General features: G+C 52.5%; 3 protein-coding genes and 2 pseudogenes across 5 annotated transcripts in view; 3 read left to right on the top strand and 2 right to left on the bottom strand.

Moving 5' to 3' along the window:
• Positions 1-8498: 8498 nt before the first annotated feature.
• LOC309603731 (olfactory receptor 14A16-like) lies at positions 8499-9428 on the bottom strand (the record flags this gene model as incomplete). The annotated part of the gene is made up of 1 exon (XM_082338656.1): positions 8499-9428. The coding sequence occupies one exon, from the start codon at positions 9426-9428 to the stop codon at positions 8499-8501; it is 930 nt and encodes a 309-aa protein (XP_082194782.1).
• Positions 9429-28436: 19008 nt separating this feature from the next.
• Positions 28437-29363, top strand: LOC309603730 (olfactory receptor 14J1-like; the record flags this gene model as incomplete). The annotated part of the gene is made up of 1 exon (XM_082338655.1): positions 28437-29363. The coding sequence occupies exon 1, from the start codon at positions 28596-28598 to the stop codon at positions 29361-29363; it is 768 nt and encodes a 255-aa protein (XP_082194781.1). The 5' UTR covers positions 28437-28595.
• An 18005-nt stretch (positions 29364-47368) lies between these two features.
• On the top strand, positions 47369-48307 carry LOC309603735 (olfactory receptor 10AG1-like; the record flags this gene model as incomplete). Its single annotated transcript, XM_082338660.1, has 1 exon — positions 47369-48307. One exon carries the CDS (start codon positions 47369-47371, stop codon positions 48305-48307), a length of 939 nt encoding a protein of 312 aa, XP_082194786.1.
• A 9799-nt stretch (positions 48308-58106) lies between these two features.
• LOC309603729 (olfactory receptor 14J1-like) lies at positions 58107-59020 on the top strand (annotated as a pseudogene). Its single transcript has one exon. The product of its transcript is annotated as an olfactory receptor 14J1-like (transcript).
• A 4867-nt stretch (positions 59021-63887) lies between these two features.
• The window catches only part of LOC309603728 (olfactory receptor 6C1-like), a 24753-nt pseudogene continuing 18615 nt past the window's right edge, over positions 63888-70025 (bottom strand). Inside the window, exon 3 of the transcript in view lies at positions 63888-63936. The product of the transcript in view is annotated as an olfactory receptor 6C1-like (transcript). The remainder of the gene's footprint in view (positions 63937-70025) is intronic.

Here is a 70025-nt window from a genome sequence, read left to right as displayed (position 1 = left end):
GGACCACACAGCCTTGAGGGCAGAGGCTCTGCTGGGTGGGAGACGGGAGCAGGGGTCTTGCTCAGAGGAAGGTGTCTGCACTGGAGGGGATGACAAGGAGCTTTCCAAAGTCTCCTTCCCATGACATTGCTGGTTGGAGTTTCCTACAACACTCTGCCCATGTGTTTGCAGCCTGGAGCTCTCCCTGGTGGGAACTGTTTTCTCCCTCCAAGTTTTCCCTGTCAGGGATCACAGACCCCATCACCAACTCCTGTCTGCTCAGCTCTCACCTGAAGAAACCTCCCCGTTCCAGGCACTCTCTAGAGGTACTCCCCGTTTGCAGGCAGTGAGGAGCAGGTCAGACAAACCCTGATGAGGACAGCAAAGGTGATGCTGGTGCTCTCCGGAGGTAGAGGAGGGGATGGAAGCAGTTGACTTGCCTCCCACCGGACCTACTGATCTCTCAGTGTAGCAGCTCAGGACTCTCAGCCTCCCTCTCCAAACACAGCAGCGCCTTTTCCCTTTTTCCTGAAACAGCAGGATATCCTGCTGTTCTCCTACCTTTAAGGTATCCCCTGCCATGGTCTTCCTCTGGAAAAGTCCCCTCTGAAATGCCCTGGGCAGCTCTGGATGCACACCCTGCCTTCACCCCTTCCCCCTTGTCTAACATGAGCCCCTGGGCTGGGAGGCCTCCTGACAGATCCCTTAGGCTGCAGGCTATGACAGATAATTCAGGAGACCCTTCCAGGAACGGCAGCTGCATTGCCCTGCACCAAGAGACTTACCGTGTCAAGGGCTGGAAAGATTCCTTCCCTTGCAGCTCTCCTCTCTCCTCCCGCTCGAGGCTGCCTTTAATCTCTCTCTGCCCTACTCCTTTCCCCAGAGCCCTGCTGCGCTTGGCAGAGGAGTTGCTCCTTGGCCGAGCTGTCTCTCTGCACTGCTGCCTGCTTCCCATGAGCTCCCTCCATCCCAGGAGCCCGTCTCAGCCCAGGAGGAGAGGACCTGCCCAAGACGTCACTTGCTCTGCCCCCCACCCCACTCGGCGCTCCCTCCAGGTGTCCCTGGGGCTCTCCAGGAACCTCCTTGGGAAGAGACTGAAGGAATCACCCATGTTGCCTGTCTCACCTCCGCAGAGATGTTTCTTTGCAGCAGTGCCCTTTCTCCTCTCAGAGTCACAGTTAGGTCTGAGAATCCCCCTTCCTTGGCCCATCATCAGACAGGACACCTGGGCACTGGCAGGGAGGCATCTCCTTTACCCATGCTGAGAGAAGGCAATCAGCTGAGGCAATGGAGGCATCTCCTCCTGGAGTTGTAGTCCTGGGGCTGGAAGGGACCTCAGCTCCCTCCCGTGCCTGCCACAAACCCACAGGAGGTGAGATTCCTCTTGCTTCAGTCATGGTGTCTGCTAAAAATAGGCACCTGCACTCCTTTTCTGTGGTCCCATGGTCAGTGATGGAGCTGGAGACTAGCAGTTCACACACAAACACCTGGTGGCATTTGAGGTGCCATGTATATTCCATGATAATGGAGCAGTACTGAGAGATTGGGAAACATCTGGGGGCACCATCCTGCAGCCTGGTGAGGATGCCAGCTGAAATGACGGCAGACGCCCACATTTAGGGCATCACCCCCTGTCCCTACTGATGCTGTTCAGGGCCACCTAGAGAGGTGTCCAGCTGACCAAATGGAGTTCTGTGCCAGAGGGAGAGGGAAGTCTTTCTCTTTCTCCACTCCTTTAGCTGTATTGACTAGCTGTCCGTTGCCTGTAACAAGAGCTGTCTCACACAGCCCCATGGAGCCTAACCTAATTCAGGGCAGCTGCTCATTGAATGGCCAAACACAGGCCTGTAGGGCTACGTGAGACGCCAAGGCTCTCCACCAAAACTGCGTGTGGCTGGCAGGGACAGGACAGGACCCACAGGAAAGCCATGTCCCCTCCGAGCGGGTGCGTGACAGACACCCCAGGCGCCATCTCAGATTCCTTCGGTGCTTGTGTGCAAGTGACTGATTGCCACCCCTGCAGTGAGGCCAGCCCTGTCCCATCTCTATCCAGCAGATGCAAGGCACTGCATGAATAAGAAGCACATTGCACTGGGCTCTCCACTTGTGGGCCTATGTTCTCAGCTTCTTCTAGTTCTCCTCTGCCCCATCCTTTACTCACCCTCTTGATGATAAAGTCTTCAAAGAGCCCAGTGAATTTCGAGTGGGCCTAGATCACAGGATGCCCACACCCAAGGACGCTTTCAGCAGCACCTTGTCCTTCCAGGAGATCAGTGCCTCTCTCCACCAAAGGCCCTCCAGGGCTGCAGAGACACCACAGGCAGCAATGGCCTCTCCTGCCAGGGCTGCCCAGCCCAGCCCTGTTTCTCTCGGACCTTGGGGACAGCAGGCATTGCTCTCTTTTGGGGCACCTCAAGTCTTTCTTACAATGCCGTCTGCCATCCGCTCCAGCATGTCTCTGCCATGCAGCAAAGCTTTTGCGCACATGGGCTCTTGGGTGCTTGGTGTCCCTGTTCACCATGACAAGGCTGAGCTTGGCCTGGAGCCACGGCTCAGGGGCTGCAGCCCAGATGTGCAACACTCTCCTCTGACTGGGAACAGCCAGGAGGAGCTGGAGCCCCGTGGTCTGTCACAAGCTGTGACTTCTGAGGCACAGTGGGACACCTCCCACAGCTGGCGTGCTGCAATGGATGGATAAAGGTTCTTCACAAGACACAGGCTGGGAGCATCAGAAGAGGAATACTTTCTGTGTGAAGGAGTTGCTTGGATGTATGGAGCTCCTTGCTGGGAAAGTCAACAGGTTGGGTGAGCCCTTGTGGGTGAGGATGGGAGGAGAGGCCAGTTAGGGCGACATTGTGGTGGGAGAAAAAGAACTGGTGATCAAGGGGAGGAGGTGGACAAGCTCTTACTTAAGCAACCCATGGAAGCCTCCAGATCAGTGACATGGGGCTCTTTGAGGGGACTTTAATGACCCTGACATTCATTGGAGGGGGAACACAGCACTGTGAAAACAGACCAATAGGTTTCTGGAGGGTGTTGGAGCAATTTCTTTGCAAAGCCACCAGCTGGACCAACAGAGATGATGATGCTCACCTGGATCAGGTCCTTGCAAACCATGAAGAGTGGTCAGGGACCTGAAAACCAGGGTCATCCTTGACTGTAGTGACCATGAAATAGCGGGGTGCAGCTCCTGAGCAGCCTGAGGAGGGAGAGGAGCAGAGTGCAGGTGTCAGACCTGAGAGGGGAAGAGTTTGGCCTGTTCAGGGGGCTTTTAGTGGGGATCCCATGGGCAGCAGTGAAGGGCAGCACAACTCAGTACAGCTTGCCTTTAACGAGAGAATCACCCACAAAGAGCAGCAGTGAGTACACAGCTGACAAGACCAGCCTGGGTGAAGAGGGAAGTTCTTGGAAGAGGAAGCTCCATAGGTAATGGAAGCAGAGAGGAGGAGGGTGCAGAGACTCACTTCAGTTTGAGGAATTTAGAAATAGGAGTGCCTTTTTGTTTTTTAAGAACAATTTTGGAAGCCAGGGTGGGTTGAGTTACAGGAGCACAGATGCCTGGTGTCACCCTCCATCTGCAGTTTCCATTGGAGGGTCCAGGTCTCACATGGCCCCTTGTGGTCACTCCCAGTCCCAGGTGAGTGTATCAGGCACACCAGGACCTCCTGAAGTGGCACTGGAGGCTTCTGGTCAGGAACTGAGATCGGCCTGCAGAGATGAGGACATTTTCTCAACATTTATGTAGTACAGGAACATTTTCATCAGCTGAAATGTTTGAATACTTTTCATAGAGAGAGAATGTTTTCCTGTGCTGCCATCATGAAACTCTCCAGGATGTGTACTGCTCTCGGGAGAAGAAACCTTGATCTTCCCGGCACTTGCTTGGCCACTGCTCTCTCCAGTATGGAGTGTACAGAATCTCACTAATCTTCTAGGTATTCCCACATGTCCTGATTCAACTGACCATTTCTCAAGTCATCTTCTCCAGCAGACTGTCTGCACAGATGCCTTTTTGAGTGCCCATCTTGTTTTCCTCCTCCCATTACTCTCCATTCCCTCAGACCCCTCCCAAGTACCCAGGTGCTGCTTGGAGCTTCAGGCAGTTGAAAGCTTGCTGCTCCTGTCTCCTGACTGTCTCTGTAGCCAACTCCTTCATTGCCTTTCTCTCTGCCCTTTCCTACTAATCTCACTGAAGATTTTCTCCTCAAAAGTACAAGTGGGATTTAGTGGAGGCAACTTGGACTTCATACACACCTGAGGAATATGTTTTATTCTTCACTGAAGTATTCTTTTCTTTTTCATTTTTGTTGTTGTTGTTCTTGTTAACTAAGAGAAATGCTGTGTGTCTGTGCAGCCACTTCTCCAAGGAAAGCAGAAGGAAAGGGAGGCTGAGACATTCAGCTCCAGCCTGAGTGGGAAAAGCTTCGATTTTAATGTGAGTGATGTGAGTTTCAGGTGACCGGTGAGAGAAATGGCAGGTTGGGGGGGGTGGGTGGGATGAAGAGTGTCTCTAGAGTGTCTGACAGAAAGGGTCTTGCTTTTCCTGCATGTTCATACTTCATCCTGAGACCCTCGGGATCAATATGACTTGGAGATTGTCTATATTGTTTAATCTGTAAGCAGAAAAATAATGAAAATGCACAAATCTTTTAAAAATGTTATTTCTCTTTGACATCTTCTCATTTAGACTATACTCCTGAACTCTCCCTAATGAACCACGCAAGAAGGGAGGCATTAAAGAAAACTGCAGAGGGCCATGGCATGTTAGGGTATCTGCATTTCCGTGAGCCCTCTGCTGCCAAGTTCCTGAACTGCAGCTACCGAAAGGAGATTGAACAAGCCGCTGAAGAAGCCTTTAAAATGTGATTCAAATCTCCAGGACTCTGAGGGTGTCAGTGGGCCCCCTGAGGGCCATCACAGCTGAAGCCATGAAGGGAAGCAGGGGTGGAGGTACCCGTCCCTGGGGGCTGCCTTAAACTGGCAAGAGGTCAGCACTGGTTCCAGGTGACAAAGGCAATGTGCAGGTGGCTCTGCTGCCACGTCAGCCCTTGATGGGTTTCATCAAGGACAGGCAAGCTCTGATCCCTGGCACCTGGGAAGGGAGATCCTTTTCCTCCTGCATTGCTCAGGGCTCTTCATGGAGCAGTGTGATGTGGGGGGGTGTGATGACGAGTGCAGGACAACCCTAGGACTGCCTGGACTCTAGGAGGGGATGAGGAGGCACCGAGGCCATGGGGCTGTAAGGAAATGGTGTCCCCTCGTGGCTCTTGGTGGCAGTGACAATATTGATAGCTGAGAGGAGAGAGACCTTGGTTGTGTTGGGCAAGTCCCAGCCCCACCAAGACCCTCAGTCATCCCCACTAGGGGCTCTCCCATGCTGTCCCATGCCTGCAGCAGTTCTCCTGCAGACTTTGGCCACCCCCCAGATTCCCCACCTCACTGTGTACCTAGGCTTTACAAATGTCTTTTTGTCCTCCCTGCCTTTTGCTTCTAACACAAAGCTGTGGTTTTCTGGGGATTTGCCAAAGCTGTGAATCCCCAAGCAACACATCCAGCTGCTTTCAAAGCTAATGCTCCTCAGTCACCTAAGATATCCCAGCACCGCACTTACTTATCATAGAATCATAGAATGGTTTGGGTTGGAAGGGACTGTTAAAGGTCATCTAGTCCAACCCCCCCTGCAGTGAGCAGGGCCATCTTCAACCAGATCAGATTGCTCAGAGCTCTGTCCAACCTGACCTTGAATGTTTCCAGGGATGGGGCATCTACCACCTCTCTGGGCAACCCCTTCCAGTGTTTCACCGCCCTCATTGTAAAAAAGTTCTTCCTTATATCTAGTCTGAATCTACCCTCTTTTAGTTTGAAACCATTGCCCCTTGTGCTATCACTACAGGCCCTACTAAAAAGTCTGTCCCCATCTTGCTTCTAAGCCCCCTTTAATTGCCGAAAGGCAGCAAGGAGGCCCTCCCAGAGTCTCTCTTGCCCAGGCTGAACAACCCCAACTCTCTCAGCCTTTCCTCACAGCAGAGGTGTTCCATCCCTCTGAACATTTTTGTGGCCCTCCCTGGACCCGCTCCAACAGGTCCATGTCTTTCCTATACGGAGCGCTCTGGAGAAAAATTAGAAAAAGCATATTTTTTCACTAATTTTCCAGGAGAAAAAATTGCTTGGGGGATGTTATGAATGTGCATAAATACCTGATGGGAAGGAATGAAGACAAGGGAGCCAAACTCTTCTCAGTAGTTCCCACTGACAAGACAAGGGCTGATGGACACAGATAAAAACACATGTCATTCCATCTGAATGCAAGAAAACACTTTTTCACTGTCAGGGTGGTCAAACACTGGAACAGGTTGCCCAGAGAGGCTGAGGAGCCTCCATCCATAGAGGTATTCCAGACCCACCTAGACAAGGTCCTGAGCAACCTGCTCTAGCTGACCGTGTCTCAGCTGGGGAGTTGCACTTGATGAACTCCAGAGGTCCTTTCCAATCTCAACATCTCTGTCATTCTGTGAGTGTGAAGGAGAAAAGTAAGATGGAAAGAAATGAACGACACATAGCCTTGATGGCAAACACAGTGGGATCCTGTGGAGAGGACCCACGCTGGAGCAGGGGAGAAGTGTGAGGAGGAAGGAGTGGCAGAGATGTTCTGTGCTGACCGTAAGGCCCATTCACCATCCTCCCAGCTCCTCTTGGGATTGGGGTGGGTAGAAGAATTGGGAGCAATGGAGTAATTTGAGCCTGGGAAGAAGGAGTGGGGTGGGGAAATGGTCTTGAATATTTTTGCTATGCTTTCTCTCTATCCGAATCTCTTTTAATTGGCAATAAATTCAATTGATCTTCCCCAAGTCATCTATTCTTTGCCCATGACAGTAACGAGTAAGTGATCTCCCTGTTTTTATCTTGACGCATGAGCTAGTCCACCTCATCTTCTCCCTTTGTCATTTGATCTGGGGGTGTGAGTGAGCAGCTGGGTGGGTGTCTGGTTGCTGGCCAAGGCGAACCCACTACAGGACCACCACAGCAGGACTGCTGTGTCCAGCCTGGGGCTCAGCAGCACAAGGAAGATCCTGACAGACTGAAGCAAGTCCTGCAGAGGCCGGAAGGATGGTTGGGGCCTGGAGCACATAATGGACAAGGAGAGGCTGAGAGAGCTGGGTTTATCAGAAATCCCTCAGAGCCAAACATCAGAGCAAGGACCCAGGCCAGCTGGGAAGATCTCAGTCAATGGAGATTTTCAAAATTGGTTGAGACAAGCACCTGATTGAGCTGGAGCTGTCTGAGAAGAGGCTTGGCTGAGAGACCAGCTGTGGCAAGAGCTGTGGGACTTGGTGTGTAATGGCTGTCAGTAGGTAACTCGTTTCCTTTTGATTAATAATGGCAGTGGAACTGGGTATGACTGAGCCCCAGAGGAGGATAGGGGTGACCATGCAGCAAAGGTCCTTCCTCAGAGCTGGGGTGTATGGCCAGAGATGGAAATGGCCAGTGGGTGGGACTGGTCTGGGACAATTTTCCTGGGGCAGTTTCCCCAGGGTGTCCTGGAAACACGGCACAGACCAGGCCCCTCTCTTTTGCACCTTTGATGCCTTGCTTCCTTCACCATGACACCTGGCTCTCCACTGTAAGCACTGGCTGCCCCTACCCTGCACACTCACACACCTTAGCTCTACACCGGTGTTTTTCTCTCCCGCGCTCTTTCCAGCCCAGCCAGACCCTCCCCACCCCTCCCCACCTCTCCCCACCTCCCCTGCCCTCTCCCCAGCCCAGCCCAGCAGAGCAGCCCAGCCTGGGCTGGCTCCATGGCACTGCCCAGCACAGGCTGCTGCAGAGCTCTGGGCACTCACCCCACAGCCCCAGCCCCTCTGAAGGCCACAGCAGCTGCTGGGGGACAGACAGCGGGGTTCAGGCTCCCCATCAGCCCCACGGCTGGTGCTGGTTCCAAGGGCATGGGGAAACAGAGGCTAGGCACTCTCTGGCTCTCCTGAAATCATACAGTAGGTGAGCCCCAGCCCTGACTGACTTTGCCCCCTCCTCTGCTGCCACCAGCCCCACTGCCCAGGGCAGCACCAGCGTCCTGGCCCTGGGGGTCCCCAGGCAGTCCTCAGGTGTCTTGCAGTCCCAGTCCTCTCCTGACCCCTCCAAATTCATTTCCAGAGAATCTGGTACACGGCATCAGTCCTGTCATATGTGAAGCAATCTGAGGACTTAATGGGGAGCTTATGGACCATCTCCATTGCCATTGGGCACCAAGAAGAGCTCTTTTAAAACCAGAACTTCTGAACCAATGGAACCCAAGGTTCATTACCCAGGAGATCCCTTTTTATTGAAGAGCTGCTATCTGACAGGTCACACGTGACACAGTGTTGTGCATGGGTCAGACTCAACAGGATGAAACCTCCACTGAAGGAGTATAAACCCAGAAAATTATCTCTAAGTAGAATTATCACAAGAGAAAAAAATAGACTCATGGCCTAAGATAAAATCTGGGAAATGTGCAGAGCAGGGGAGGCAGGTTATTTTCAGAGAAACAGCACCCATTGGATCAGTTTCCATGAGGCATCCTTGAGCTCCTGGTTCCTCATGCTGTAGATGAGGGGGTTCACTGCTGGAGGCACCACCGAGTACAGAACTGCCACCACCAGATCCAGGGATGGGGAGGAGATGGAGGGGGGCTTCAGGTAGGCAAATGTGCCAGTACTGACATACAGGGAGACCACGGCCAGGTGAGGGAGGCACGTGGAAAAGGCTTTGTGCTGTCCCTGCTCAGAGGGGATCCTCAGCACGGCCCTCAAGATCTGCACATAGGACAGAACAATGCAAACAAAAAACCCAAATTCCACAAAGACACTAAGCACAAGAAGCGCAATCTCCCTGAGGTAGGAGTGTGAGCAGGAGAGCTTGAGGATGTGGGGGATTTCACAGAAGAACTGGTCCACAGCATTGCCTTGGCAGAGTGGTAATGAAAATGTATTGGCCGTGTGCAGGAGAGCACTGAGAAATCCACTGCCCCAGGCAGCTGCTGCCATGTGGACACAAGCTCTGCTGCCCAGGAGGGTCCCGTAGTGCAGGGGTTTGCAGATGGCAACGTAGCGGTCATAGGCCATGATGGTGAGGAGACAGAACTCTGCTGACATCAAAAAGACAAACAGAAAGAGCTGGGCAGCACATCCTGCATAGGAAATGGCCCTGGTGTCCCAGAGGGAACTGGCCGTGGATTTGGGGACAGTGGTGGAGACGGATCCCAGGTCAAGAACAGAAAGATTGAGGAGGAAGAAGTACATGGGGGTGTGGAGGTGGTGGTTGCAGGCTACAACTGTGATGATGAGGCCGTTGCCCAGGAGGGCAGCCAGGTAGATGCCCAGGAAGAGCCAGAAGTGCAAGAGCTGCAGCTCCCGTGTGTCTGCGGACACCAGGAGAAGGAACTGGGTGATGGAGCTGCCGTTGGACATTTTGTCCCTCTGCGCCTGGGAATCTGTTAAGGGAGGTAAAGGAAGGGAGAAGTTAGGGCTGACTGCTTAGAGAAAAAGCTATTCACTTTTTATAGAAATCCCCAAAAATGCCTTTCAGTTTTCAGGAAGAGCTTTTGTGTTGGTGCTACCTGAGGGTGCCCCAGGGAGCAGGAGGCTCTGCTGGGGGCTCTGCAGGACTCAGTCCTGCCCCACAGCAATACGTAAACAGGAACTCAGGGTGATCTCAGATTAAATCCAATCCTGATATCAAAGAGCTTTTCAGCATTGTCACTCCCAATTCACCTGACTGCAGAGCAGAGCTGTGGGGAGTTTGGGTTGTGCCTTCTGCTCTAGTTGCCCCAGCACAGCTGAGGAGTGGTTTGAATGCAGCAATGCCTGGCATTTCTGATGCACTGCAAGGGAAACCTTGTGGGTGCAGAGACTGGGCACAGGGACTGTCCCTTAGTGCAGAGTGAGGACAGCCGCTCTGCCCATCAGCCCTGCTCTCAGCTGCCCTGTGCTGGCAGCTCTTCCACCTGGAGGACTATCGCACTCGGGTGTTCCCCCCAAAAAAACACGCCAGTGGTGGGAGCAGAGGAATCCAGTTTCCCAGTGCAGATCTCCATACCCTCACCCCATCCCATCGTACCTGTGGAGGATCTCAGCTCTGCCCTCCCAACCAGGGACACAGAGGGCTCATGACAGCTGCCCACATGCAGTCGCCTAGCAGCGTTTCAATGGCCTTAGCACCGAGGTGTCTTCTCCATGGGGCTCCTGCAAAGCACAGAGATGCCCTGGGAGAGCTGTGCCCCACGGGAGGGCAGCCTGCAGCCCAGCAGGACCTCCCAAGGACAGAGTCAACTCTCCTGAATTTGTTACGTCCTGAAGGGAGGGTGAGATCAGTGCCAGCTGCACAGACTGCAGTACCCAGAGCCCCACAGGTGAACAGGGTGAGAGCTGGATGCTTTTCCTTCATGGCCATATGTGCATGACAGCACACGCAGCATTGGGGTCTGAGCTGCACTTGAATCCTCACCCTCCCCACACCAGTGAGTGTAACAGTAAGAAGAAGGGCAGCAGGGAGAAGAGGAGAACATGCCAAAGGAGCCCTGACAGGGGAGGCAGGAGAGGGAGACAGAGAGAGACCCTTGAGTTTTAACTCTCTTTGGTGGTCAGGCTGCTTGGGAAGGCAACCCATGGCCATGTCTCCATGCCATTAAGGGCAGAGGCTCTGCTGTGTGAGTGAGGAGACCAGGGGGTTGCTCCAGGGAAAACATCTGCAGTGCAGGGGATGGCAGGGAGATGCCTGATCCCCACATCTCCTCCCTCTCCATGCTCACAGACCCCATGCAAGCCTCTGTGTGCTCAGCTCTGCCCTGCAGGCACCTCCTGGCAGCAGGGCACTGCCCAGGGGCATCTCTGTGTGTGTAGGGGCTAAAGGAGCAGCTCAGACAAGTCCTAGTGAGAACTGGGGTGTCATTGCCTACTCCAGAACAGAGACATAAATTCCTATCTCTGACTGCCCACTCAGCCTACCAAGAGTGGATAAACTCAAAGCTCAGATTTCTTCCCTTTCAGGCAATCCCCTACCTTGACAGCCATCTTTAAAATATCCTTCTGCAAATGTCCTCTGGGTGATGTAGAAGTCTGAGCAGCCCTGACCCACGCTGCACTCTCTGGACAGCAGAGGGATCCTGCCCTGCTTCCACTCACAAGTTCTCCCCGCAGCTTTGAAGGGCGCTCCCTTGGCAGGCTGAGGGCTGACTCGGTCAGACGGCAGAGCCCCTGCCCTGGTACACAGCCCACTGGGGTGCAGGGACCCTGCTCTGAAGGACAGCCCTGGGCACACACAGGTGCACACTGATATTCAAAACCCCAGAAGAAGAGAGCTGTATTGCATTTTCCTTCTGATGGTGCAGCAGGGAAGTCCTCCTCTGCAGCAAGTCCTCCTCCTCTACTTTAGAGAAACTGTGGAAGTCCTCATGAAAATCCCATAGGCTGTGGGATGTAGCAGCTTTTGGAGATCCCTCCAGGAACACCAATTACATTGTCCTGCAGCCAGGGACTTACCATGTAGAGGGATGTAAAGATCTCTCCCATGCAGTGAGCTCTCAGCATCCTCCCACTCCACACTGCCTTTACAGTCTCTCTGCCTCACCCCTCTCCTCTCAGCACTTGCAGGCAGTGCCCTCAGCCCTGCTGCGCTTTGCAGAGGAGCTGCTCCTGGGCAGAGCTGTCTCTCTGCAGTGCTGCCCACTTGCCATGAGCTGCCTCCATCCCAGGAGCCCAGCCCAGCTCAGCAGCAGAGGCCCAGCCCAAGGCACCACTTTCTCTGCCCCTCTGGGCTCCCTCCAGGTGTCCCTGGGGCTCCAGGGGAACCTGCTGGGAAACAGGCTGAAGGCATCACTCATGTTCCCTCCCTTGGCTGGGGGGAGAGAGACTTAATCTCCAGCAGAGTCATCACTCCTATTAGAAAAATAGTTGGGCATGAGAATCACTTTTTTGTCCCATCATTAGACAGGACACCCAGGAAGGTGACAAGGAAAGATCTAATTTCTTCCATCTGGGGACTTATCCTCAGTTCAATGAAATAGGCATTTCATGCTGGGTTTGTAGTCCTAGGGCTAGGAAGACATGCAGCTCTGTTGCACAGCTCTGTTGCTTCAGCCCAAATGTGCAGCAGTGCCCTCAGCCAGGGGCACAGGCAGGAGGAGCTGGAGCTGTTACTGAGCAGACAGAGCTGTGACATGGTGGCAGAGCTCAGGACAGCTGCTCTTCAAGGACAGCATCCTCCATGCTCCACAAGGATCTAGATAGAAACTCAGTCTAAACTTGAAAGGCAATTGAAGGGCACCATAAGGAGTGTTTACTGCTTCAGGAACAGTTAAAGGAAAATCAAAGATCCTGTGTGGCCACTGCTGAATTTAGGAAGAGCAGGTGTAGATAGATGTGAGATTCTGTGTGTCCTCTTTGCCTCAGTCTTCCCCAGCAAGGTCTCCCAGGCCTCTGTGACTCAGGGCAGGACTCTGGAGGAGATCAACCAGCGGTGGATGGGGATCAAGTCAGGGATGACTTGAGGAAACTCCATCCTTCCCAGTCTATGGGACAGGCGGGGCAGCATGGCAGGGAGCTGAGTGAGCAGGCCAATGTCACAGCAAGACCACTCTCCATCATCTTTAGAAGGTCATGGAATCTGTGGCAACTCCCTGAAAATGGGAAAATATAAATGTTGCAGGCACCTTTTTAAAATGCCCAGAGGATGAGCAGGGGAATGAACGGCTGTGCCCCAGATCGTGTTCACTAGGATCCCATTTCTGGGTGTCTGAAAGAGAAGGGGACAGGATTTACCCAGGGGAGCTTGTCTCTCACCATCTTCCTTGCTTTCTGTGCTGAAAGGACAGGATTGCTGGACCCAGGGAGGGCAGTGGTTGTCTTTTGACCTAGAAGTCAGTGAAGTTTTCAACATCACCCCCCCTCACCCTCCCAATATTCTTGGGCCCAAGTTAGGATATTATGGTCTGCCTGTTTGGAAAAATAGGTGGGTAAAAACCCAGATGGATGGTTGGGCTCAGAGGGACATAGTCAATATTTGGTACTGTGCCTGGAGGCATCTAGCAAGGTGGGTCCTGCAGGGGTCTCTGCTGCAACCTGCCCTGTTTAATGTGTTTTTAATGACCCAGAGGAGATGAGACAGTGCTTTTTCATAACATTTGGAGAAGACACCACATTGAGGAGAGCAGGCACTACACTGGAGGGCAGGGTGGCCATCCCAAAGGACAAAGACAAGCTGGAGTGAGGGGCCAATAGGAACCTCAGGATAGCCAATAAGTTGTGCCCTTAGAGGTCGACTAAGCCCATGACACAACATAGGCCAGGGACTGCCCAGGTGGGCAGCAGCACCGTGGAAAGGCTTTGGTGGTCCTTGCGTTCCATTAGGCAAAAGAGGAGCAACCAGGAAAGAAGGCCAACAGCATCCTGGGCTGTATGAGATGGAGCACAGCCAGTCTGCTGAGCGCTTTTGACACCATAGCCAGAATATTTTCCCAGGTTTTGACAGAGAGACCTCGACATATTGGAGCCAGGTCAACGGAGGGCCACCAAGGTCAGCAGGGTAGGAGAACTTGTACTGTGAGAAGAGGCTTAGAGTGCTGGGCTTGTTCAGACAGGAGTAGAGAAGATCTTGTGGGAAATATGTAGCAGCATCGCACAGTTCACAGGAAGATGGAGTCAGGCTCATGTCCATGACACAAGGACAAGAGGCAATGGGCTGAAACAAGAGAGGGTCAGGCTAGAGAGAGGGAGAAATTATTCCAGCATAAGGATAGTCAAGTGCTGGAAGCTGTTTCCCAGGGAGTGTGCACTGGCTGTATCCTGGAATGGGATCAAGATGTGTTTGGATAAAGGCCTGAGTACTCTGTCTGACCCTGCTTTGAGCACGAGGTTGGTCCAGACACCTCTCGAGGTCCCTTCCAGAAGGAATGATGCTGTCCTTCCTTCCCCCTCATGTCTGCAAACTAGGGAAAGTGCTCAGGTTCTCCCTGACCCCAGAAGTCATGCACATCAGGTTCAGGGCTGCTTCACAGGTGTCCCCAAACTGCCCTGATCACATACAGATTTTTTTTCCTTTATGTGCATGGCTCAGCCTGACAGACAGGGAATGCCCACTGCTTGAGGTGTCTGTGCTCAGTCATGCCCCATGAGCTGACCTGGCTCTCCTCCCCTCCTTCACTCCTCACACTTGGGTGGGTGTCAGGAAACCTCCCTGAGCCTGGAGGATGCACAGCCCTCCTGGGGTGAGGTCCCACCGCTGCAGGGGAAGAGGAAGGGTTGGTGAGACACATGGGCACGCAGGGAGAGAGCAGTGCAGGTGCAGCAGTGAGTGCATTGAAGGCAGGAAGAAGACTTGACATGTCGGGGGCTGTCATGCTGAAGTGAAACAGGTTGAGTCTTGATTTGGACGCAGCAGAAGGAGGATGTGCAATTGAGTGCTGGGATGGGGAGCTAAACGAGGATTCTAGCATGTCTGGGGCTTGGAACTCTTGGGTGAGAAAGGAGCATTAGCAAGGCTTTGGAAGAAATGGGAACGGGTTGTGGGGAACTCAGAGGCATTGGCAAATGCTCAGAAACACAGAGCTTGGTGCTGGAAGCAAGGAAGCAGGCACAGGCACAGGTCAGCGTAGCTGTGGTGGGGGTGGCCAAGGGCCTTGGTGGGGCTTTGACACCCCAACAGAACTGGGACCCTTGTCCACTCAGCTGTGGCTTCTGTCTCTTCCACTGAGACCCACGAGAGGACATGAGGTCCTTACAGCTCCAGCGCCTCGTTGCCTCCTCCTCACCCACCCTCCATAGCGCCTGGCAGGTGTCCTACCACTGACCTGCGCCTGCCACCACACACTCCCACATCACAATGCCCCCAGGCAGAGCCCAGAGCATCACAAGAGGGAAAGGATCCCCCTCTGCGGGGGATGCGGGTCAGGGCTTGGCCATCCTGCTTGGTGAAGCACATCAAGGGCTTTCACAGTGGGAAAACATTTCACATTGAAATGTCCTCCTGTGCCAAGTGCCTCCGGCTCCCTGCTTCACCATCCCCCAGGGACAGGAACCTTGTGTGCTCATTCCCTGCATGGTCTCTTCAGTGATGGCCTTCAGCAGGGCCTGCTAACACCCTCCAAAACCTTCAGCTGTGCTGCTTTTACTGCTCTGGAGGCTTGTGCAGTCTTTCAGGAGCTGCAGTTCAGGAACTCGGCACCAGAGGGCTCATTGCCACACAAAGCACCACAAGGAGCCAAGCCTCGGCGTAACTTTCCTTTAGTCCTCAATTCTTATGTGGCTTCCTAGAGAGATTTCAGGAGTGTAGTCAAAGTGAAAAGATGTCAAAGCAAAGAGGCAAAGTGAATCAAATGCTTGATTTTGAATAGCCAGTTCTGCATGAATCCCCACGTATTTGGGTTATAGGAATGTCTTCAAGTGGAATCTGCACCATCAAGACCCATGTGGGTGGATGGGAACAGCCACCCCCAGTAAGGGGGAATCCCCATGTGCTAGGCTGAGGCATGCATTCAAGATCCAAACCTCTGCAGTGCCCACTTGTTCCAGGCCTCCAGGCAGAGTGTGACTCATTCTGCGTGACCTTCTAAGCCTCTGTCAGCTCATTTTGATGCTCATTTTCCCTGCAACTCTCAAGCCAATGGGAGCTTTCGCTTTGGCATCCTCCCTTCATCCTGGGGCAAGGTTTCTCAATTCCTCCTTTGCATCTTCCCCTGCTTCCACCTCCTGGGGGCTGCCTTTTTTCTCAGTTTATACCAGCAGCCCCCTGAGCTGAATGTTTCTCTTCATGGCTATTCAAAGAGATCATTCTTGTCCTTGCTGGAGGCAGTCCTGTAAGGCCTGTCAGATTTCCTGAGCTCCTTCACCCTTCAGAGCTACTTCCCATGGCACCACCTGGATCAGTCTCCCAAGTATGTCCAAGTCTTCCTCTCTGGGGTGCACCCATCTGTGCTCCGCTGGTGGCCTTCCTCACTCCTCTTTGGCACCTGGGACCCCACTATTTCCTGGTCACGACAGCCAAGGCTGACACTGATGATCACATCCCTGACCAGCTCTTCCTTCTTTGCCAATACCAGATCCAGGGGAGCATCACGCTTCTTGGCCCACCTGGCAGCTCTGCTAAGAAGTCATCCCAAGATCCTCCAGACTGTTGGCACCCTGTTGCTTTGCCTGGCCAGTGAATGCCAGGGCAATTACAGCTCCCCATGGGAACCCATGCGTTGATCTGGAGACTGCCTCACCTTACTGACAAAAGACTCTCCTTCTCGTATTTTTGATCAAGTGGATCGTATCTGCCAACACAATGTCACCCTTACTGATTCCTCTGGTCCTTAATGACAAAAACTAACCCGACCTGCTGCCTGTCATATGAAAGACCTGCATAAATCTGAGCTGGGCCTTCATACAGGGACATCCCCCCTCCTCGGATTCCCCACCACTCTCTCCAGCAGAGCCTGTATCCCTCCACTGCAGCACCCCAGGTAAGCAAGCTGTCCCACCACATCTCAGTTAAGCCAAAACCACCCCAGTTCTGTGACAAGACATGGGGCTCCAGCTCCTCCTGGCTGGGCTCCAGCTCCTCCTGCCCATGCACATGTTGGCCGCAGCACCTCAGTTGTGGCACCAGGGTGGAGCTCAGACTCCTCCCAGGAAAACCCGAGCGGTCATCCTGACCAGAACACTGCACCTGGAGCAGTCAGTGCTGTGCTGGGCTGGGCTGCGCTGGGCTGCACGTACACCATAGCCTTCACACCTGGGCTGTGCTGCACAGATCCCTTGGCCGCAGGAGAAGCTCAGCAGCTTGTTGTAACAGAGGAGCGTGCAGGCAGCTCCCACTCAGTACTGGCCATTATGCCCCCTGCATGGCCTTGCTTGTATCGACCAAGGCAGCAAGAAGTTCTCCTGAGAACATTGCTTCTGTTTGACTGTAGAGATGATAAATAGACTTGTTTCCTTGTTAGAAAATCCTGCAATAGCTAGAATGACCAAAACAAGAGACTCCCTGCTATGGATGGGGTCTGCATAGTGTGCTGCATTTGGGTTGAAGGCCCATTCGGTGCTATACAACCTGGGTACCCACCATCTAAAGGGACATAAGATTCTGTATAGGATTCTTTCCTTACAGTGTTAGCTGTCATGCAAAGCGTTTTAAAAAATACCTTACAAAGTCTGAGTGCCTTTCTTACTGGGATCATGTTGGCCCAGCACCTCCTGGTGAAAAACACTCTCAGAACACTTAAGATCATAGAATTGTTTAGGTCGGAAAAGACCTTTAAGGTTATCAAGTCCAACCACTAACCTAACACTGCCTAGTCCATGACTAAACCATGTCCCTAAGCACCACGTCTACCCGTCTTTTCAACACCTCCAGGGATGGGGACTCAACCACTTCCTTGGGCAGCCTGTTTCAGTGCCTGATTACCCTTACAGGGAAGAAATATTTCCTAATATCCAATCTAAACCTTCCCTGGTGAAACTTGAGGCCATTTCCTCTTGCCCTAGTGCTTGTTACTTGGGAGAAGAGACCGACACTTGCGTCGCTACAACCTCCTTTCAGGTAGTTCTAGAGATTGATAAGGTCTCCCCTCAGCCTCCTTTTCTCCAGGCTAAACAACCCCAGCTACCTCAGCCATAAGACTTGTGCTCTAGACCCTTCACCAGCTTCGTTGCCCTTCTTTGGACATGCTCCAGCACTTCAATATCTTTCTTGTAGTGAGGGGCCCAACACTGAAGACTGTATTCAAGGTGCGGCCTCACCAGTGCCGAATACTGGGGGACAATCACCTCCCTGGTCCTGCTGGCCACGCTATTCCTGATACAAGCCAGGATGCCACTGGCCTTCTTGGCCACATGGGCACACTGCTGGCTCATATTCAGGCGGCTGTCAACCAACACCCCCAGGTCCTTTTCCGCCAGGCAGCTCTCCAGCCACTCCTCCCCCAGCCTGTAGCATTGCATGGAGTTGTTGGCTGACCAAGTGCAGGACCCGGCACTGAGCCTCGTTGAACCTCCTACAGTTGGCCTCGGCCCATCGATCCAGCCTGTCCAGGTCCCTCTGTAGGGCCTTCCTACCCTCCAGCAGGTCAACACTCCCACCCAACTTGGTGTCATCTGCAACTTACTGAGGGTGCACTCAATGCCCTCATCCCGATCATTGATAAAGATACTAAGCAGAAGTGGCCCCAGTACTGAGCCCTGGGGAACACCACTTGTGACTGGCGTCCAACTAAATTTAAATCCATTCACCACAACTCTTTGGGCACGGCCACCCAGTCAGTTTTTTACCCAGGGAAGGGTATGCCCATCCAAGCCATGAGCTGCTAGTTTCTCCAGGAGAATGCTGTGGGAAATGGTGTCAAAGGCTTTACTAAAGTCTAAGCAGACAACATCCACAGCCTTTCCCTAATCCACTAAGCAGGTCACCTATTCCTGAGTTCCAGCCAAAGCTCCCTATTCAGCCAGACCCGTCTTACCCCCTGCCGTCTTTCGGCACTTGGGGATGGCTTGCTTCTGCTCCTTTAAGGTCTCCTTCTTGAAGAATGTCCAGCCTTCCTGGACTCCTTTGCCCTTCAGGACTGCTTCCCAAGGGACTCTGTCAACCAGGATCCTAAACAGGCCAGAGGCTGCCCTCCAGAAATCCAAGGTAGCAGTTCTGCTGACCCTACTCCTTACTTCTCCAAGAATCAAAAACTATCATTTCCTGATCGCTATGCCCTAGACTGCCTCCAGCCGTCACATCACCCACCAGGCCTTCTCTGTTTGCAAACAGATCCAGCAGGGCACCTTCCTTTGTTGGCTCCCTCACCAGCTGTGTCAGGAAGTTATCTTCCACACACTCCAGGAACCTCCTAGGCCGTTTCCTCTCTCTGTATTGTATTTCCAGCAGGCATCTGGTAGGATGAAGTCCCTCATGAGAACAAGGGCTAGCGATGGTGAGACTTCTCCCAGCTGCTTATAGAATACTTTGTCCACCTTTTCATCCTGGTTGGGTGGTCTATAACAGACTCCCACCATGATATCTGCCTTGTTGACATTCCCCCTGATTCTTACCCATAAACACTCAATCCTATGGTCACCATCATTAAGCTCTAGACAACCAAAACAGTCCCTAACGTACAAGGCTACCCCCATCGCCTCTCCTTCCTTGCCTGTCCCTTCTGAAGAGTTTAGAGCCATCCATTGCAGCACTCCAGTTGTGTGAGTCATCCCACCATGTTTCTGTGATGGCGACTATGTCACAGTTTTCCTGCTGCACAATGGCTTCCAGCTCCTCCTGTTTGTTCCCATGCTGCATGCATTGGCATAGATGCGCTTAAGTTGAGCTATCGCTCCTGCCTTCTTTTGGGGGAGAGAAGCCCTAGTTCCTACGTGAACATTCTGATGCACTTCTGAGGTTTCTAACACAGCCATAGCCCTTGCGTGTTTTCTGCTGCATGGTTCTCCATCCCCCACCTCCACTGAGACGACAGACCAAAGGACGTCATTAGCACACCGTCCCTCAAATATTGGTGTATCGCCCCCAGGCTTATCTCTAGCAAGCCTGGTTTTACCCCTTCCCCCCTTCCAATCTAGTTTAAAGCTCTGAGCCCTGCTAACTCCTGTGCTAGGATCCTTTTCCCTCTTTGAGACAGGTGTACCCTGTCTGTCACCAGCAGGCCTGGAGTTGTGTAAACCAACCCATGATCAAAAAAACTGAAATCTTGCCAGAGACACCAGGCTCGGAGCCAGGTATTGATCTGCTGGCTCTTCCTGTGTCTTCCCTCATCATTCCCTGCAACTGGAAGAGTGGAGGAGAACACTGCTTGGGCTCCTGATCCCTTAACCAGTCGGCCCAAGGCCCTGAAGTCTCTCTTGATTGCCCTTGGACTTCTAGTTGTAACTTCCTCACTGCCTACCTGAAAACCCAATAATGGGTAGTAATCTGAGGGCTGTACCAGGGTAGGAAGTTTTCTCTTCACATCTTTAAGCCGGGCCCCCGGGAGGCGGCAGACTTCCCTAAGAAGTGGCTCCGGTCTGCATATCGGGCCTTCTGTTCCCCTCAGGAGAGAGTCTCCTATGACAATGACCCGTCTTTTCTTCTTTGTGGAAGCTGTTTTGATGCAGAGTGTAGGCTGACTTACCCTTGGCGACACCTCCAAGCTGGATGTACCATCGTCCCTGGCGTTGTTTGGTTCCACTTGCAGAGCTTCACACCTGTTTGGTAATGGCACCTGGGAAGGTGGGGCAGTCACAGAGGAGACTCGCCTGTGCTGCGCCGGGCAGGAACTTGTCGCCATTGCCCCCTAGCCCTTAAGTCACTGTGTTCGGCCAAGTGGAGAGAGGATAAGGCATCTTCTGTCTCATGGGTCCTGTCTGCCTGTTGGGCCTGTCTGAGGGAAGGTAGGGTGCGATTCCAGTAATCCATCCTCTCTTGCACTCCCTCATACTCCTCAGCCTACTCACCTCCTCCCAGAGCTCCGTCACTAAGCAGAGGAGCTCCTCTACCTGGGCACACCTCCCACAAGGGTGCTCACTGCTGCCGTCTGGTACTGGCGTAAGAGCAGGGCAAACCCTGCAGCCTGACACCTGGGTGGCAGTGTGTTCCCACCGGAGCTCTGTCCAGGCAGCTGCGTCCATTGTGGTGGGTGCAGAGCTTAGCGAGGCCATGGTTTTTTGCTGGATGGAGAACATTGCTCCCCGGCTGATCTTCAGGGCCCTTCCTGCACGCCCTTCTGCGTGAACTGCTGGGCCATGCCCTTTCTGACGTGTCATACCCTTTCTGACGCACGACACCCTTTCTGACACGCCATGCCCGCCCTGTTGGTGGTGCTATGGGTCGCTCGCGCTCTTTAAGAGCTTCCTTTATACGTGGCGGGGGCTTGGCTGCTGTTGTTCTTGGTCCCGCCCAGGTCTCATCAGCCCAAAGCTGCTCACTGTGGCAACTGAGGCCAAGCAGAGTTCCTCGGGAGATGGTCAGGATGAATATGAATAGGAGAAGGCTGATCTCACTTGTTCTGTAAGCAGAATGTCCTGGTTTCAGCTGGGATAGAGTTAATTTTCGTCTTGGTAGCCGGTATGGGGCTGTGTTTTGGCTTTAGGATGAGAACAATGTCGATGATACACTGATGCTTTGGTTCTTGCTAAGTAGTGCTAAGCTGTCTCTAAATAGGTGCTAAGTGGTGTTCACAGTGGTCAAGGACTTTTCAGCTTCCCCTGCTCTGGCGGGTGCACAAGAAGCTGGGAGGGGGCACAGCCAGGGGGAGTGCTGACCCAGACTGGCCCAAGGGCTATTCCATACCATATGACGTCACGCTCAGTATATAAGCTGGGGGAAGAAGAAGGAAGGGGGGACATTGGGTATGATGGTGTTTGTCCTCCCAAGTAACCATTACGCGTGATGGAGCCCTGCTTTCCTGGAGATGGCTGAACACCTGCCTGCCGCTGGGAAATAGTGAATGAATTCCTTGTTTTGTTTTGTTTGTGTGCACGGTTTTTGCTTTGCCTATTTAACTGTTCTAATTTATTTTACTTCAATTATTAAACTGGTCTTATCTCAACCCACGAGTTTCCTCCCTTTTACCCTTCTGATTCTCTCCCCATCCCACTGGGGGGGAGTGAGCGAGCGGCTGCGTGGGGCTTAGTTGCTGGCTGGGGTTAAACCACGACACAGAAAAATAAAGAAAACTGGAAAAAGAAGAAAAAATTATTTATTCTTCCTTATTATTTAACTCTTCTCTGCCTTTATTCTTCTCATTCCATCTTCCTTGACAAGATAGCTGTAACCTAAGAGTATTTAGATTCTGGCATGAAGTGTTTAGAACAGTGCTTTTTTCTCTCATTGCTAACCCTTTCTTACCATTTCATGGTAATACCTCGCAGACAATGTTGCCCCTAATTCACTTCTGCTGTCTGTCTTTCATCCTTATTTCAAGTGGGGGTGTGTGTGAGGAGTTTATGGTTTTACCAAAAAATGTCAAGGGACAGATCCCAAACGGGGCAAAAGAACAAAGCAGGCCAAATTTTTCTGTGATGGACACTGACACAACACCATTATCTTCATTTTGCATCTCTGAAGACCTAACCCTTCCACAGAGTGCCTGCAAGGTCTGAAGTCCCTCCATCTGCCCTGTACGTCAGCACTGAAGGTGAAACTACTCCCGTCAGAGGTGCTGTTTGGATTCCCCTCACAGCCTAAACCACCACATGGGTCAGGAGATATTCCAGGACTTCTCAAGGGCCATCATACTCTTCTGGAGCTAAAAGTGGAATGTCGTGGGTCATGGCATACCAATACTTGTGTTCAGGGACCTGGTCAACTGATCCATCTCCATTTCTGTAACGGTGCTTGAGTTTGCTCAAGGAACCCTTGAGTCAATCCCCATCCACTGCTGGTTGTCGTCCTCCACAGGAGGAGAACACCAGGGGCATCTGCTCAACACAGGGGGCATCCCCCAGACTCATCCTCTCTGCCAGTCTCTCCAGCAGAGCCTGTTTTCCTCCACTGCAGAACCCCACATGAGCAAGCTGTCCCACCACATCTCATTTCATCCCAAACCATCCCAGTTGTGTGCCAAGCCACAGGGGTCCAGATCCTCCTGCCTGCGATCCACCTCCTCCTGGCTGTGCATGGTTTGGCCGCAGCAGCTCAGCTGTGGGACCAGGGTGGAGCACAGACTTCTCACAGGCAAACCTGAGCAGTGATCCTGACCAGAAGACCACGGTACAGCCAGCGGTGCTGCACTGCACGTACAGCCTAGCCTTCACGCCTGTGCTGTGCTGCACAGATCCCTTGGCCGCAGGACAACCTCAGCAGCTCATTGTCCCAAGGGGCCTGCAGGCAGCTTCCACTCAGTATCAGCCCTTACGCCTCCTGCGTGGCCTTGCCTGTACCTAACAGTGCAGCAAGGAGTTCTCATGAGAACATCCTTGCTCTTTCACTGTAGAGATGAGGAAAAGAGGTGGTTTCTTGTAAGCAAAGCTAAGAGCCGCTTGAATGACCAAACCAGGAGACTGTCTTCTATGGGTGGGGTCTGCATGGCATGCTGTGTGGGGGTCAGAGGCCTGTTCAATGCTGCACCACCTGGGGTTCCCGCCATCTAAAGGCACCTAAGATTATCAGCATGATTCTCTCCTTACAGGGTTAGTGCTAATGAGCAGCATTTTAAAAGATCCCTCACAGCGTCCGAGTGCCTTTCTTACTGGAATTAGACTGGACCACTGCCTCCTGGTGAAGGACACACTCTCAGCACCCTTGCGTGCAGCCCCTCTGGTCCCATGGACTGGTAAGGGTGTAGATTGCTCAAGTAACCCCTGCCTTGATCCTCATCCACTGCTGGTTGTTCTCCTCCAGAGTTCTGCCTCAGAGCACAAAGGTCTGGGAGACCTTGCTGGTGGCAACTGAGGCAAAGAGTGCGTAGAGTATCTCAGCCTACCTACACCTACTCTAACTACATTTAGCAGTGGTCCCACAGTATTGCTGATTCTTCTGTAGCTGTTCCTGAAGTAGAAACAGCTCATCTTGGTGCCCTTGCATGCCCTTTTCAGTTTCAGTTGAGTTTTGGTAGGACCCGTTGCTGTGCTTGGGGGATACTTTCTTTGAAGACAAGATGTATCCAGGCACATGGTGAAAATGGTTCGTCTGTTCCTTGGCTGTATCATCCAGGGTGTGAGTAAAGACCCCAGTGTGATGTACTTTGTGTTCAGGCAATGCCTGGAGCTCTTGGGAAGAGAAGGGACAGACCTTGCCTCTCTGATGGCATCTGATGACTGATGCCTCTGACTGATGGCATCAGTCAGTGGCACACAGGCACCAAATCCCACTGCTTGCAATGCCTTCTGGGGTGTCTGTCACACACCCACCCTAAACGGGAATTGCTTTCCTGTTGGTAAATAGAACCATCATAGAATCAAAGAATGGTTTGAGTTGGAAATCACTTAAAGATGATGGTTCCAACCCCCCTGCCATGGGCAGGGACACCTTCCACTAGACCAGGTTGCTCAAAGCCCCATCCAAGCTGTCCTTGAACACTTCCAGGGAGGGGACATCCACAACTTCCCTGGGCAACCTCTTCCAGTGCCTCAGCACCCTCATACAGAAGAATTTCTTCCTTGTATCTATCTAATCTAAACCTACCCTCTTTCACTTTAAAACCATTACCCCTTGTCCTAGCACGATATACCCTTATAAAAATTCCTTCTCCAGCTTTCTTACAGGCCCCCTTCAGGTACTGGAAAGTCTCCATTTGGCCTTCCCTTCTCCGGGCTGAACAACCCCAACTCTCTCAGCCTGTCTTCATAGGAGAGCTGCTCCAGCCCTCTGATCACCTTCATGGCCCTCCTCTGGACTCACTCCAACAGCTCCATGTCCATCTTCTGTTGGGGACCCCAGACCTGAACACCGCACTCTGGGTGGGGTCTCATGAGAGTGAAGTAGAGGGGGAGAATCACCTCCCTCGACCTGCTGCTCATGCTTCTTTTGATGCAGCCCAGGATACAGTTGGCCTTCTGGGCTGCGAGAGCACATTGCTGGGTCATGTTGAGTTTCTGATTAACCAACACCCCCAAGTCCTTCTCCTCAGGCTGCTCTCAATCCATTCCCCGCACAGCCTGTATTTGTGCTTGGGATTGCCCTGACCCATGTGCAGGACCTTGCACTTGGCCTTGTTGAACTTCATTATGTTCACACAGGCCCACATCTCCAGCCTGTCAAGGTCCCTCTGGATGGCATCCCTTCCCACCAGCATGTTGACCACACCCCACAGCTTGGTGTCATTGGCAAACTTGCTGAGGGTGCACTCAATCCCACTGTCCAAGTCAGTGACAAAGATGTTAAACAGCGCCAGTCCCAAGACTGACCCCTGAGGAACACCACTCGTCACTGGTCCTGTGCTGTCTCTGCAAGCCTTGGCATCTCATGGAGCTCTGCGAGACTGGATTTATAAATTAAGTTGAGTAGACACCCGGATCTCTGTAAGGCAATGTGGGGATGAACATGAGGCAACTGCCAGTAGAGTGAGTGGAGACCTGGTAAATACGGCTGATGGAGAAGAGAAAGAGAGAGCCTGAGCTCTCTTTGTGGCACATGGCTCCAGTGGTTCAGATGAATAACTCTCAAGGCTGCCCTGAACATAATGAGTGGGGGCAGCTTCACTTGCCCTCATTTGGGCATCAGCTGTCATTTCAGTTGGCCAAAGAACATTCCCAGCAGCCTCTAAGAGGATTCCCCCAGATGTTGGCCTGTCTCTACGAACGGCTCCATTAGAGCTTGCAGTTGCCTGCACAGATCTTTGACCACTCCTGACACCTTCAATATCACCAGGGGTTGTGTCTGAACAGCCCAGTCCTGCCCTCCATCCCCATTAATCAGCATGGGAACTGCGACAAGGAGCTCCCATGCAGGTGCCTATTTTGTGCCCACCTGAACACCTGATGCAAGAGGAATCCCACCTCCTGTTGGTTTGCGTTGTGCATGGGAGGGAGCTAAGTCCCCTTCTAGCCCCAGGACTGCAAACCCACAAATGAGATGCATCTATTGACTCATCTGCATCCCTTCCCTCAGCAGGGGTAACGCAGATCCCTCCTTGTCACTGTCTAGGTGTCCTGTCTCATGATGGGACAAGGAAAGGTGATTCTCCTGCCCAAATCTTTTCCTGATAGGAGAAATGACAGCGCAAGGAATAACTGTCTCTCCTGAGCTACAGGGAGGGAACATCAGTGATGCCTTCAGCCTGTTTCCCAGCAGGTTCCCCTGGAGCCCCAGGGACACCTGGAGGGAGCCCAGAGGGGCAGAGAAAGTGGTGCCTTGGGCTGGGCCTCTGCTGCTGAGCTGGGCTGGGATCCTGGCATGGAGGGAGCTCCTGGCAAGTGGGCAGCACTGCAGAGAGACAGCTCTGCCCAGGAGCAGCTCCTCTGCAAAGCGCAGCAGGGCTGAGGGCACTGCCTGCAGGCATCGATGGGAGAGGAGCGAGGCAGAGAGATGTTAAAGGCAGCTTGGGGTGGGAGGATGCTGAGAGCTCATTGTGGGAGAAATCTTCACAGCCCTTGACATGGTAAGTCCCTAGAAGCAGGGTAGTGAAGTTGCAGTTGCTGGAGGGATCTCCAAAAACTGCTACATCCCACAGCCTGTGCGATCTTTAAGGTTGATTCTCACAGCTTCTCAAGGGGAGAGGAGAAGACATGTTCCAGAGCAGGTTTTCCCTGCTGCACCATCAGAGAAACAGGACATGATGGCTGCGTTCCTCCAGGGATGACTGCAAGGCTGTTAAGCCAGGTGCACAGCCAGGGATGCCCAGGGCCGTCCTTGAGAGCAGAGTCCCTGTGCCCCATCAGTCGGTATGCCAGGGTCAGTGCTCAGCCTGCCCCGGGAGCTCCCAACGGTGCTGTGGGGAGAATCTGTGGTTGGAAGAAGGGACCCCTGGGAGGGCAGGGTCCTGCTGCTGTCGAGAGAGTGCTGCATGGGTCAGGGCAGCTCACAGCTCCAGATCATCCCCAGAATATTTCCTAAGGGATGTTTCAAGGAGAAGGTCCTGGCAGGGAGTGCCATAAAGATAATGAAGATATCCTGAATTTCTGTTTTCAGTTTCCTATTTTGGGTGGGGGTGTAGTGGAAAAAGGATGAATGGAAAAGGACCTGCCAACTTTAAAGAAGTCACGGAGACGCCTGACTGAGTGATCATTAACTCCTGATGGGAGCCTCCTAAAGTGCCCTCAGCCACTGCTCTGCCAAATGACAGCACCAGCATCACCTCTGCTGGACCCATCAGGGTTCTTCTGACCTGCCCTTTTCCACCTGCAAACAGGAACATGCACCCAGCCAGTGCCCTGCAAACAGGCAGGTTTCTGGAGGGCCAAGGTGAGTGCACAGAGTTTGGGATGGGGTCTGTGATTGATGACAGGGAAAAGACATGGGGCAGGGAAACACCTCCCAGCAGGAAAATCTCCAGGCAGCAGGGATATGATCTGCGAATGAGAGGAAACTAAAATGAGAAGTACTGTAAGAGGCAGAACACAGAAACCTCCGTATGATCCCCTCCAGTGCAGACCCCTGCCTCTGAGCAAGCCCCCTTGCCTCCTCTCCCACCCACCAAAGCCTCTGCCCTCAGGTCTGGGGGCTCCAAGGCGTGAACCACCTCCTCTGCAGCCAGAGCTCCAGCAGAGCCGTGGTGCAGCTCTGCAGCCACGGGCCCAGTTCCCTCTGCAGAGCGCAGGGGCTGAGAGCAGCTGCCCGGCAATGGTGGTGTCTGGGAGGTGACGTGCACAGCTGGGGAAGGGGAACGCTGTCTGAGTGCCCCAATGCCTCTGCCCTGGCCTCCCTCAGCCACACCCTCACTGTGTTTTCCCTTGTTCCTCCACTTGTCTGTGTGATTGCTCTTGTTATCTTGTTCTTGCTGCCAGGCTCTCTGTGGATGGGACTTTCAGCTGCAGAGTCACACACTGATCTTGTGGGTCCTTTCATGCAGGTGTGTCCATGGGAACAAGTGTCCTGGCTTTCCTCTAACGTGTGAGGCTGTGGGCAATATGGTCTATGGGGCTGGAGAATAAGCTGGTTTTTCCTTAATCAGATGGTATCATTAGGACACTTGGCTGTGTCCTTGAGAAGCTGTGCTTGAGAAGCTTTGTCCTTTCAAGCTGCGAGATGTCCTTCCAGAATGCAAACCTGTTCCCTGGCACCCTTGTGTTATCTGAAAGCCCCATGCAGAAGTGTAGAGACGCTACAATGGAGGAAATGCTGTTGGGTTGGTGAAATGAGCCCTGTGTGTCCTGGGCTAGAAATGGGGTGCTGAGACCTTGAGAAAGGGTGAGACATTTAGCGGTCTCTGGGGGATACTTCTGTTCTCAGCAATCTCTGGTTGTTTTTCAGGGTAGCAAAACAGTGGGATCACCCTCCATCTCATGGAGAACAAGGCCACGGCAACTCAGAACAAGACGGAGAGACAAACCAGCTCCTTCTACACTAAGCCCCAGGCAATCCTTTTGCTTCCCAGGACTTGCTCTGTTCTCTCTGAGTGCAGCAGAAATGCTGAAGTTTTCTGAAATCCATGAAAACTGCCCAGGTGAGATGGGGGTGGAGCATTAAAATCCTGAAACCTCCCAAAGTGCCTTCTGTTATCCCCTTTCCTTAGCATGGGAGTGCAGATGCTGACAGGCCCTTCTGCATTAGGACCAGTTTCATCTGAGAAAGTTGAACACCAGGACTGGCCCCTGCCCCCACCGTTCTCATGAACCCACTGCTGCAGAGCAGGGCTGACTCCTCAGCAGCCAGTGGGCAGAGGCCCTGCTCCTCACAGCACACTCAGCCAGGGCTGCAGCCACAGAGCTGAAGGAAGGTCTCCTGGAAAAGGAATGGGGTGGGTGGGGGATGGGGCAGAGTGTGTCAGAGTGAGGGTCTAAAAGAAAGCTTTGATTTTGCTCAGAGAAATGTCCCCTTCATTAACCCTTCCTGTAGGAACAGGACCCCATGTCCAGAGGCAGCAACCATCCAACACAAGCTCCATCACCCAGTTCGTCCTCCTGGCATTCACAGACACACAGGAGCTGCAGCTCTTGCACTTCTGGCTCTTCCTGGGCATCTACCTGGCTGCCCTCCTGGGCAATGGCCTCATCATAACTGCCATCGCCTGTGACCACCGCCTCCACACCCCCATGTACTTCTTCCTCCTAAACCTATCCCTCATCGACCTGGGCTCCATCTCCACCACTGTCCCCAAATCCATGGCCAATTCCCTCTGGGACACCAGGGACATCTGCTACATGGGATGTTCTGCCCAGCTTTTTCTCTTTGCCTTCTTGGTAGTAGCAGAGTACTGCCTTCTCACCATCATGGCCTATGACCGCTATGTTGCCATCTGCAAACCCCTGCACTACGGGACTCTCCTGGGCAGCAGAGCTTATGTCCACATGGCAGCAGCTGCCTGGGGCAGTGCTTTTTTCAATTCTCTCCTGCACACTGTCAATACATTTTCACTCCCCCTCTGCCAAGGCAATGCTGTGGACCAGTTCTTCTGTGAAATCCCCCAGATCCTCAAGCTCTCCTGCTCATACTCCTACCTCAGGGAAGTTGGGCTTATTGTGCTTAGTTTTTCTTTAGCTTTTGGGTGTTTTGTTTTCATAGTGGTGTCCTATGTGCAGGTCTTCAGGGCCGTGCTGAGGATCCCCTCACAGCAGGGAAGGCACAAAGCCTTTTCCACGTGCCTCCCTCACCTGGCCGTGGTCACCCTATTTATCAGCACTGGCATGTTTGCCTACCTGAAGCCCCCCTCCATCTCCTCGCCATCCCTGAATCTGGTGGTGGCAGTTCTGTACTCAGTGGTGCCTCCAGCAGTGAACCCCCTCATCTACAGCATGAGGAACCAGGAGCTCAAAGACGCACTGAAGAAGCTCATTCAATCCGTAGTCTTTCAGCAGCACTAAGCTGCCCATGTCTCTTCACAAGTGATTTCCAATGTATCTGGGGAACCTCCTGTGCTTTGGGCGTTTTATCTGTGATAATTGTGTTTCTCCAGGAATGTCTGCATGCACTCCACTTCTCCAGAGGCATGAACCCAGTCTGGATGATATAAAGGTCTTTGCACATGCGTCTTGCCTGGTAGCACAGCTGGCCTCCCATGTCACATCTCTGTAATAAAAGGGGATTTCCTCAGTGCTGGTGTCTGGAGGTTGGGCTCTTCTTCCAGCGCTGAGGTCAGGAACAGGCTGAAGGGATTGCCCCCACGAGGCCGTGCTGCTGTGCTGGTGCTCTCCATGGGCTGAGGGCAGTAGAGCTCAGGGCAATGTGTTAGGGAATGGGACTGGAGGGAGCTTTCACTGGTGCCCGCCCTATTTGGCCACTCTGCACAGGTTTATGGGTGAGTTTTTCTGCATGGCCATTTTTGCCTCCTCCTGCTGGGCTCAGGGCCTGCACTGGGGGAATGGCCAGCCCTGCTCGACCTCTCTCCTTGTCCAGACCCTGGCAGATCCTGGAGCATGGATGTCTGTGAAACCCCACATGGGGTGTGGATAGGTCTGGTTAGGTTCCAGGACCTGGGGGAGGCTGTTCTCAAGTAGGAGGAACAGAAGGGGGACAGGGCACAAAGCGATGTTGTCCTGGTTTCAGCTGGGATAGAGTTAATTTTCTTCTTAGTAGCTGGAATAGTGCTGTGTTTTGGGTTTAGGATGAGAACAATGTCAATAACACACTGATGTTTTGGTTCGGGCTAAGTAGTGTTAAGTTGTTAAGTAGTTGCTAAGTAGTGCACACACTGGTCAAGGACTTTTCAGCTTCCCATGCTCTGCCAGGTGCAAGAAGCTGGGAGGGGGCACAGCCAGGACAGCTGACCCAGACTGGCCAAAGGGCTATTCCTTACCCCATGATGTCATGCTCAGTATACAAGCTGGGGAAGAAGAAGGAAGGGGGGGACGTTCTTTGTGATGGCGTTTGTCTTCCCAAGTAACCGCTACGCATGATGGAGCCCTGCTTTCCTGGGGATGGCTGAACACCTGCCTGCCCATGAGAAGGAGTCAATGAATTCCTTGCTTTGCTCTGCTTGTGCGCGCAGCTTTTGCTTTACCTGTTAAACTGTTCTAATTAAGTTTACTTCAATTATTAAACTGTTCTTATCTCAACCCATGAGTTTTCTCACTTTTCCTCTTCTGATTCTCTCCCCCATCCCATTGGGGGGGAGTGAGTGAGCGGCTGCGTGGTGCTTAGTTGCTAACTGGGGATAAACCACGACAGTCCTTTTTGGCACCCAACGTGGGGCACGAACCCACGACCCTGGGATTTAGAGTCCCGTGCTCTACCGACTGAGCTCATGGATATCATGCAAGAGAATCTAGTCCTCACTCCAGATACACCCTTTGCCATTGATACCACTCCAGGGTTCTGGCTATTGCTGAACACTGTTCACAGAGCATCAAGGCTTTCTCTCTCAGACACCCCCCCCAGAAGACAGTAGGCTTGTGGGGTGGGGGGGCAAGAAAATGGGAGTGAAGACAGCCAGGACAGCAGACCTGAACTGACCCAAGGGCTGTTCCATACCAAAGGATGTCATGCTCAGCGATAAAACCTTGGCAAAAGCAGGAGGAAGGGGTGCTGTTCGTTGTTATGGTGTTTGTCTTCCCAAACCAGTGTTGTGTGTGCTGAGGCTCTGCCCCCCAGCAAGTGGCTAAACATCTGCCTGTGCCCGGGAACTGGTGCATGAATTCCTCTTTTTGCTTTGCTTGCACACATAGCTTTTTCTTTTCTTATTAAGGTGTCATTCTCTTGACCCATGAGACTTTTTCCTTCCTTCTGTTTTCTCTCCATCCTCTAGGAGAGGGCAGTGAGTGAAAACCAGGGTGGGTCTGGCTGAGGTCAACCCACCACAACAAGCATAACCTACGCTCCAAGCGGGGCCTCACCAGGGTTCCCTGGGGCTGTGCAGCCAGGATGTGGGATGCACTGGGGTCCCTGCATGGGCTCAGGGGAGGGCCTGTGGAGACACCCAACACCCAGCGCAGAGGGACTGAGGTGGTGCCTGTGGGCTGACAGTGGGGCAGAGTGTGACAGATGCGCTCGACCCCTTGACCCGACTGTTTCGGTTTCCCAAGTAACCGTTACGCATGATGGAGCCCTGGTTTCCTGGGAATGGCTGAACACCTGCCTGCTGATGGGAGGTAGTGAATGAATTCCTTGCTTTGCTTTGTTTGTGTGCGCGGCTTTGGCTTCAGCTATTAAACGGTCTTTATCTCAACCCATGAGTTTTCTCACTTTTACTCTTCTGATTCTCTCCCCCATCCCACCGGGGGGGAGTGAGTGAGCGGCTGTGTGGTGCTTAGTTGCTGGCTGGGGTTAAACCACGACACCGCCACAGGGTGCTGCAGAGCTCTGGGCACTCACCCCACAGCCCCAGCCCCTCTGAAGGGCACAGCAGCTCCTGTCGGGCAGGGAGGAGTCTCAGCCTCCCCATCAGCCCCAGGGCTGGAGGCTCACCATGGCATGAGGAAATGGAGGTTAGGGAAACTGCAGGAAGCATGGTCTCTGGTCCAGGACATGCCCACCACAGACTGACTCTGCCCCATCATTGTCAGCCCCTCACCTCACGCCAGCGCAGGAGTCCTGGCCAGGGGACAGAGCAGCCTGCCCCGAGTGGGTGCCTGCAGAAAGAGGTTTCTCTTTCTCATGGATTCCTCCCTGCAGCCACAGAAATGCTCCCTTGCTCTTCTCCACGGTCATTCCTGCTCTCCAGAGAGCCTTCCCCCAGGTCAGCATGTCTGTGCTGGCCTGGCCAGACATTCCGGGTTCCTGCAAGGCCCCAAGCTGGCGGTGCTGCTCTGCAGAGGGAGGGGGCTGTGGTGCCCTGGGGCCATGGGGTGACTCTGCACTGGCCATGCTGGTCAGGGTCAGAAGCAGACCCAGCTGGAGCAGGATCACTGCTGCTGAGCCCTTTTCCATCATCCCTGATTGCTCAGGAGCCAAGGACAGGGCTGGGCAGGACCATGGGGTGTCTCTAATGGCACACCAGGCAGGGGATGGCTGCACTGGATCCAGCCCATGGGGTTTCCAAGAGGTTGCCCTGAAACACTCTCCAGTCTCATGGCCCTTTGCCTGCTGTCTCCTCACAGCCTCTCCTGGCATTGCAGGGCCCTTTTTAGCCTGTGGGCTCCTCACGTTCACCTTTTCCTCCAGGACATTCCTCCTTGGATGGTCACTCATTTTATGAGGTGCCACTCACTGCCCACCCAGACTCACAGACTGTCCCTGGAGATTCCCTGAGCTCTCCTGGCAGCTCTCGGTTCCTCTTCAGGATGGCATCTGCCATCAGCCCCACTGCAGGTGGGACAGCACCAGGCAGATAAGTCAAAGACCAGTTGCTCTTTCAGTGGACGTATGCAACCAAGAAGGGAGGTCTTCATCCATGCCTTGGTCCCTAACACATCACCGTGGGACTCTCAGATTGTCACCCTGAATCCATCAGAACCCCAGAAGAGCAAAAATCCTTCTGAGGGAGAACCCTATTGGGTGTATTCCTGACACCAGCTTTGGAAGAGGCGCCCAGCCTTCTGGCCCTGTCCTGAGGAGCCCCTTTGGTTATGATGGTGCTTGCATGGAGACCAGCTCTGATGGAGTGGTTCACGTGGCCTGCTCCTGCCCTCAGCCACAGGGATGGCACCGTACAGATAACAGGACTGTCACAAGTTGCACCAGACGTTAGGGGCAGCACAAATAAAAGGGCACATCAGAACAGCGTGGAATTGAGGAGAGACCAACACTGAAAAGGCAATGTCCTGCTGCTGTCCTTGGCCATGGCTCCAGGAAAGCAGCAGCCCCAACGCGCAGGCAGTAGAGAGATAGTGCCCACCAGGGCTGCTCCTCTGTCAGGCAGCTGGGCATTTGTCCCCTGAACCCCTCCTGCAGGCTGGGGCTGTTCCCCCAGCTCCAGAGCAGATGTGAAGAGATGGGAGCTGAGACAAATTATTTTCTACTGGTTTCTTTATTGAGTTTATCTAAATGGGGAGCCCGGATCCATAAGTACATGAGGACTTTGGGTCAAGAAAAGGCAGGTAGGAGGCCAAGAATAATATTATCACAGGTATAAACAAAAAAACAACCCCCCAAATATCCCACAAAGGAAAAATAAAGACACGTATGAAGAAAAGTTAGTCCAGGCTATTCCTGTGATACTGTGGGAGCCCAAGTGGGACAATGGGCACCTTCTTAATATGAAGTAGCTTGCAATCGAATAGTTTCCACACTGCATCCTTCATTTCCTGGTTCCTCATGCTGTAGATGAGGGGGTTCACTGCCAGAGGCACCACTGAGTACAGAACTGCCACCACCAGATCCAGGGATGGGGAGGAGACGGAAGGGGGATTCAGGTAGGCTAACATGCCAGTGCTGACAAACAGGGAGACCACGGCCAGGTGAGGGAGGCACGTGGAAAAGGCTTTGTGGCATCCCTGCTCAGAGGGAATCCTCAGCACGGCTTCCCTGAGGTAGGCATCTGAGCAGGAGAGCTTGAGGATCTGTGGAGGTTCACAGAAGAACTGGTCCACAGCATTGCCTTGGCAGAGGGGGAGTGAGAATGTATTGGCAGTGTGCAGGAGAGCATTGAGAAAAGCACTGCCCCAGGCAGCTGCTGCCATGTGGACACAAGCTCTGCTGCCCAGGAGGGTCCCGTAGTGCAGGGGTTTGCAGATGGCAACATAGCGGTCACAGGCCATGATGGTGAGAAGGGCACACTCTGCTCCAAGGAAGAAGAAAAGCAGAAAGACTTGGGCAGCACATCCCATGAAGGAGATGTCCCTGGTGTCCCAGAGGGAATTGGCCATGGATTTGGGGAGAGTGGTGGAGATGCAGCCCATGTCAAGGAGGGAGAAGTTGAGAAGGAAGAAGTACATGGGGGTGTGGAGGCGGCGGTCACAGGCTACAGCAGTGATGATGAGGCCGTTGCCCAGGAGGGCAGCCAGGTAGATGCCCAGGAAGAGCCAGAAGTGCAAGAGCTGTAGCTCCCGTGTGTCCGCGAATGCCAGGAGGAGGAACTGGGTGACAGAGCTGCTGTTGGACATTTGCTGTTTCTTGACATGGGGGCACTACTCAGAAAATGAAAGGACAGGTTAAAATCAAGACAGACTCCTCTGAGCAAAACCACTCCATTTTTCATCGCAATACCCTCCAAGTGAAGTGCATTTCCTTTCTCTGGTCTGCGCTGGCTGAGTGTGGTGTACCGAGCAGGACCTCTGCTCATGTGCTGCTGAGGAGTCAGCTTTGCTCTGCTGCAGTGGCTACATGGGAGCTGGTTTGTGACAGCTCCATTGCTCTCAAGGGATGTCAGACGTAATCCACCTTTAATGGAAAAGTGCAATATCTGCACTCGTGACTCCGAAGAGTGTGGGCTGCAGAAAAGAGGCTTAGCAAGTCTTTATAATAATTTTGTTTGTGGTTTTTATTTTCCACCATCACAACCATTGGGTATCCTATTTAGGGATAGAAATCCTCATTTTTATGACTGAAAATGTAAGAGTCTTGAGACAGGACATATAAAAGGGCTCAGATATTTGTAGCTTAGTGCAGAGTCAGGAGAGCTGCAGTGTTACAGAATCATGGAATCATAGAGTAATTTAAGTTGCAAAAGATCTTTAAGATCATCGAGTCAACCGTTAATGTAGCACTGCCAAGTCCACCACTAAACCATGTTCCTAAGCACCACGTCCACGTGTCGTTTAAATACTTCCAGGGATGGGGACTCAACCACTTCCCTGGGCAGCCTGTTCCAATGCCTGACAACCCTTTTGGTGAAGAAATCTTTCCTAATATCCAATCTAAACCATTTCCTCTTGTCCTGTTGCTTGTTACCTGGGAGAAGAGACCAACTCCCACCTCACTACAGCCTCCTTTCAGGTAGTTGTAGAGAGCAATAAGGTCTCCCCTCAGCCTCCTCTTCTCCAAACTAAGCAACCCCAGCTCCCTCAGCCGCTCCTCACCAGCCTTGTGCTCCAGACCCTTCACCAGCTTTGTTGCCCTTCTTTGGACATGCTCCAGCATCTCGATGTCCTTCTTGGAGTGAGGGGCCCAAAACTGAACACAGGATTCAAGGTGCGGCCTCACCAGTGCCGAATACAGGGGAACCATCATTTCCCTAGTCCTGCTGGCCACACTATTGCTGATATAAGCCAGGATGCCATTGGCCCTCTTGCCCACCTGGGCACACTGCTGGCTCATGTTCAGGTGGCTGTCAACCAACAGCCCCAGGTCCTTTTCTGCCAGGCAGCTCTCCAGCCACTCCTCCCCAAGCCTGTAGTGTTGCATGGGGTTGTTGTGACACAAGTGCAGGACCTGGTCCTGAGCCCTGTTGAACCTCCTACAGTTGGCCTCGGCCCATCGATCCAGCCTGTCCAGATCCCTCTGTAGACCCTTCCTGCCCTCCAGCAGATCAACACTCCTGCCCAACTTGGTGTCGTTGGCAATCTTACTGATGGCGCACTCAATCCCCTCATCCAGATTATTGATAAAGATATTAAGCAGAACTAGGCCCAATACTGAGCCCTGGGGAACACTGCTTGTGACCAGCCACTGACTGGATTGAACTCTGTTCACCACCACTCTTTGGGCCTCATCATCCAGCCAGTTTTTTACGCAGCAAAGAGTACGTGGGCCCAAGCCATGAGCAGCCAGTTTCTCCAGGAGAATGCTGTGGGAAAAGGTGTCAAAGGCTTTACTGAGGTCCAAGTAAACAACATCCACAGCCTTTCCCTCATCCACTAAGCAGGTCATCTTGTCATAGAAGGAGATCAGGTTAGTCAAGCAGGACCTGCCTTTCATAAACCCATGCTGACTGGGCCTGATCCCCTGGTTGTCCTGTACGTGCCACGTGATGGCACTCAGGATGATCTGGTCCATAACCTTCCCTGGCCCCGCAGTCAGGCTGACAGCCCTGTAGTTCCCGGGATCCTCCTTCCGACCCTTCTTGTAGATGGGCATCATATTCGCTAACCTCCAGTCGACTGGCACCTCCCCACTTAGCCAGGACTGCTCATAAATGATTGGAAGTGGCTTGGTGAGCACTTCTGCCAGCTCCCTCAGTACCCTCGGGTGGATCCCGTCTGGCCCCATAGACTTTGTGTGTGTCTACATGGTGTAGCAGGTCGCTGACCATTTCCCCTTCTGTTATGGAGGCTTCTTTCTGCTCCCCATCCCTGTCTTCCAGCTCAGGGGGCTGGGTACCCCGAGAACAGCTGGTCTGACTATTAAAGACGGAGGCAAAGAAGGCATTAAGTACCTCAGCCTTTTCCTCATCCTTTGTCACTATCCAATAAAGGCCCTCCTTTTGTTGCTAATGTATTTATAGGAACTTTTTTTTACTGCCTTTTACGGCAGTAGCCAGATTAAGTTCTAGTTGGGCTTTGGCTCTTCTAATTTTCTCCCTGTGTAACCTCACAACATCCTTGTAGTCCTCCTGAGTTGCCTGCCCCTTCTTCCACAGATCAGAACTCTCCTTTTATTCCTGAGTCCCAGCCAAATCTCTCCGAGCTCTGAGCTCTCTCTGCCCACCAGTCTTTTTTCCCATCTGTGCTGCCCTTTCGCTTGTGCTGCCTTGAAGATGACTTCACACACAAATTTCTCTTTAAAAACCCCAAGCAACTGAACTCGTATGGCAGCAGGGGAGCACTGGTTCAATGGGCAGATCTGCCATCTCTTCGCTCTGCCAGCCCAGAGATGGGGTTGCGATGAAGAGAGTAGGACAGGACTCCTCACAGAGCGAAGGAAAGGACCCTGAGAGGAGAGTGCCAACCCCGAAGGAAAGGCTCAGCACTCCCTAGGATCCTACAGGAGAGCTGTGCCTTTCTGGGGGCAGCTCGCAAGCCCAGCAGGACAGGCAAAGCAGAGAGTCAGGGGTCCCGAAGATGACATGTTGCAAAGAGAGAGCCAGATCATTGCCCAGCAGACAACGCCCAGAAGACATCTACAGTGAAAGACAACAAGAGAGCTGCCGGAGAGCACCTTCCCCCACTGCTTGTTTGCAGTTCCCCCCCACCCCTTGCCCCTGTCTCTGCTGCCTGGAGCTGTCCCTGCCAGGAGCTGTTTCTCTGGCCCCAAGCCTCCTCCCTGTCAGTGCTCACAGAGCCCATCCCACCCGCTGTGTGTTCAGCTCTGCCCTGCAGGCACCTCCCAGCAGCAGGGCACTGCCCAGGGGCATCTCTGTGTGTGCAGGCTCTGATGGGAACCTCAGAGCAAACCTGATGGGGCTGGAAAAGTGATACTGATGCTGTCTGTAAGCCACGATATGTTGAATTCTGATACTGCCTGGTTTATTCACTTTGAAGAGTAAAAGAGTTGCAATTTCAGTGCCTCCTCCAGAACTGAGACATGAATTTCTGTGTCCCATTGCCCACCCAGATAACCCAGAGCAGAAGACTGAAAGAACAGGATCCTTCCCTTTTGGGTAGCCCCTGCCTTGCTCTGCTTCTTGGAAAGTCTTCTCCTGGGAATGTCCTGTAGTGATCTGCTGCTGTGAGCAGCCCTGACCTATGCAGCACCCACTCGAGAGCAGGACCCTGCCCTGCCAGGGGGTCGCTCCTTCTACCCACAGCTTCTCCCCGCAGCTCAGTGGGGAGATCCTCGGGCAGGCTGAGTGCTGACCCTGGCAGGTGGCATTGTCCCTGCCCCAGCACACAGCCCCCTGCAGTGCAGGGACCCTGCTCGGAAGGACAGCCCTGGGCACCCCTGGCTGCACACCCACCTTCACACCCTGCAGCCATCCCTGGGAGAAGGCAGGCATCACAGCCAGTCCTCTGAGGGTGCAGTGGGGAAATCCTTGCTCTGGAGCATGTCCTCCTCCTCTACACTAGAGAAACTCTGAGGGTCCTCCTGACACATTCCATAAGCTGTGGCATGTGCCAGCTTTAGGAGATCTTTCCAGGAACCGCAGCTGCGCTGCCTTACACCCAGAGACTTCCTGTAGTTAGGGCTGTGAAGATTTCTCCCATAGTGAGCTCTCAGCTCTCCTTCCCCTCCAGATTGCCATCTCTCTCTTCCCCACTCCTCTCCCCTTGGTGCCTGCAGGCAGCGCCCTCAGCCCTGCTGCGCTGTGCAGAGGAGCTGCTCCTGGGCAGAGCTGTCTCTCTGCAGTGCTGCCCACTTGCCATGAGCTCCCTCCATCCCAGGAGCCCAGCGCAGCTCAGCAGCAGAGGCCCAGCCCAAGGCACCACTTTCTCTGCCCCCTCTGGACTCCTTTGAGGTGTCCCTGGGGCTCCAAGGGCTGACAGCTCCTGCAAGGCAGCTTGGTCCTTCCAGGGGAATGTGTTTTTAAGTCAACTCAAGTAATTATGGACAATCCCTCATTAAACCGTGGAGAGAGACTGATTCCAGCAGCGTGGCTTGTCCTTGCAGAGTGTGGCTGACTGCAAGAGGTGTAAATGTTCCCCTCTGGACACCCCCATTCCTGTACCATAGCAAAAAGACACACAGGCAGGGAAAGGGAGGGGTTGGCTTCCCCTGTGCCAGGCAGGGATTCAGCCGAGGCAACACAGGCATCTCATCCCAAGCTGGAAACCCTGGGCCTGAAGTGGCATCCAGCTCCCCCCATGCACCCCACACGCCAAAGGGAATCCTCTGGTTCAGTTCAGGAGGGCATAAAAGAGTGGCCTGCCTGTGAGCTCCTGCTCTGAGCCCCTTGGCTTCATTCAGTGGGGACTCAGGCGCTCACACACAGACACTTGGTGATGACTGAGGTGCCAGGGGTGGTCCAAGACGTGGGCAAGTGTTTGCAAGCTCTGATGGAAAATCTCTGAGAACACCCACATTCTTCTGAGCATCAGCTGAGGGACCGAGGGGGAACGGGGATATCCTTTGCCACCCACGGTGACACCAGCCACCTCCGTGCCTTTGTCAAGTATCTCCCTGGAGCATGCAGAGCTATTGAGGTAACCAAATGGAGGACTGCCCCAGACAGAGACCCAGGTCTCTTCTATCCACTGTACTCCCGGGAGCTCCAGTCACTGCAAAGCTAAGTCGCATCCACATCCCTGCACTGAATACATCAGGGCTCTCATTTTAATGGCATTAAAAAAAAAGGCTCGAGTGCCATGCCCGGTGCCTGGGGTGCCAAACACTACTGCACTCAGCAGGCAAACACAGCACAGGACCTCCAGAAAAGCTGTGCCCTCTTGGAGCTGCTGTGGGGCAGACAGCCCAGGGCCCCCCAGGTGGATCTGGTGCCTGTGTGCCACCTGAACACCAACACCACAGCACAGATGCAAGGTCTGTCCCGTCTACACCCAGGGGCACTGCAGGACTGGGAGGCAGATCACACCAGGATGCCCTCCCCTCTCCCTGTGCTCTCAGCCCTTGGCCATTCTTTCTCTCAATCTCTGAGATTCACCTGCCTGATGCTACAAAGAGGGAAGATGACAACAATGTTCACAGAGTGGCTGGATCAAAGTCTGTTACCCCCAGAGACTTTCTCTGAAGCTCCCTGTCCTCCCTGCAGTTTGTCCTGCAAGCCCCACAGCTCTGCAGAGTTCATGCAGAAACACCAAAGCCCTCTCTGGGCCAGGTGTCATTGCCCAGCCCTGCTCCTCTGCCCTTGGAGACATCAGGGTTTGCTCTCTTTGTGGGCACCTCATCTCCTCCTTACCTTGCCATCTGCCAAACACTCCAGCACGTCTGTGCCCTGAAGCAAAGCCTTTCCATATGTTGGGTCTTGGGCCCTTGCTCCCATGTTTTCCTGGGACAAGTCGGTGCCACAGCCCAAACGTGCACAAGCAGGAGGAGCAGGGGAACAGATGGGAGAAACTGGACCCTCACAGCCCTGTGAGTTTTGTGGATTAAATTAGATGTGGTGGGACAGCTTGCTCACCTGGGGTGCTGCAATGGAGGGAGACAGGCTCTTCCAGAAAGAGTAGCAGGGCGGATGAGGAGGGGAAGATGCCTCCTTTGCGAAGGAGCAGGTCAGATGTCAGGAGCTCCCCTATGGGACGGACAATGGGTAGGATGAGTTTTGTCACTGAGGATTAGAAGAGCCAGCAAGGGTGTGTGGTGGGTTGACCTTGGCTGTCCGCCAGGTGCCCACCAAGCCGCTCTGTCATTCCTCCTCCTCACCAGGACAAGGCAGAAAATATGACAAAATGCTCATGAGTTGAGATAAGGCCAAGGAGATCACTCCCTAGTTACTGTCATGGGCAAAATAGACTCAACGCGGAGAACTGAAATGAATTGATTGCCAATTAAACAGAACAGAATAATGAGAACTAAGGATAAATCTCAAACCCCCTTACCCCCACCCCTCCCTTCTTCCCAGGCTCAGCCTCACTCCTGACTTCTTTCCCTCCTTCCCCCAAGCAGCACAGGGGGATGGTGAATGCGGGCTGCAATCAGCTGATAATGCTTTGTCTCTGCTGCTCCTTCCTCCTCACGTTCTTCCCCTGCTCCACCATGGGGTCCTTCCTGCGGGATCCAGTCCTTCATGAACCTCTCCGGCATGGGTCCCTCCCATGAGCTGCAGTTCTTCACAAACTGCTCCAGCATGGGTCCTTTCCCCCGGGGTGCAGTCCTTCAGGAACAGACTTGCTCCAGCACGGGTCCTCCAGGGGGGTCACAGGTCTTGCCAGAAAACCTGCTTCTGTGTGGGCTCCTCTCCACAGGCCACAGTTCCTCCCAGGAGCCTGCTCCAGCACGGGCTGTCCATGAGGTTAAATCTCCCTTCAGGGCACTTCCACCTGTTACTTACATGGGGAGTTACTTACTTACAGGGAGTTACTTCCATGCTACCCGCCTTGGATTTATAATGTTGGACACCTAAACGATATCTGGTTTTTAGTGTCAGAGTAATCTCCTTAGTTTTCCTTGGGTTTGTCAATGAAGTTCAGGACACAGTTCAACTTATTGCAGAAATGGATTTCTAAAGGTAGAGGAGAGGAGTTGATTCCTCTTCTGCCCTTGCAAGGGGAGCCCTGACTGACCAATTGACACCTGGCCTCTTCATTGCAGACCTCTGGGAGATTTGCAGAGATCATTCATTGCTGTCTAGGGGCCGCCTGACTGTCTCCTTCCAGTCCAGAAGGAAGCTGATGTCCTGAGGGTTTGGTGCTAAAACTGGCAACATTGTGAAGGCCTCTCTGCCCATCTCAGTGCATCTGAAATAGGACAAGGCATCTCTCTTTGGGTGGAATTGTTCCTCTCAAGCTAAGAGAGAGGGATCTCCTTCTTCAAAACTTTGGGAGTCTCCTCCTTGATGACACTGAAGGAGACTCCCTGAGTACAGATCACCTCTTAGTTCCCCTTTCTCCACAGCGCTCATGGAAATGGGCTTCTATAGGTACGTTAACCAGAAAAGGAAGGTTAAGGAAAGCGGACCCCCTCTGATGAGCAGAAGTGGTGAGCTGGTAACAACAGCCGAGGTGAAGGCTGAGGTACTCAACAACTTCTTTGCCTCAGTCTTCATTGGCAACCTCTCTCCTCACACCTCCCGAGTCAATGGGCCATGTGATGGGGATCGGGAGGGCAGAAGTCCTCCCACTGTAAGAGAAGATCAGGTTCGTGACCACCTGAGGAACCTGAAGGTACATAAGTCTATGGGTCCTGATGAGATGCGTCCCAGAGTCCTGAGGGAATTGGCTGATGTACTTGCTAAGCCACTCTCCATGATATTTGAAAAGTCATGGCAGTCAGGTGAAGTCCCTGGGGACTGGAAAAAGGGAAATATTGCAGCCGTTTTTAAAAAGGGTACAAAGGACCCTGGGAACTACTGACCTGTCAGCCTCCCCTCTGTGCCTGGGAAGATCACGGAACAGAACCCCCTAGAAGCTATGCTAAGGCACATGGAGGACAGGGAGGTAATTCGGGACAGCCAGCATGGCTTCACCAAGGGCAAGTCCTGCCTGACCAACCTAGTCACCTCTATGATGGAGTGACTACATCAGTGGATGAGGGAAGAGCTACAGATGTCATCTCTCTGGACTTCTGTAAGGCCTTTGACACGGTCCCCCGCAATATCCTCCTCTCTAAATTGGAAGGATATGGATTTGATGGGTGGACTGTTCGGTGGATAAGGAATTGGCTGGATGGTCACATCCAGAGGGTAGTGGTCAATGGCTCGATGTCCAGATGGAGAACAGTGATGAGTGGTGTCCCTCAGGGGTCCGTTCTGGGGACAGTGCTGTTCAATATCTTCATCAATGACACAGACAGCGAGATGAAGTGCACCCTCAGCAAGTTTGCAGTTGACGCCAACCTGAGTGGTGCAGTCGACACGCCTGAGGGACAGGATGCCATCCAGAGGGACCTGGACAAGCTGGAGAGATGGGCCTGTGTGAACCTCATGAGGTTCAACAAGGCCAAGTGCAAGGTCCTGCACCTGGGTCAGGGCAATCCCTGGTATCAGTACAGGCTGGGGGATGAAGGGATTGAGAGCAGCCCTGACGAGAAGGCCTTGGGGGTACCGACAGACTAAAAGCTGGACGTGAGCCAGCAATGTGCTCTCGCAGCCCAGAAAGCCCACTGTATCCCGGTCTGCATCAAAAGAAGTGTGGCGAGCAGGGTGAGGGAGGGGATTCTGCCCCTCTGCTCTGCTCTGGGGAGACCCCACTGGAGCACTGCGTCCAGCTCTGGGGTCCTCAGCACAGGAAGGACATGGACCTGTTGGAGCGGGGCCAGAGGAGGGCCACAAAAATGATCCAAGGGCTGGAACACCTCTATCATGAGGAAAGGCTGAAAGAGCTGGGGTTGTTCAGCCTGGAGAAGAGAAGGCTGTGGGGAGACCTTATTGCGGCCTTTCAGAACTTAAAGGGGGCTTAGAAGAAAGATGGGGACAGACTTTTTAGCAGGGCCTGTAGTGATAGGACAAGGGGGAATGGTTTTAAACTAAAGGAGGGTAGAATCAGACTAGATATAAGGAAGAACTTTTTTACAATGTGGGTGGTGAAACACTGGCACAGGTTGCCCAGAGAGGTGGTAGCTGCCCCATCCTTGGAAACATTCAAGGCCAGGCTGGATGGGGCTCTGAGCAACCTGATCTGGTTGTAGATGTCCCTGCCAATTGCAGGGGGGATGGACTAGATGACCTTCAAAGGTCCCTTCCATCCCAAAGCATTCTAGGATTCTGTGATTCTTCATAGCAGCTGGATGGGGCCATGCTTTGGATTTGTGACCAAAACAATGTTGATCACACAGGGATGTTTTAGCTATTGCTGAGCAGGGCCTGCACATTGTCAAGGCCTTTTCTGCCTCTCACACCACCCCACCAGCAAATAGGCTGGGGGTGCACAAGAAGCTGGGAGGGGACACAGCTGGGACAGCTGACCCCAACTGACCAAAGGGATATTCCATACCATGTGATGTCATGTTCAGCAAAAAAAAGCTGGGGGGAAAGAAGGAGGAAGGGGGAACATTCATGGTAACTTGGGAAGACAAATGCTTCCTAACCTAACCCTGAACTAACCCTTTTACCTTAAACCTTACCCTAACCATTACCGAAACTAGCCCTACCACTACTCCAATCATAAACCTCAACTCTAACTCTAGCCCTTACCTAACCCGAAACGAACATCAGCCACAGCCTGAAGTCTAACTCGAAACCAGGTGTAAACATAACTCTTACCCTAACCCTAACTCTAATTCTAACTCAAACCTGAACCCAGCCCCTGACTAACCTAACAGGTATCCTAAAGCATCTTGCAAGGCCAACAGCACCTGTGTAACGACATCTGTAATACCGTCTCAGGCAATGATTACTATGGTAAAAGCATTAGAAAGAAAAGATAATTTGGGTAGATGGGATGGACAGGCGAGCATCCTGGTATCATCCTGTCAGTGCTGGTTCAAGGCCTGGCAGCATGAGCAGCTGCCCTCTGCTTCCTCATGAACTGGAGGCTGTAGGCACCATGGCTGTGGGCACCACTGTGTGTCACCCAAATCAGACTCAGGTCAGATGAACCATTTTGTATTTCTCATATACCATGGCCATTGTTTCTCTGTTGAGCTCTAATCAGAGCTTAGTTATGTAGATAACCAGGCTTTGGGTGGGATATTTCTCCTGGAGTAGCTCTGCTGACCCCGGTCTCTCTCCATATTTACAATCCTACAGCTCTGACAGGAGGAAAGCACCCTGCAGTGCCTGGATTTGTCCAAGCCACAGCACTTCATAGCCTTCCTGACCATTGGGTCCTTTGGTCCTGGTGGGAGATGATCTTCTTGTCTTAATCCTGACTTTGTTGGGTAACCCTAAAGGACAGACTGGAGGCTGTTGAGTCACATGTCGGGTTTCAGAGCAAGAAATCAGGGACTGCATTTACCTCACACAGTGGTGGGAGATCCTTTCCTCTGGAGGGGTTATTTGTGCTATTGGCTATAAAGCCACCAAGTCTACCTAGGTCAGACTCAGTCAACCATTCTTGAGGCATTGGGGCCGAATTATTCTGTACAGATACAGAGATCTGCAGTGTAGTGCCATGACACGGTCCTTTTTTCCTTCCCATGCAGATGTCCCAAACCCAAGCTTCCTCTCCAAGCTCTTTCTGGATGTGAACCAGCATGCAGACACCACAAGCAGTCAGAGTTCAACCTCTCAGGGCCACCTCCGTCTTGAGGATAACACGGGCACTTGTCCTTTGAGCAGCTAAACCTCATGTCTCAGTTTTTCTCTTTCTAAAGACCGATAGTTATGCTGGAAGTTTCTTGTCAGGCTGGTGCCCGTGATTCTGACAGTCTTTCTAAAATAGTTCCTGGTGCCATGGGTGTCCAGGGAAGAGCAATGGCAGCACCAGCATCCCCGCCTTCTCTCCTGAGGCTGCTTCCTAACTGTCTTATAACCAGGTGAGAGTGACAGAGACGTGTCCAGAGAGCCATAGCCAGGTGGTTTCGAGGGGAATGACGGAGAGAAAAAGAGGTCACCACCGCCTCCTGCAGCACCATGGACTGAGGAGGGTGTTCCTGCCTTTTGGCTCCTGGCAACGGTAAATCCCTTTTGGCATGCCCTGAAATGCTGAGATAGTGTGGCAGCACAGACACCGCCAGAAGCAGCTGCAGGCATCTGTCCAGCTTGGCTGGACACGGAAATGGGCTTCCTTCAGCTTTGAAAAGTGCCGCCCGTGAGATAGTCACCATTTAAGAAGTACTCTGGCAGTTTCCCATGACCAAAGCTAGCCTGAACCGTGCTGTGCCCATGACCTTGTGAAGCACTGAGACATCGGAGAGTTAAAAAGAACAGGCTGTATGTTTGAGGACATTTTGAAACAAGCAGGAAATGCTGGTACGTGGGTAACCTGCATGTAAATGGTTGCTTTGAGTGAAAGCCTTAATTTAAAATAAATGTGGGTATCAGAGAAGTATTTTATTTTTCTGTACATTTATACGAAAAAGTAGGTACATTAGAAAACAATCGTGGTGGCTTTTCACTCATGCAAACCTTAATTTTACCTTGGACATTTTGAATGGCACCTCTATGAGATGGAAAAAAACAGGAAAAAGGCAGGAATACCTTGGGAAAAGGATCACACCCTTAGGACCGTGTGGTTTTGCGAATTTGGGTTTTTCTCTTGAGAAAACCACCCTGTGTTTTTCACTTGGCTAGTCTGAATGCTTTTATCACATGTTTTCTGACTGGCTGTTCTCATCTTTAGTACATCTGAGTTTAAGAAGACTCCTGAAAGGGAGGTAGCGATAGACATGGCCAGCATCCTCAGTCCTCTGCCTGGAAGAGGGTATTCTTTCCCCATGTCAAGCTGAGATTATAAAACATCGTTCAGCTGAGTCTCTTTGCAGAAAAAGCAACCAGCTCTTGCAGCGCTGCTTGCTTTTAGCTCCCATCCCTCAGGTGTGTCCAACTTTATGCTCTGGGAAGGTGGGGAATGCAAAGGGAAGGCTCAGTTCCCCAGGCAGCAAGAGCATCGCTCTGCTTCTGCGAGGGCTTGCAGGGGAGTGGGAAGCATTGCAGGGCTGGGGTCAGAGCGAATGGGCCCTCGGCTGGATTTGTAAGCTGTCAGAAATCCAAGAAACAGAGCAGCAAGTTTAGGAATGCTGAATTATTCAGGCCTCATTCAGAAGTTATAAAAGCCTGACCTGCTCCGGAAAATTGGGTATCGTAAGGAGATCGCCAGATTTTAACTACTTTCTTCTCTGTATAACTGAAAAGTGCATCAAGCAGTTTGATTGCTTGCATAAAAATGTCTTTTAGCACCCCGAAAACTTGAGATTTATGCATAAACTGCTGCTTATCTGTCTTGTTCAAATGTCCCCTGGATGCATCAGTGTCACTCGATTCGTTGGCAGATAGAAGCCTGTTGTACTTCTGATGGGATTCACCATGTAAAAAGTAATGATTCAGGTCTCAAATAGTCTCCCAGATGTTTGTGTGCGGACGTGGCGTCAGGGGATGAGCTCTTACATGTGAGGAGAGCTGGGACGAATCTCTCTCGTCGAGGTCTAAGAATCAAGTCAGGCCTTGCCTCGCTTTCTTTTGATTGCCTCTCCTTGCCTGGCCTTGCCTTGCTTTGTCTTCCCCTTTTCATCCCTTTCCTCCTTTTCACCCTATTTCTTCTTCGTGTTCTTACGTTCAATGCAGCTCTTACAAGATCTGGACAAGGAACGTAAGCAAGACTGTTCTTAAAGGGGTGAGTATTTATCCTTTTTCTTCCTTTTTTTCTCATCTCTCACCAGGTATTCTGTTTAAGAAAATCAACTCTGAAAAAGAAAGTCAAGTTTCTTTTACCCATATTAAAAAAAAACCCCAGCCATTCAGGCTCAAGGATTCTGTTCTTTCCTCTTTTTAACCCTCCTCCTGCAGCAAGCGAACCATGTTAGATTTCCAGACATTCAGGCAGATCTTGGTCCAGCTCGCCTAATCCTGCAATCACGTGCACGCTGATGTTCGTAGTCTTTCTCTAGGCTTGAAGTGTGTGGGATGGTGGACAGGCCATTAGCATCCTCTAAGAGCTTGTTGTTTGGATTGCTCTGTCTAGGGAAAATGCCCCAAAGAAAAGGCTCGGAGAATCACACCATTGGATCCGGATTCGTTCTTCTGGGATTTTCTGACCACTCCGGCCTGCAGGGCCTGTGCTTCACAGCATTCCTGGTCATATACCTCATGATCCTCACAGGGAACAGCCTGATTGCACTCATCACGCTGGTGGACTCAAGCCTCCACAGCCCCATGTATTTCTTCCTGAGGAACTTGTCCACCCTGGAGATCTGCTACACATCAGTCACTCTGCCAAAAATGCTGGTGGGTTTCCTGCGGGCGGATGGCAGGATCTCCTTCCTGGGCTGTGCTGCCCAGCTGTATTGCCTGGTTTTGCTGGGCAGCATTGAATGCCTTCTCCTGGCTGCCATGGCCTACGACCGCTGCATAGCCATATGTGACCCCCTGCGCTACACCCTCGTCATGAGCAGGGGTCTCTGCATCAGACTGGTGGTGGGGTCCTGGGTGGCTGTCGTACCAGTGCAAGTAGGACAGACCTACCAGCTGTTCACTTTGCCCTTCTGTGCATCCCATGACCTCCATCACTTTTTCTGCGATGTCCCCCCTCTGCTGGAACTGGCCTGTGCAGACACGTTCTGGAACCAAGTGATGCTGTACACCATCATCCTGCTCTTCGCAATCCTTCCCTTCTCCTTAATAGTTACTTCTTACATTCAAATTATTAGGGCGATTCTGAAAATGCCTTCAGGTCTGGGCAGACACAAAGCCTATTCCACCTGCTCGTCACACCTTGGGGTGGTGATGCTCTTCTATGGCTCGGCCACAGTCGTCTACTTAAAGCGACGGTCAAGGGATTCGGTCGACACCGACAAATACCTTGCCCTGTTTTACACAATTGTGACCCCCATGTTTAACCCTGTCATCTATAGCCTGAGGAATAAGGAAGTGAGAATTGCCTTGAGGAGACTCCTATGGACAAAGTGATGCTACCAAGGATGTAAAATAGTCCCAAGCAGTACCAAAAGTCCCACTGGGTTACGTGGTTGCCTGAACAAAGCATCCCGTATTTGCTCAGACAAAACCATGTGTCCAGCCTGGCTTTCATCCTCCTCAAGAAGGGGAGAGGTCTCCTGAGGCATTCCTGTTACGCCATGCCCCACCATGATATCTTTGTACTCTAGAGCACCTTCAGTGCCCCTCAAGAGTGTGACGCCAATAGCTACTTCAAGCTGCGTCTGACCAACGTAACGTTCAAGGGAAAGAGTCAAAGCATGGTCAGTAGTCAGTAGGGCCCAGAGGGTGACACAACCGATGAAGAGATGACTGCCCTCAGGCTTGAGAAATCACTTGCTAGATGCCACGGACTATCTACAGTGTCCTGTGTGGAATCAGCTTAAAAAAGTTAAAAGAAATGAAGGTCATCTTCCCCTGTCTATGATGTCTTGCACTGAGCTGTGTAATGCTTGACTAACTTGACATAAAGAATAAAAAGAAAAAAAAATCACCAGGGGGCCAGTCCAGCACTGGAAGAGGGGCCCAGAGACCTCTGGAGTTCCTGTTTGTCGTGGTTTAACCCCAGCCAGCAGCTAAGCACCACACAGTCGCTCGCTCACTACCCCCCCGGTGGGATGGGGGAGAGAATCAGAAGCGTAAAAGTAGAGAAAATCGTGGGTTGAGATAAAGGCAGTTTAACAGGTAAAGCAAAAACCGTGTGTGCAAGCAAAGCAAAGCAAGGAATTCATTCCCTCCTTCCCAGGGGCAGGCAGGTGTTCAGCCATCTCCAGGAAAGCAGGGCTCCATCACGCGTAACGGTGACTTAGGAAGACAAGCACCATCACTCCAAACATCCCCCTGTTCCTTTTCTTCATGCAGCTTTTTAAAATCATCAGCACAACTGGGAACGGCTGAAACTGTGGGTGATAAACGTGTTTCCTGAGACAGCATTTGATACGCAGACAATCCAAAAAGGTTGTGAAGGTGAATGGGCAGAAGAAACAGGAAAACTGCCCATCCCATGGAGCTCTGCAGAAAGAGGATGGAGCTGTACCCAGCAGGAGGTGATGATACCAGTGGGATTAGCACACAGAAAAGGCTTTTGTGGGGAAGGCTTTGCAAAGGAATACCCTGACTTCACCCGGATGTAAAATAGAGACTGGGCAGTGAAGTGATCGTGAGAAGTGTCCTGGGGTAAAAGACCTTTGATGAGAGAAGGTTGGAGACATTTGGGTCACAGAGATTTGACGATCTGAGTAGGTGGAGCTTTGGAAATGAGAAAAATAAAGCAGCTCTCAAGGCTGTTTAAGGAATGAGCGGTACTATCACTATAATAACAGGAACAGCAAAGTGCTGTAAGGGAGTTCCTTCTTATTCTTCATTATGATTAATTAAAGCACTTTAATTTCATTCCAACATTCATTTTTACTTGACAAAATAGCCATAAGTGCTCAGTAGTTAGCTTCTGGCATGAAGTTCTTAGAACAGTGCTTTTTGTCTCACTGCTAGCTCTTCGTTATCATTTAAATATTACTTTTAAATATTACACTTCTTAGACAGTATTGCCCTTAAATTATCCCTACTTCCTATCTTTTCTCCCTGTTTTGTGGAGGAGGGGGTGAAAGAGGGCAGCTGTTTCTTCTTTAGCCAAAGGCGGCCAAGGGACAGATGCCAGATTAGTGCAAAGGCACAAAGGAAGCCAACATTTCCATGTGCTGGACACTGACACACCACCGTTACCTGCATTTCTGGTTTCTGAAGTCCTAACTGGGCAGCAGAGAGCCTGGAAGCTCTGAGCTCCCTTCATCTGCCCTGCATTTCAGCATGAAAAGTGAACGTAACCTGGTCAAAAAGATTCTTTTGAGTCTCTCCACAGCCTAAAGCACCGCATTTGCCAGGAGACTGGCCAGGACACCAAAGGAGGACTCACGCCTTTCTGCACACAAAGCTTAGGTGTTCCTGGGAATCTCAGGAGGCATGGCATACCCATTCTTGGGTTCAAGGAGCTGGTCAAATGCCTCATCTCCATTTCCGTAATGGTGGCAGACTTTGTACAGGGGTGCTGACATTTATGGAGCAACCTGCTCAGACCTCAGAGCTGGCCCTGCTTGGAACCAAAGGTAGAACTAGAGACCTCCTGAGTACAAGACCATTCCACCCTGAATTGTCCTATGACAATTGCAGACGACACCAAGTTGGGTGGAAGTGTTGATCTGCTGGAGGGTAGGAAGGCCCTACAGAGGGACCTGGACAGGCTGGGTCGATGGGCCGAGGCCAACTGTATGAGATTCAACAAGGCTCAGGGCAGGGTCCTGCACTTGTGTCACAACAGCCCCATGCAATGCTACAGGCTGGGGGAGGAGTGGCTGGAGAGCTGCCCAGAGGAAAAGGACCTGGGGGTGTTGGTTGACAGCCGCCTGAACATGAGCCAGCAGTGTGCCCAGGTGGCCAAGAGGGCCAATGGCATTCTGGCTTGTGTCAGGAGTAGTGTGGCCAGCAGGACCAGGGAGGTGATAGTGCCTCTGTACTCGTCATTGGTGAGGCTGCACCTTGAATCCTGTATTCAGTTTTGGACCCCTCTCTACAAGAAGGACATGGAGGTGCAAGAGCGTGTCCAATGTAGAGCAACAAAGCTGGTGAAGGGTTTAGAGCACAAGCCCTATGAGGAGCGGCTGAGGGAGCTGGGGCTGTTTAGTCTGGAGAAGAGGAGGCTGAGGGGAGACCTTATTGCTCTCTACAACTGCCTGAAAGGAGGTTGTAGTGAGGTGGGGGTTGGTCTCTTTGCCAAGTAACAAGGGATAGGACAAGAGGAAACGGGCTCAAGTTGTGCCAGGGGAGATTTAGATCTGATATTAGGAAAAATTTCTTCACGCAGAGAGCGGTTAGGCACTGGAACAGACTGTCCAGGGAAGTGGTGCAATCACGGCCCCTGGAAGTATTCAAAAAACGCGTGGATGTGGTGCTTAGGGACATGGTTTAGAGGTGGACCAGGCTCTTAGGTAAACAGGTTGGGCTCGGTGATCTCTGAGGTCCTTTTCAACCTTAACAATTCTATGATGCTATGATTCTAAGCTTTTAGGAAGGTGAAAGCAGTCTTGTAACTGTATTACTGGGCAGGATAATAATCGGCAATCGATAGATATTGAAATAAGGAAGTTTCTGGCCAGACATAAGGCAATGAGATATCTGCAGAGCATGGGGTGCTTTAGCCTATAAACTGAATGTAAAGAAATCCTCTGACTTGGGATCTCACTCAATGGAAGTATTCAGTATTTGTCATGACAAGGTCATGAGCACCTGATCCAGCTGGAGCTGTCTGAGAATGGGCTTGGCTGAGAGACCAGCTGTGGCAAGAGCTGTGGGATTTGGTGTGTAATGGCTGTCAGTAGGAAACTGCATCCCTTTTTATTAATAATGGCAGTGGACTTGGGTATGACTGAGCCCCAGAGGAGGACAGGCGTGACCATGCAGCAAAAGTCCTTCCTCAGAGCTGGGGTGTATGGCCAGAGATGGAAATGGCCGGTGGGTGGGACTGGTCGGGGACAATTTCCTGCAGCAGCTTCCCTGGGGTGTTCAGGGCACATGGCACAGACCAGGCCCCTCTCTTCTGCACTTTGGATGCCTTGCTTCCTTTCACCATGACACCTGGCTCTGCACTGGGAGCACTGGCTGCCCCTACCCCGCACACTCACACACCTTAGCTCTACACCGGTGTTTTTCTCTCCTGGGCTCTTTCCAGCCCAGCCCAGGCCCTCCCCACCTCTCCCCACCTCCCCTGCCCTCTCCCCAGCCCAGCCCAGCCCAGCAGAGCAGCCCAGCTTGGGCTGGCTCCATGGCACTGCCCAGCGCAGGCTGCTGCAGAGCTCTGGGCACTCACCCCACAGCCCCAGCCCCTCTGAAGGCCACAGCAGCTGCTGGGGGGCAGACAGCGGGGTTCAGGCTCCCCATCAGCCCCACGGCTGGTGCTGGCCACAAGGGCATGGGGAAACAGAGGCTAGGCACTCTCTGGCTCTCCTGAATTCATACTGTAGGTGAGCCCCAGCCCTGACTGACTTTGCCCCCTCCTCTGCTGCCACCAGCCCCACTGCCCAGGACAGCACCAGAGTCCTGGCCCTGGGGGTCCTCAGGCAGCTCCTGCAGCTCTCCACTCTCCCTTCCCTGTGCCTGCCGACTCCCCACTGACTCCCATGGCACTGCAGAGTCCTTCTTAGTGGATATATCAATTTAGTGCTTTACTTTTGGGGAACTTCACATTTGAGGGTATTCCACCTTCTGAGTCTGTATTCATTCCAACACCAGGGCACATGGGGAGTCCCCATCCTCTCCTCATCCCCTCCAGATTCTTTTCCAGAGAGTCTGGTACATGCCATCAGTCCTGTTGTACATGAAGCAACCTGAGGAGATAATGGGGAGCTGATGGACCATCTCCACTGCCATTGGACACCAAGAAGAGAGCCTTTCAAACCAGAACTTTTGATCCAATGGAATTCAGCATTCCCAGTTAACGTCAAAACCACTGAGAACAAAAGAACAGGAACTTTAAAAGACCAATTCCTTGGACATTTTCTTAGAAGCAACAGTGGAGGAAGAGCCCAGCTTTCAGGCACTGCATCCAGCAGATCCCCTTTAATTGAAGAGCTGCTATCTGCCAGGCCACATCTGACACAGCGTGGTGCAAGGGTCAGACACGATAGGATCGAACGTCCACAGAAGGAGAATAAACCAGGCAAATTATCTCTAACTAGAATTATCACGAGAGAAACGATCAGACTCATGGCCTAGGATAAACTCTGGGAAATGTGGAGAGGAGGGGAGGCGGGTTATTGTCAGAGAAACAGCACCCATTGGATCACTTTCCACAAGGAACCCTTGATTTCTTTGTTCCTCATGCTGTAGATGAGGGGGTTCACTGCTGGAGGCACCACTGAGTAGAGAGCTGCCACCACCAGATCCAGTGATGGGGACGAGATGGAGGGGGGCTTCAGGTAGGTAAACATGACAGTACTGACAAACAGGGAGACCACGGCCAGGTGAGGGAGGCACGTGGAAAAGGCTTTGTGGTGTCCCTGCTCAGAGGGGATCCTCAGCACGGCCCTGAAGATCTGCACATAGGACACCACAAGGAAAACAAAACACCACCAAAATGCAAAAGCACTAAACATGACAAGCCCAAATTCACTGAGGTAGGAGTGTGAGCAGGAGAGCTTGAAGATCCGGGGGATTTCACAGAAGAACTGGCCCACAGCATTGCCTTGGCAGAGGGGGAGTGAAAATGTATTGGCCGTGTGTTGCACAGCATGGAGAAACCCAGTGCCCCAGGCAGCTGCTGCCATGTGGACACAAGCTCTGCTGCCCAGGAGGGTCCCGTAGTGCAGGGGTTTGCAGATGGCCACATACCGGTCATAGGACATGAGTGTGAGAAGAAAAAATTCTGCTGACATGAAAAACAAAAAGGAAAAAAACCTGGGCAGAACAACCTGAGTAGGAAATGGCCCTGGTGTCCCAGAGGGAATTGGCCATGGATTTGGGGAGAGTGGTGGAGATGGATGCCAGGTCGAGAACAGAAAGGTTGAGGAGGAAGAAGTACATGGGGGTGTGCAGCTGGTGGTGGAAGGCTACGGCGGTGATGATGAGGCCATTGCCCAGGAGGGCAGCCAGGTAGATGCCAAGGAAGAGCCAGAAGGGCAGGAGCTCCAGCTCCCGTGTGTCTGCGAATGCCAGGAGAAGGAACTGGGTGATGGAGCTGCCGTTGGACATTTTGTCCCTCTGCGCATGGGGACATGTTCAAGGAGGTAAAAGAAGGGAGAAGTTAGGGCAGACTGCTTAAAGAAAAATCTATTCAATTTCTTATAGGAAGCCCCCAAATTGCCTTTCACTTTTCAGGAAGAGCTTTGGTGAGCTGTGGTTGGTGCTGGCTGAGGGTGCCCCAGGGAGCAGGAGGCTCTGCAGGAGTCAGTCCTTCCCTACAGCAACAGGTAAATAGGAACACAGGGTGATCTCAGATTAAATCCAATCCTGATATCAAGGAGCTTTTCAGCATTGTCACTCCCAATTCACCTGACTGCAGAGCAGAGCTGTGGGGAGTTTGGGTTGTGCCTTCTGCTCTAGTTGCCCCAGCACAGCTGAGGAGTGGTTTGAATGCAGCAATGCCTGGCATTTCTGATGCACTGCAAAGGAAACCTTGTGGGTGCTGAGACTGGGCACAGGGACTGTCCCTTAGTGCAGAGTGAGGACAGCCGCTCTGCCCATCAGCCCTGCTCTCAGCTGCCCTGTGCTGGCAGCTCTTCCACCTGGAGGACTATCGCACTCGGGTGTTCCCCCCAAAAAAACACGCCAGTGCTGGGAGCAGGGGAATCCAGTTTCCCAGTGCAGATCTCCAAACCCTCACCCCATCCCATCGTACCTGAGGAGGTTCTCAGCTCTGCCCTCCCAACCAGGGACACAGAGGGCTCATGACAGCTGCCCACATGCAGCCACCCAGCAGCATTTCAACGTCCTTAGCACCGAGGTGTCTTCTCCAGGGGGCTCCTGCATAACACAGAGATGCCCTGGGAGAGCTGTGCCCCACGGGAGGGCAGCCTGCAGCCCAGCAGGACCTCCCAAGGACAGAGTCAACTGTCCTACATTTGTTACGTCCTAAAGGGAGGGTGAGATCCCTGCCAGCCGCACAGACTGCAGTACCCAGAGCCCCACAGGTGAACAGGGTGCGAGATGAATGCTTTTCCTCCATGGCCGTATGTGCATGACAGCACACGCAGCGTTGGTGTCTGAGCTGCACTTGAATCCTCACCCCCCCACACCGGTGAGTGTAACAGTGAGAACAGGGGCGGCAGGGAGAAGAGGAGAACATGCCAAAGGAGCCCTGCCAAGGGAGGCAGGAGAGGGAGACAGAGTCACACACTTGAGTTTTTGCCCTCTGTGGTGGTCAGGCTGCTTGGGAAGGCAACTCACGGCCACATCCCCATGCCATTAAGGGCAGAGGCTCTGCTGAGTGAGTGAGGAGACCAGGGGGTTGCTCCAGGGAAAGCACCTGCACTGCAGGGGATGGCAGGGAGATGCCTGAATCCCTCCTCCCACAGCATTTCTGGCAGCAGTTCTCCCTTAATTCCTGCCCATGGCTCTGCTGCCTTCAGCTCTTCTTGGCCACGACCCCTTTCTCTGTCCACAGGTCTCCTCCCTCTCCATGCTCACAGAGCCCATCCCACCTGCTGTGTGCTCAGCTTTGCCCTGCAGGCTCCTCCCAGCAGCAGGGCACTGAGGAGAAAACCCAGAGCACAGACTCCTTCCCCTTCAGTTAATCTCCTACTTTGATATCCATCTTTAAATAACCCTCTGCAAATGTCCTCTGGGTGATGTAGAAGTCTGAACAGCCCTGACCCATGCTGCAGCGTTTCAACAGCAGAAGGACCCCGCCTTGCTGGGGGTCACTCTTTCCACCCACAGCTTCTCCCTGCAGAACCACGGGGACCTCCCTGCTCTGGCTGAGTGCTGACCCTGGCAGGCAGCGGAGTCCCTGCCCCAGGACACCATCCCCTGGGGTGCAGGGACCCTGCTCAGGAGGACAGCCCTGGGCACCCCGGATGCACACCTGGAATAATATCCCTGCTGCCGGGAGAAGGCCGCCGTCATGTCCTGTCTGAGCAACCCTGACCCATGCAGCACCCTGCCCTGCCCTGCTGGGGCTTGCTCCTTCCACCCACAGCTTCCCACAGTCCCAGGGGCAGCACCCCAGGCAGGCTGGGCACTGACCCTGGCAGGCAGCAGAGTCCCTGCCCTGGCACACAGCCCCCTGGGGCACAAGGGACACTGCTCAGAAGAACAGCCCTGGACACCCTGCCTGCATGCCTGTCTTCACACCCCTGCAGCCATCTCCAGGAGAGTCGTGATGCCCTGTCCCTCTGACGGTGCAGCAGGAAAGCCCTGCTCTGGAGCATGACCTCTTCCTCCAAACCAGAAAAACCAGGAGAGCCATCCTGACAGGTCCTATCTGCTGTGGCATGGGCCAGGTCTCGGAGACACTTGCAGGAACCCATCTGCATTGACCTGCAGCCAGGGACTTACTGCGTCAAGGGCTGTAAGGATCTCTCCCACAGTGAACTCTCACCTGTCCTCCCATGCCAGACTGCCTTTAACCTCTCTGTTACTTATCTCCTCACCCCTCGCTGCCTGCAGGCAGTGCCCTCAGCCCTGCCGCCCTTTGCAGAGGAGCTGCTCCTGGGCAGAGCTGTCTCTCTGCAGCACTGCCTGGTTGCCATGAGCTGCCTCCATCCCAGGAGCCCAGCCCAGCTCAGCAGCAGAGGCCCAGCCCAAGGTGCCACTTTCTCTGCCCCCTCTGGGCTCCCTCCAGGTGTCCCTGGGGCTCCTGGGAAACCTGCTGTGAAACAGGCTGAAGTAATAACTTGTGGTCCCTCTCCCACCTCTGGAGAGATACTTCTTTCCAGCAACTTCTCCTATCAGAGAGAGAGAGCTGGGCATGAGAATCCCCTTTCCTTACTTCTGGTATGGGACAGGCAACCTGGACAGTGAGAGAGCTCCTTTACCCCTGCTGAGGGAAGGGATTCAGCTGAGTCAGTTGAGGCTTCTCATCCTTTGTTTGTAGTCCTGGGGCTGGAAGGGCACTCAGCATGAGTCATCACCTCAGCAGCTGGACCTCCAGCTGAAGGCTTCTTGGAATGTGGTACACAAAGAAGATGCTAAAAGCACTTGCCCTACAGTGTTATCATCTGAGCGGCAGTGAGCACAGCTGGGTAAGGAGGCTTCACAGCATGCCCATATGTCTTTCTGTCCTCGCTTCATTTTTTTCTGGAGCATTGCTCCAGAACACAGAAGAGTGTTCTTCCTTGTTTCTCCACCTGTCTGTGTGTCCTGGTTTCAGCTGGGATAGAGTTAATTTTCATCTTGGTAGCCGGTATGGGGCTGTGTTTTGGGTTTAGGATGAGAACAATGTCGATGATACACTGATGCTTTGGTTCTTGCTAAGTAGTGCTAAGCTGTCGCTAAATAGGTGCTAAGTGGCGCTCACACTGGTCAAGGACTTTTCAGCTTCCCCTGCTCTGCCGGGTGCACAAGAAGCTGGGAGGGGGCACAGCCAGGGGGAGTGCTGACCCAGACTGGCCAAAGGGCTATTCCATACCATATGACGTCGTGCTCAGTATATATATATGCTGGGGGAAGAAGAAGGAAGGGGGACATTGGGTATGATGGTGTTTGTCTTCCCAAGTAACCGTTACGCGTGATGGAGCCCTGCTTTCCTGGAGATGGCTGAACACCTGCCTGCCAATGGGAAGTAGTGAATGAATTCCTTGCTTTGCTTTGCTTGCGTGCACGGTTTTTGCTTTGCCTATTTAACTGTTCTAATTTATTTTACCTCAATTATTAAACTGTTCTTATCTCAACCCACGAGTTTTCTCCCTTTTACCCTTCTGATTCTCTCCCCCATCCCACTGGTGGGGAGTGAGCGAGCGGCTGCGTGGTGCTTAGTTGCTGGCTGGGGTTAAACCATGACACCGTGGTACTCTTGCTCTCTGGGGTTGGGGTGGGGATGTGGGTCAGCTTTTGTTCTGACGCTGACTGTGGAGGTCCTTCCCCTAGGGGTATCTTCACGGAAACTCGGTGCCCAAGCTGCATTTTAAGCTGTGACGACTCATAGCATTCCTTTGGTAGTAGTGGAGACTGAGCTGACTCATTCCTCATTCAGCTCAGGGAGGGACTTTTCTATGAGTAATGGCATGTTTTCTTCCTCAGAGAACTCTCTCATCCTTGGACAGGTCCTCATACCCAGAGGGAGCAAATGTCCAACAGCAGCTCCATCACCCAGTTCCTCCTCCTGGCATTCGCAGGCACACGGGAGCTGCAGCTCTTGCACTTCTGGCTCTTCCTGGGCATCCACCTGGCTGCCCTCCTGGGCAACGGCCTCATTGTCACAGTCATAGCCTGCAACCACCACCTCCACACCCCCATGTACTTCTTCCTCCTTAATCTCTCCCTCCTCGACCTTGGCTTCATCTCCACCACTCTCCCCAAATCCATGGCCAATTCCCTCTGGGACACCAGGGCCATTTCCTACTCAGGTTGTTCTGCCCAGGTTTTTTTCCTTTTTGTTTTTCATGTCAGCAGAATTTTTTCTTCTCACACTCATGTCCTATGACCGGTATGTGGCCATCTGCAAACCCCTGCACTACGGGACCCTCCTGGGCAGCAGAGCTTGTGTCCACATGGCAGCAGCTGCCTGGGGCAGTGGGTTTCTCCATGCTGTGCAACACACGGCCAATACATTTTCACTCCCCCTCTGCCAAGGCAATGCTGTGGGCCAGTTCTTCTGTGAAATCCCCCCACATCCTCAAGCTCTCCTGCTCACACTCCTACCTCAGTGAATTTGGGCTTGTCATGTTTAGTGCTTTTGCATTTTGGTGGTGTTTTGTTTTCCTTGTGGTGTCCTATGTGCAGATCTTCAGGGCCGTGCTGAGGATCCCCTCTGAGCAGGGACACCACAAAGCCTTTTCCACGTGCCTCCCTCACCTGGCCGTGGTCTCCCTGTTTGTCAGTACTGTCATGTTTACCTACCTGAAGCCCCCCTCCATCTCGTCCCCATCACTGGATCTGGTGGTGGCAGCTCTCTACTCAGTGGTGCCTCCAGCAGTGAACCCCCTCATCTACAGCATGAGGAACCAGCAGCGCAAGGATACAGTGTGGAAACTTTTATAACCGGATGTGTTCCTGGAGCAATAAACTGCCCATTGTCTTCATAGCTGTTATAATGTAACTCATTGCAGGTGCAGCCTGTCTTCTGTATGTTTTGCTATTGTTGTGGTGGTCCTGTGGCCACAGGCAAGGACAGGCAATGAGCACTTCTGTGACAGAGCTGGCCTCCATAACAGCATTTCCAAAAAGAAAGGTGATGTCCTCAGGGCATTGCATGAAGGCTTAGTTCTTCTTCCAGAGATTCTCTCAAGAACAAGCTCAAGACAGTGCCCTGGTGAGGAAAACACCAGTGAACAAGTGAAGCGTGTGAGTGTGCAGGGCTGGGGCACACAGCAGTGTCCTGACACAGCCAGGCCTCCAGGGACAGACTTGTAGGACCAGCAGAGCAGGGTCTGGTCTGTGCCCGTGTTTGCCTGACACCCTGGGCAAGGTGCCCCAGGGCAATGGCCACAGACCAGCCCCTTGCAACCACCATTCCCAGCACTGGCCTCTCACTCCAGCTCGGAGAGGTTCTTTATGGAGGGACACCGAATGACTAGGTCAGACGTCCATGTTTGCATTGTACAGAGGAGTCTTAAGCATGCACAGAGTGTGCATGTGGGGAGATGAACCAGAGGGAGCCTGAATGCCATCAGCTGTTCCTAGAGGTGCCATGAAGGCCTGTGGGACAGACAGTGCCTACAGGTCACTTCACTTTGAGAGTAACATCCCATGGAAAACCACCTGAATGCAGCATTGGGATGTGCTTCTGTGAACCGAGGTCCCTGGGTCCATTCCTCATGCCAAGGGGCATCTCAGACAGATGTGGAGCAGGGCGATACAGCGCAGGGCTGAGGTGCCTCCCAGCCTCTGGTAGTGGCAACAGGAGGCCAGAGAGTCATTATGCCTGCTGCAGTGCACTGCCTCCACATGTGCAAGGGAAGGACTCGTGCCTCTGAGCACCCTTGTGTGTAGGAGGAGTGCATGAGGCCAGCTCAGATATGGACACCTCACAGGGCCCTGCCCTTTCTGTCTGTGACTCCAGGTACAAACCCCCCTGGCCCAGGGAGATTCATCTCACCCGCCTCGGACAGACTCATTGCAAATGCTCCTGTCTGGTCACGTCACCCTTTCTGGATTGTGCCCTCAAAGGTGTCAGAGCCATCAGAGAGGTTTTGGGGTCTTTGGAAAAGGCAGACATCAAACCCTTCTTCCAGAAGTGCAAGAAGGAGGACTGGGAGAATTACAGGCTGGTCAACATCACCTCAATCCCTGGGCAGGGGATGGGCCAAATACTGCTGCAGCCATTTCCAGGTACTTGTAGGACAAGGAAGGCATTGCTGAACGTGTGTGGGTAGGGGAAAGAAGGGGATGTTTTGTTCCTGGAGCTTAGCAAGGGTTTTGACATGGTTTCCCATAGTCTCTTTATAGCCAGATTGGTGGTATCTGGATTGAAGAAGTGGTTGTGTAGTGGGTGGGAAGGTGGCTGGTGGATCCAGCCCAAATGTCAGCCGTGGTAGAGTCCTGCTGGAGGCCACTTCCTAGTGGCATCCCTCAGTGCAAGCACTGGGGCCAACACTCTTGAGTGTCTTCATTAACTGCCTGGATAATGTGCCGGAGTGCCTTTTCAGCTCCTTTGTGGATGATGCCAAACTGGGCAGAGCTCTTGAGTGACCTCATCTGGTTCACCATGCCTTGAGCAGGACAGGCAGACAAGGTGATGTTCAGGGCTCTCTTCCAAGCTGAGTTATTCCAGGATTCAGTGAGTCTTTTCCTTGGAGAGCTTTTTGAAGACAGAAGTGACAGAGGAAGAAGGTAAAGAGACAGATACTAGATAAAACTGGTGAAACAAGCTTACGTTTATCTGTTCAAATACTGAGCCACAAGGAGGGTTAATGCTGGGTACGGTATCGTGTGGTCAAATGTGTCTCAGGAACTCATAATCCAGTAGGAAGCCAATGACTGTGAAGGGGGCTGTGAGGTCACTTCTGCCTCTGGAGGTGAGAGGCCAACAGCAGGAATGTGTCTGGGAAAGGCACTGTGAGGTCACTTCTTCCTGAAACAGCCGATAGGTCAGCCCTTGACTCATGGCCGGGACATGTGCTTCTAAACTCACCTCTGCCGGTGTCTGTGACAGGCCAGCAGAAGGCACCTGGTTGGCACACTGGCTGCGAGACCCCCCTCTGCCGAAGGACCTAGGCTCACTCCGGGAAGGGGGCTTGTAGTTTGGCTGTCCTGTCTCTTCTGCCTGAGTACAGGATGGGACAGCAGGCATGCAGCTCAGTCATGTCTACCTTAGAAGGTGAAAGGCTAGCAGCCATGGAAGATCATGGTGAAGCTACTTCTGTCTGGTCAGGTGAAAGGCCACAAGAAGGCTGATGGGTTGGGGTGCCTGCTTGAAGGGTTGTTTCCCGGATAGTGGAGCTTTTCTTGGAGGTAGGAAGGAGCAGGAGAGAGAAACAGTGCCACACCGTGCAGCTTGAATGGTGGAGACTGGACATGAGGAGGAAGAAATGTCACTCAGAGGGTAGTGCTGTGGTAGATGAAGTCCTCCAGAAGGAGTATGAGATCAGTCCATCTCCTTGTGTTTGAAGGAACAGAGTGTGAGGGTGGACAGCCATCAGTGAATGTATGGAAATGTCAGGGTGAGAGCAAGGTGAGGAAGCGAGATGGGTGTCTGCAGCCTGCAGGGCAAAAGAAGCAGCTGTGCGACAGCGTAGGACAAGCTGTGGTGGAGATGGCAAAGAGCGCTGACAAGGCTGGAAGTCGCCAAGAGAACCCAAGGCTTTGTCCCCCTGGGTACGGCAACCGTCCCTGCCACCAAGGCCTGTGAGGAGACATGTTGTCCTGAGGCAGTGGGGGGCCTCATTGCCCCCTTGCACACCCCCAGTAAGGCTGGGAGCTGTCATAGCCTTGTCCTGCACTCAGCATCACCCCCCCCACACACATCCCACTGCCCCAGGAAGAGCCCTGAGCAATGCGTGAGGGACAGGACCTGCCTTCCCCGGGGCTGGGGGTCAGAGCTTGGCATCTCTGCGTCATAAAACAAAGCCAGGGTTTTCTCAGCAGCTGAGCTGCCTGCACATTCCCGTTGCTCTGCCTGCAATCATGGCCTCCAATTCTCTGCTCTAACGAGTCCCTGGGGAGGCTTTGCCAGTAATGGCCCTCAGTGGGGCTTATTAATACTTCAAGGTGCTTTGGGTTTTGCTTTTGAGGTTGAGTCTTGGAGAGGTTTGTGCAATCTCTTCTCAGTGCCTGCAGCTGAAGGACTCAGCACAAATCCTCCATGGGGCTCATTGAAAGAAAGCAAGCCCTAACGAGCCATGTCTCTTCCCGTAATTTTCATCAGGTCTTCAAGAGGTGTACGGATAATTGGAGTTGTTTCCTAGTGTAGTTATGGGGAAAGATTTCAAAGAGCTTCTAATAAACATAAGGCTTTATTTTCAAGGGTGTAGTTTATTAGTTTTCAGTTTCGAGAAGAGGTGATGGCAGCATTCTCCAATAGATATTGCTGCAGGGTGCCTCCTCAGGAGGTCTGGACTGGTAGGAGAAGCTTCCCCTTGAGCTCTGACAACCTCCCACCTCACCTCCCCAACCCCACCATTTCTCTCCTTGCCCACCTGGGACCTTTCCTTACAGCAGACTTCTCCACTGATCTCTGCAGCTGGATGGTACAGCCCCTTTGCACCATCTCCCCCCTGCTCTCCTTAGAGACCTGGCTGCACACAGGCACAGAAGGGTTTCTCCTATTTGCAAGCAGAGGAAAAGTCAAGCATGGTCAAGGCTTGACCAAAGGCAAAGAGAGACTTTTTTTTATTTTTGAACAAAGTAAAACTGATAAAATTCACCATTACAGTAAAACACACTCCTCAACTGTATGCCAAGTACAAGCTGCCACCAATGAGGTTCACCTTCCACAAGGGATAACCATGCAAGAAATGTTCTAGACAGAAAGAATATTATAAAATAAACAGGATTAAAGTGTTGGCTAAAGAGAGAATTAGACAGACTACTGAAAGATAGGCAAGCTTTTAACTCCTTGATGCTCAAAGCAGCTACTGGATTGTTGAGAGGTATCTGACTGATCCAAGAGTAACGGGAAGGGAAATCTAGAGAGCAATTGCAAGTGGTTATGTGCAGACAGGCTGCTGGAAAGGTGACTTCAGACATGGTCAGTTTAGCTAGGACAGGTGGAAATAGGTGAAAGATGAGGGCATCTCCTGCACAGCCTAACAGAGAGAGTACTGACAATGCAAATATAGTGGAAGGTCAACAGTTCTCCTCTTGCGATTAATGTACATCCTGAAAACCCCTCACTTTGATCTCATGGGAAAACACTGACTTTTTATTACAAGTATTCAAGTGTTTCAGCTGATGAGGTCGTGCTCATACTTTTAAGCGCGTATAAAAATTTCTCAGGTTGTCAGGCAGCGCTCCGCTGCCTGACCATAAGTATCCAGTGCTGCCTCTGGAGGACCCAGTGTCTCTGAAGTGCCCAGAGCCTGGGCCTGGCAGTGTCACAGAGGAGACACTCGGAAGCTGCAGCTGGAGCCTGTGTCCCTCTAACTGCATCCCACCCCAATTTTATGATCACTTTCCTTTGCAAACAAAGGCAGCACACAAAATCCCCCAGAGATCAGTATATTAAAACAAGAGAAAACAAAGCAAGGAGGAGAACAACATCAACAATGTCTGAAGCTTAAAATTGTAATAGGACATCTCCTTCACTCTACATCTTTCATTCTGTTTCTTTGTTGCTTCATTTTTTGGAAATGGTCTCAACATTTCCATCATCCTGAGGCCTACAGAATTAAAAAAGATATTTTTTTTGTGGCTTGCACAGAGCCCAGGGCCCCAAAACACTCCCTGCCCTGGACTGTCCATGCCACCTCTAACTCTTGGCACAGAGTGAGTCACGCTCGGAGGTGTTGACCACTTGCCTGATGGAGGAAAGCAGGGTACAAAGCGTCAGTGAAACTTTTGGATGGCCAAATTTGCACAATTCTCATCAAATTTGTGTTATCTGTCTTTCTATGTCAGTCTATGGAAAAATCTATATTTCTGTCCATGTAATGTAAATGTAATGTGTAGAAAAATGTATAGGTGTGTCCAGTTACTCAGCAAAATACCTTTCCTACCAGCACTCTCAAGGGAGAATCTTTGTTCTGAGGAATTACTCTATTTGTACTGGCTTTGTCTCTCCGTGCCCTGCCCCACTGGGCACTGGGACCAGCGTTCCCTCAGCTGCCTTCCTTGTGCTGACAACACATTTAGAGAAGCCCTTCTGGCTGCCCTCCCCACGCATGGCCGTTTCCAGCCACTGCTGAGCTTTGGCTTTGCTGGCTCCATCCCTGCACCCACAGGCCAGGGGTCTCTGCCTCCTGGGCAGCCCGTTCCCCCTCCAGCCTCCCTGCACTTCCTTCGTTTGTTTGACCTCCTAAGTCAGGAGGGTCCCTGTTCATCTGTGCTGACCTCTTGACAAGCCCTGCTTGACTGCCTGCATCAGACTGGCTTCTTCCTGGGCTGTGAGGACGTTGTCCTTGAAGATCCAGGAGGGACTCACAGCCCCTTTGTCCTCCAGGACAGTCCAAGCAGATCCTCAGCTAAGTGAAATCAGCTCTGCTGCAATCCTGCACTGTCGTTCTGCTCCTTGTCCTACTTCTCCGCCATCCCATGGTCATTGCAGCCATGGCTGCCCTCATCCTTCCCAGCCCCAGCCAGATCCACCTTGTCTGTCAGTAAGAGACCAGCCCTAGGGAGCTCATTGAATGTCTGTGTCAAAATGTTGTCTTCCACACCCTCCAGGAATCTCCCGGGTTGCTTGTGCCCAGCCCTGTTGCCCTCCCAGCAGATCATGGAGTGGTTGAACTTGCCACGTAAACGAGGACCTGTGACCATGAGGCTTCCTCCAAGGCCCGGCTCTGTGCACGCCAGCCTCCCCTTTGCACAGAGCTCACCTCCACCTGCTCACCCGCCTACCTGCCTTCCTGAGGAGCCCTTGCCATCCATGGCTGCCCCCCCACCACTCCAGCTGTCCCAGCAGGGCTCTGCAGTCCCCGGGGGGGAGCACATGCTGCCTGCCCAGCAGAAACGCCAGCGCTGGGGAGGGGAGAGGAGAGGCAGGTAAAGGGGAAGGGTTCTGGGAGGCTGGCTGGGAGGTTACTCCTCTTGCCAGAAGAGGATGCTGCAAGGAGAGGCATCGTAGCTGGGAGGTGGCTTTTGAAGTCACTTCTTTGGGAACAACCCAATTGGCCAGGTGCTGAGGCAGGCCCAGGGATGTCGCCTGGAGTGTCAGAAAACCCCCGCAGCAGTGCTGAGAGCTTGGGAGAGGGGAGATGCAGAGGAAGGTGAAGATGACATGGCTGGGGGGTGGATTGTGATCCCATCTCTCTTGCAGTGACCTGACTGACTTGCGGCAGGCAGGCAGATACTGTGACATCATCAAGTGCGTCACAAACCTCAAAGCAACACAGGTGCCCAGGTGCCCCTGGGCTCCTGGAAAACCTGCTGTGAAACAGGCTGAAGTAATAACTTGTGGTCCCTCTCCCACCTCTGGAGAGATACTTCTTTCCAGCAACTTCTCCTATCAGAGAGAGAGAGCTGGGCATGAGAATCCCCTTTCCTTACTTCTGGTATGGGACAGGCAACCTGGACAGTGACAGAGCTCCTTTACCCCTGCTGAGGAAAGGGATTCAGCTGAGTCAATTGAGGCTTCTCATCCTTTGTTTGTAGTCCTGGGGCTGGAAGGGCACTCAGCTCTCTCCTATGACTGCCACAAACCCACAGGAGGTGGGATTCCTCTTGCCTCCGTTCAGGTGGACACAAAATAGGAACCTGGTGCCTGGGAGCCTCTTGTCTCAGCTCCCGTGGTAATTGCTGGGGATGGAGGCGAGGAGTGAGCTGTTCAGACTCAAACACCTGGTGACATCTGAGGTGCCAGAGGTGGTCCACGATATGTGCAGGTAACTGCACATATCATGCAGCAGTTCACAGAGAGGGCAGTATCTGGAGGCATCATCCTTGAGCTTAGTGGGGACTTCCTTTGGCCAACAGCAGGTGCCCCTGTTTAGGACAACTGAACTTTTCCCTGCTCCTTATGTTCAGGGCAGCCTATTGAGGTAGTCAGGGGGGCAGATGTAGCCATTGCCATAGCCATCAGCCATCTTCTCCATCAGCTGCATATACTAGATCACCATTGACTGTAATGGCACAACGCCCATGGACATCCCTATGTTGCCGTTAGGGCAGCTACTCAACAGCCAAATACAGGCCTGTAGTGCTATGCGAGATGCCAGGGCTCTCCAGCACAACTGCGTGTTTGACACCGTTTGATTCTCTTTCCCACAGCATTCTCCTTGAGTAGCTGGCCGCTCATGGCTTGGATGGCTGTACTCTCTGCTGGGTAAGTAACTGTCTGGATGGCCAGGCCCAAAGACTGGTGGTGAATGGAGATCAATCCAGCTGGCGACCGGTCACAGGTGGTGTTCCCCAGGGCTCAGTACTGAGGCCATTTCTGTTTAATATCTTTATCAATGATCTGGATGAGGGGATCGAGTGTACCCTCAGTCAGTTGGCAGATGACACCAAGTTGGGTGGGAGTGTCGATCTGCTGGAGGGTAGGAAGGCCCTGCAGAGGGACCTGGACAGGCTGGACCGATGGGCCGGGGCCAACCGCATGAGGTTCAACAAGGCTCAGTGCCGGGTCCTGCACTTGTGTCACAACAACCCCATGTAACGCTACAGGCTTGGGGAGGAGTGGCTGGAGAGCTGCCTGGTGGAGAAGGACCTGGGGGTGTTGGTCGACAGCTGCCTGAACATGAGCCAGCAGTGTGCTCAGGTGGCCAAGAGGGCCAATGGCATGTTGGCTTGTATCAGGAACAGTGTGGCCAGCAGGACTAGGGTAGTGATCGTGCCTCTGTACTTGGCACTGGTGAGGCTGCACCTCGAATCCTGTGTTCAGTTTTGGGCCCCTCACTACAAGAAGGCCGTTGAGGTGCTGGAGCGTGTCCAAAGAAGGGCAACGAGGCTGCTGAAGGGTCTCGAGAACAGGTCTTATGGCTGAGGGAACTGGGGTTGTTCAGCCTGGAGAAAAGGAGGCTGAGGGGAGACCTTATTACTCACTACAGCTACCTGAAAGGAGTTTGTAGGAAGGTGGGTGTGAGTCTCTTCTCCCAAGTAACAAGCAACAGGAGAAGAGGAAACAGCCTCAAGGTTCACCAGGGGAGGTTTAGATTGGAGCATAGGAAAAATTAGTTCTCTGAAAGGGTAGTCAGGCACTGGAACAGGCTGCCCAGGGAAGTAGTTGAGTCCCCATCCCTGGAGGTATTTAAAAGACGGGTAGACGTGGTGCTTCGTGACATGGTTTAGTGGTGAACTTGGCAGCACTAGCTTAATGGTTGGACTCAATGATCTAAAGGGTCTTTTCCAACTTCGATGATTCTATGATTCTTTGATAATTTGGGAAACATCTCTTCTACCGAACCACAGAGCCACTGCAACGGCCTCCTTCCAATTTCCCTTTAAACCTTCTCTTGACTATCATGCCTACAGCAACATAAACTCTATATAGGAAATGGAGGCAGCAGTGGGTTCTATCAGCCCCTGCTCTACACCCTCTGCCTGCACTGGGAAAGGAAGAAATGGGTTGAAAGGAGAAGTGATCTGGGGCCCAGCTTAGACAAGTGCAGGGTCATCCAGTCCACTGCAAAGTCGGGAGATCAGGAACAAGTCCATGGGCAGAGCTCAGGAGTGACCCTGAAGAGAAGGGCCTGGGCGTTACGAGGGACACCATGTGACACAGTGGTGCGTGCTCAAAGTTAATAAAGCCAAGTGCATCTAGGGCTGCTTTAGGGGGAGCATGGTCACCCAGACAAGGGAGTTATTATCTCCCTAGACTTAGCACTGGTGTAACCAAAAGTGGACTAGTCTGTCTGCGTGCGAGGCTCCCTGTTCTGGAGGAAAGAGCAGGAACTGGAGAGGCTCCAGAGGAGATCTGCCAGGATGGGGTGTGGGGCCTGTGTAGAGAGGGGTATTCTTCAGCCTGGTGAAGTGACACTATAGGAGTAGCCTACAGCTACTTGAAGGGTGGTTTCCGAGATGATGGATCTTTTCTTGGTAGTGGTAAGAGAAGGAAAGCTCTGCATAAAGTGCAGCTTGGAAGGTTCAGACTGGAGGTGAGGAAAAAGAAATGTCACTCAAAAGGTAGACCTGTGGTGCAAGAGGTCCCCCAGAGGGAGTCTGGATCAGCCCATGGCTTTGGGTTTCAAGCAACAGCCAGCGATGGGTGGAGAGCCATCAGGGAAGGTATAGAAATGCCAGGGTGAGGGCTAGGTGGGAAAGCAAGATGGATGTCAGCAGCCTGAAGGGGAAGAGGTGCAGGCATAGCACAGTGTAGGGCAGCCTGCAGACTGAGGGCTCTGGCAAGGCTGAAAGGCCCAATAGAACCAGGGTCTTTGTCCCCTTGGCTGTGGCAGTTGCTTCTGCCAATGAGGCCTATGAGGAGAACCTTTATTTTGAGGGTTTCGGGCTCTGCTTTCCCAAGGGCTGTGGTCAGGGCTTGGCCTTTCTGATTCATAAAACAAACCAAGGGTTTTCTCACCATCAGGGACACCTGCATTTTGCCTTTGTCTACCTATAATCACAGCCTCCAACTACTCGCTCTAACGAGTCCCTGGGGAAGCCTTGTCAGTAAGAGCCCTCAGCGGGGCCCATTAACGCTTCAGGGTACTTTGGGTTTTGCTTCTGACTTGGACTTCTTGAGAGCTTTGTTCAATTGCCTGACAGTACCTGAGGTTCATGGACTCAGCCCCAAATACACCATGGGGCTCGTTAAAATACTGACAAGCCATGTCTCAGCCAGTCATTTTTTTCACGTCTTCAAGACTTGTGCAGCTAAGGGGGGAGGTTTCATGGTGGAGAAAGATGACAAAGAGCACCTAATAAAAATTATTTTAAAGGGTCTGTTTTATTACTTTTCAGTTTAGAAATTTATATTCAATTAATACTGATCGAGAGAGTCTCTTCAAGGGGCCTGGACGGTTAGGAAAAGCAGGCCCTTGAGGTCCAACACTGATGGACAACCTTACTCCTCACCTCCCCAGCCCCAATATTTCTCTCATCGGCCACCTGGGACCTGCGTCGCTTTTCCTTACACCAGACTTCTCCACTGAAGTTTGGAGCTGAACGTTACAGCTCCTTTGCACCAGCTGCGCACAGGCACAGCAGGGTTTTTCCTATTTGCAAGCAAAGAAAAGTCAAGCATGATCAAGTTTCCTAAACAAGAAAATACACTCTGCAACCATATGCAAAGTACAAGCTGCCTCTAATGAGGTTACATTCCTACATGGGATAATCTTATGAGAAATGCTTTAGATAGATACAAAAGGGTAGATATAAACATCATTAAAGAGTTGTCTAAGGAGACAATTAGGCTGTTGAAAGACATGTAAGCTTTTACGTCCTGAAGCTCAAAGCAACAGCATAAGTGAGAGGAATCTGAATGAACAAAGAGTAAGGGCAGGAGAAAACTGGAGAATAATAGGAAGGGCCTCTGCGTAGATGGCCTGCTAAAAAGATGCCTTTAGAGATGGTCATTGTATCCTGGGCAGGGGAAAATATACAAAAGATTGGAGAAATTCAGGACGTGGTGTATCAGGCAGAATAGTGGTAGTGAAGTTACAGGGGAAAATCAACCTTTCTTTGGGACATCCCTTTTGAAAGGCCATTGGACTGGCAGAGGTCTCTTGTGAGAGAGGACAAGCAAATGTTGCACCCGTCTTTGAAAAAGTGGAGCCCAGGGAGCCCCAGGCTGTACGAGCTCACATTGGTGAGGAGTGGGCCATCAGTTAGAGTCCTCTTGGGTGACATTTCAGGGCACCTAAAAGAGAATAGCTGTCAGCAGGGACTTACGAAGAGTAAATCATGCCTCGCCAACCTGACAGCCTGCAGTTGTGCATGAGGAGATAAAAAGTGGATGTCGTTTACCTCAGCTTCAGAAAGACTTTTGACATGGTCTCCCCCGATATCTTGG

The sequence above is a fragment of the Platalea leucorodia genome, assembly GCF_965183815.1.
Source record: "Platalea leucorodia genome assembly, contig: HAP1_HAP1_SCAFFOLD_185, whole genome shotgun sequence".
NCBI classification, from domain to species: domain Eukaryota; kingdom Metazoa; phylum Chordata; class Aves; order Pelecaniformes; family Threskiornithidae; genus Platalea; species Platalea leucorodia.
Note: the sequence above shows the minus strand (reverse complement) of the source record. Positions and strands in the feature narration are given on the sequence as shown.